The sequence below is a fragment of the Lolium perenne genome, chromosome 2 (assembly GCF_019359855.2).
Source record: "Lolium perenne isolate Kyuss_39 chromosome 2, Kyuss_2.0, whole genome shotgun sequence".
Lineage (NCBI taxonomy): Eukaryota > Viridiplantae > Streptophyta > Magnoliopsida > Poales > Poaceae > Lolium > Lolium perenne.
This window is the reverse complement of record NC_067245.2, coordinates 27417634-27489411: the sequence shown is the minus strand read 5'-3', so window position 1 is coordinate 27489411 and position 71778 is coordinate 27417634. Positions and strand designations below refer to the sequence as shown.

At 42.5% G+C, this 71778-nt stretch overlaps 4 protein-coding genes and 1 long non-coding RNA gene across 16 annotated transcripts; 2 read left to right on the top strand and 3 right to left on the bottom strand.

Moving 5' to 3' along the window:
* Positions 1-18875: 18875 nt before the first annotated feature.
* On the bottom strand, positions 18876-19423 carry LOC127331553 (uncharacterized). The gene has a single exon (XM_051357731.2). The coding sequence runs from the start codon at positions 19354-19356 to the stop codon at positions 19006-19008; it is 351 nt and encodes a 116-aa protein (XP_051213691.1). The 5' UTR covers positions 19357-19423; the 3' UTR covers positions 18876-19005.
* A 1088-nt stretch (positions 19424-20511) lies between these two features.
* Positions 20512-24851, top strand: LOC127331550 (uncharacterized). The gene is made up of 5 exons (XM_051357725.1): positions 20512-20675; positions 22975-23028; positions 23121-23195; positions 23288-23419; positions 23496-24851. Exons 1-5 carry the CDS (start codon positions 20592-20594, stop codon positions 24303-24305), a joined length of 1155 nt encoding a protein of 384 aa, XP_051213685.1. The 5' UTR covers positions 20512-20591; the 3' UTR covers positions 24306-24851.
* Positions 24852-40422: 15571 nt separating this feature from the next.
* On the bottom strand, positions 40423-42304 carry LOC127331552 (uncharacterized). Its single transcript, XR_007869863.2, has 4 exons — positions 41958-42304; positions 41741-41866; positions 41525-41627; positions 40423-40463 (listed from the first exon to the last, which is right to left on the bottom strand). It is a non-coding gene; the product is annotated as an uncharacterized lncRNA (long non-coding RNA).
* A 136-nt stretch (positions 42305-42440) lies between these two features.
* Positions 42441-55996, bottom strand: LOC127331547 (uncharacterized). 8 transcript variants are annotated; one of them, XM_071825923.1, is made up of 19 exons: positions 55506-55996; positions 55201-55370; positions 53624-53762; positions 53455-53520; positions 53270-53332; positions 52259-53176; positions 52026-52142; positions 51764-51926; positions 51596-51649; positions 51488-51495; positions 44848-44979; positions 44621-44734; positions 44143-44507; positions 43868-44039; positions 43620-43727; positions 43388-43519; positions 43182-43285; positions 42722-42899; positions 42441-42625 (listed from the first exon to the last, which is right to left on the bottom strand). In XM_071825923.1, the coding sequence occupies exons 2-19, from the start codon at positions 55296-55298 to the stop codon at positions 42500-42502; spliced, it is 3057 nt and encodes a 1018-aa protein (XP_071682024.1). In that variant the 5' UTR covers positions 55299-55370; positions 55506-55996; the 3' UTR covers positions 42441-42499. The 8 variants fall into 8 exon arrangements, with proteins under 8 accessions (XP_071682024.1, XP_071682026.1, XP_071682025.1 ...); XM_071825925.1 differs by having other exon boundaries at positions 52026-52139; XM_071825924.1 differs by having other exon boundaries at positions 55510-55996.
* Positions 55997-58103: 2107 nt separating this feature from the next.
* On the top strand, positions 58104-64738 carry LOC127331551 (F-box/kelch-repeat protein SKIP6-like). Of its 5 annotated transcripts, none has more exons than XM_051357728.2 (5): positions 58104-59346; positions 59473-59551; positions 61241-61731; positions 62289-62393; positions 64285-64738. In XM_051357728.2, exon 1 carries the CDS (start codon positions 58168-58170, stop codon positions 59299-59301), a length of 1134 nt encoding a protein of 377 aa, XP_051213688.1. In that variant the 5' UTR covers positions 58104-58167; the 3' UTR covers positions 59302-59346; positions 59473-59551; positions 61241-61731; positions 62289-62393; positions 64285-64738. The 5 variants fall into 5 exon arrangements, with proteins under 5 accessions (XP_051213688.1, XP_051213690.1, XP_051213687.1 ...); XM_051357730.2 differs by having other exon boundaries at positions 63936-64738; XM_051357727.2 differs by lacking the exon at positions 61241-61731.
* Positions 64739-71778: the final 7040 nt, after the last annotated feature.

The window sequence follows — 71778 nt, the reverse complement described above, 5'->3', positions numbered from 1 at the left end:
CTCACCATCAGCACTTTTTGTAGGTATGGCTTCCACCCATTTAGTAACATAATCAACAACAACAAGTATATGAGTGTTACCTTCTGAAGAGGGAAAAGGTCCCATGAAGTCAAATCCCCAACAGTCGAACGGTTCAATAACAAGAGTATAATTCATAGGCATTTCATTGCGTCTGGAGATATTACCAACCCTTTGGCATTCATCACAAGATAAAATAAACTTCCTTGCATCTTTGAAGAGAGTTGGCCAGTAAAAACCTGATTGTAGAACCTTTTGCGCGGTTCTATCTCCGGCGTGATGTCCTCCATAAGCACTCCCATGACATTTACTCAATATCTCCTGCTGTTCATATTCGGGAACACATCTTCGCAGAATACCATCCACTCCTTCTTTATATAAGTGTGGGTCATCCCAGAAATAATGCCTCAAGTCATAAAAGAATTTCCTCCTTTGTTGAGCTGAAAAGGTCGGAGGCAAGTACTTGGAAACAATAAAGTTAGCATAATCGGCATACCAAGGACTGTCTCGCGAGTTCACCTTTATTACAGCCAATTGTTCATTTGGAAAACTATCATTAACAGGAACAGGATCATAAGCAATATTTTCCAATCTAGACAAATTATCAGCAACAGGGTTATCAGCACCTTTCCTATCTACAATATGTAAATCAAATTCTTGCAACAAAAGTACCCATCTAATAAGCCTTGGCTTAGCATCTTTCTTTTGCATAAGGTATCTGATTGCAGCATGATCAGTATGAATAGTAACTTTTGAATCAACAATATAAGATCTAAACTTATCACAAGCAAAGACTACAGCTAACAATTCTTTTTCAGTAGTAGCATAATTTCTTTGAGCAGCATCAAGAGTTTTACTAGCATAATGAATAACATTCAATTTTTTATTTACTCGCTGTCCAAGAACAAATACTTACAAAGAAAATCACTAGCATCACACATAATTTCAAATGGTAAGTTCCAATCAGGAGGTTCAACTATAGGAGCAGTTGTTAAGGCTTTCTTTAGAGTTTCAAAAGCTTCCTTACAATCATCATAAAAAACAAAAGGTACATCTTTTTGAAGAAGATTAGTAAGAGGCTTTGAAATCTTAGAGAAGTCTTTAATAAACCTCCTATAAAACCCAGCATGACCAAGAACACTACGAATACCTTTAACATCCCTAGGATAGGGCATCTTCTCTATTGCTTCAACTTTAGCTCTATCAACTTCAATACCTCTCTCGGAAATTTTATGTCCCAATACAATTCCTTCATTAACAATAAAGTGGCATTTCTCCCAATTAAGAACAAGGTTAGTTTCTTCACATCTCTGCAAAACTTTATCAAGGTTCCGCAAACAATTATCAAAAGAATTCCCATAGACAGAAAAATCATCCATGAATACCTCTACAATACTCTCGCAAAAGCCATGAAAAATAGCAGACATGCATCTTTGAAAAGTAGCAGGAGCATTACATAAACCAAAAGGCATACGTCTATAAGCATAGGTTCCATAGGGACAAGTGAAAGTGGTTTTCTCTTGATCCTTAGTTTTAACAGCAATTTGTGAAAACCCACAATAACCATCAAGAAAGCAAAAATGAGTATTTTTGGATAACCTTTCTAACATTTGATCAATAAAAGGCAAAGGATAATGATCTTTCTTAGTAACTTTATTAACTTTACGAAAATCAATGCACATTCTATAACCTACAACTACTCTTTGAGGTATGAGCTCATCATTATCATTAGGCACAACAGTCATTCCTCCTTTCTTAGGAACACAATGCACAGGACTAACCCCTCTACTATCAGCAATAGGATATATAATACCAGCTTCAAGAAGTCGTAATACCTCATTTCTTACCACATCCTTCATCTTAGGAATTAGACGACGCTGAGGTTCAACAACAGGCTTCGCATCATCTTCCATATTAATGGCGTGTTGGCAAATAGAGGGAGAAATCCCCTTCAAGTCATCAAGAGTGTAGCCAATAGCACCTCGGTGTTTCTTCAATATTTCCAATAGCCTTTCTTCTTCAAACTCTGTAAGCTTAGAACTAATAATAACATGATATATTTTCTTATCATCAATATGGGCATATTTAAGATTATCAGGCAAAGGTTTTAAATCAAAGACAGGATCTTCCTTTGGTGGCGGTGTTGTACCCAGATCTTCCACCGGTAAATCATGCTTAAGAATAGGTTGGCGAAGAAAAATTTCCTCAAGCTCATCTCTTTCTTTCCTAAAAACTTCACTCTCGCTATTCTCCAAATGTTGCTGCAAAGGATTATTAGGAACAAGAACAATAGATGCACACTTTTCAAATTTAAAATCATCATTAGGCAAATCAGCTTTATAAGGAGTTTTGGTAAATTTAGAGAAGTTAAACTCATAAGATTCACCAGCAAATTTAGTCAAAATTTTCTCTTTCTTGCAATCTATAATAGCTCCACAAGTATTTAGAAAAGGTCTACCAAAAATGATAGGACAATAATCACTAGCAGCAGAACCAAGTACCAAAAAGTCGGCAGGATATTTAATCTTACCACATAGAACTTCCACATCTCGAACAATACCAATTGGAGAAATAGTTTCTCTATTAGCCAGCTGAATAACCACATCAATATCTTCAAGTTCACAAGAATCAATTTCGTGCATAATCTCCGTGTAAAGCTCATAAGGAATAGCACTAATGCTTGCACCAATATCACATAAACCATAATAACAATGATCTCCAATTCTAACAGATAGCATAGGAACACTAGCTTTCTTAGACTTATTAGGATGTGAAACAATATTAGAAGCATCTTCACAAAAAATAATATGACCATCCTCCTGTTGCTGCCAAAACCCACCGGCGGGCAGCGACGGGCAACACAGTAGAGCCGGGAACAACCTAGGGCTGCGGCTGGCCGAGGTCCCTCCGAGCGACGGCTCGCAAAGCCTTCTGGTACACACGTCCGATGCTGATGCAAGGGCGTGCCACCTGACCTATACCTGGTCAGGAAGGTGATGGAGATGCCTCGCTTAGTTTCCTGCATGGCATACACGTAAACATTAAATACGAGCCTCGATCGGCTCTCAGGTTATCCTGTGAATCGGCTCAAGGAGCCGATCCACCCATGATTCGTACGAGGTGCACGAATATATGGTGGTCCTGCTTGATCAAGATAAAGCTAATGAGATCTACGACGATCTGGGGTTTTCACCGCATAATCGGATCATCCTACTCACGATTGGGCCTCGCGGCCACGCACGGTGATCGTAAGCCGATCCTAGATAGGGCCTAAAAACCAACACGAGGTTGATCCCCGGAACATCCTGTCTAGGACTAGCAAACGACACCCTACGTGCCGCTGGATCCTCCAACCCTTTGTAAGGCCTAACTATTGCAGATATTAAACTAATCCTCGATGAACGAGGAGCGATCGTAACGGATCGGATATACTAAATAAAGATCAAGCGGGGTGCCGCCCCCACACCTGAGATAGGTGTGAGGACGGCTAGATATGCAAGGGTTGCACTACGATAGCATGTTACGCGAAGAACTATGCTAACCCTAACACATCTATGATAACTACGTTGCTCGCCATCAACAAGGCTTCAGTACGAGCAACGCATGAACAACGTGGAGCTTGTGCTGCCTAGATCGCAAGATGCGATCTAGGCAGCATGTTGCTTACCGGTAGAAACCCTCGAGATGAAGGAGTTGGCGATGCGCCGAGATTGATTTGGTTGGTTGAACATTGGTTGTTGTTTATTCCATAAACCCTAGATACATATTTATAGTCCAAGGGACTTTCTAATTCAGGCGTGCACCTAACCGTGCACGGGTAAAACTCTATCTTCTAATCTAAGATGCGATCTACTATATTACAGATACAAGGGCAGACTAGCCCAACTTTGCATAACAGGCCGATTCTCGTAACTCTTCTATGTATATTCTTTAACTCCATCTTGATCGCGGCCCACCTCTGACTCGGTCAAATTCTGGTGATAACACATGCCCCCCTGGTTTTGGAATTGGTGATTCCAAAATCACTCTGCTTTTCCTTCGTTGGGTCATGTCGTGGCAGAACCGTCGCAGTATCCGTCATCATGATGCCTTGCCTTCTCAGCTTCTCCGCGTGACCTGGCAGTTTTTTTTTCTTTTAGGCACCACTTCCTCGGAAACTGCTGTGGCATTGAATTTCCACTATATCCCCTTTATTTAACCGCTCCGCACAGTTTATTTTCGCATCTTCTCCGCATTAGCACTCCAAAAGCCCTCCTGCGCCACCATGTCTTCCTCCTCCTCTGCTTCATCGGATCTTTCCACCCAGTCCTCTTCCTCCCGCGAGCCGACGCCAGAGCCAAACCCGGCGGAGGTCCACGCAGCCAACACCCGCCGCGCCATTGAGGCCGGGGAGGAGTCTAGCCACAACTTCTCCATCTGGTCGGAGAACGACAAGTCCCTGACCGACGGGGAAAGCGACCTCTGCTTCCTCGCCGACGGGGAAACGGAGGAGGAGAGCGACGACGATCGCTTCTCCTGCGACTTCACCTCTCCCGAGGAGGAGGAGGAGGAAGAAGAGGAGGAGGAGGAGGACGACACCTCCTCCGACGAGCCGCCGGCCAAGCGGTTCTGCCCCTGGCCAGGCAACCTCAGCGACTTCGACAGCGACGATGATGACGCTGACGAAGAGGACGAGGACAATGAGGGCCCGGTCGGCGGCCATTGGAGCGACGACGAGCCCGCCGGGAGCAGCGCCGACAGCGGCGACGACGGCGACGACGAGGGCAGCGACGGCCCGTAGATAGGACCTTAGTATAGGACCAGTAGCAGTAGATGGGGCAATGTATCCCCTAGTACTTCCTTTTGAGAGCAATCAGCTCTTTATGTAAGAAATCTCGCCTATCAAAGAAGAACTTTTCCCAATTTGATTTTGCCGATTTCCTCTAAGCTTAATTTAGCCGATTTCCTCTCCTACTGACCTTGCCGATTTGTCCCCTTTGCCAATGCGTAATGAGCCGATAGCAACGCATCGGTCCTTTAAAATTCATCCTTCCATTCTTCAACTGATGGTTTTGAAATCTGGTGGATAATGTAGAGTCTTCAGGGAAACCTCTGAATTCTGTCAACCAAACTTGATGGTCTTCTTTAAACACTCATCATTTTGTGAAGAAGGTCGCGACGAAAGACCAGCCGACGGTACCCCCAATCGGCTCCTGAACAGAGCGTCCACCAGGCCTGCTGCCCCCCGAGCCTTGCTCGGGGCAAGAATGTCAGAGCCGATCACCTTTCTTCCTTTAGAAAGCCGATATACCCCTTCTGTCAATACTGCTGAACTAATACCAAGGGTTGAAAATCCTCGACAAGAAAGTTTAGGAACCCGGATCGGCTCAAAGCAGCTGAAGAAGTTCTCATTGTTTTACCCCTGCGAAGGAGCAGAGGGCTCCACAGCTGAACTGGATTTGGTGGAGATCCGGTAAACCTCGTATAATTGCACTAGAGTCGATGGCTGCGCATCGGCTGTATCAACATTTCATTTTTTTTTACTGGCCGATTTTTCTTAATCGGCTCCCAGTGTTTCGCTGCCCATATGCTTACACATGTTTGTCTACACATGTTCATCTGACTATATGCCCCCCGAGCCGAATCTGCCAGATGACTGCAGATATCGGCTTTTGTGGTTAGCCAGGGCCCTGCACTTGCACGTCGGTTCCGCGAGGATTCGTGCTGATTTTCATCCGCCGACGTGGCCGCTGCCCAGTAGCTCGATGCTGAACACAAGCAAAACATGTGGTGAAGATAATTTTGGCCGATCGCTGGAATCGGCCTCCATATTGATTGAAGCGCTGACTGAAGGTTCTGTAATGTCCCTTCGCAGATTTTCGGGGCCGATCACAAGGATCAGCCTCGCCACGTTTGCTCATCGCTTTGCTTCGGCTACATGGTCAGGTTGGTGGATAAAACCAGCCAAACCTCTGACTTGATGCGCTTGCTGTCGTCCACCTTGAGTGCATCGTAGAATCGTGGAGCACTAAGCTCCGTCGGGAGGACGAGCACCATGTTTGTACCAGCCGATGTTTCATCATCGGCTTTCCTTTGCTTGGGACGCCACTCCATTTTCCGTGGACGACCCTCTTCGTCCAGGGTTCGCTGAACTTTCGCAGCCAGATCAGGTCGTGCCTTCCTTAACGTATGCAAGTATAACCTTTCGGCTTCCTCCAGGCCGCGCAATCGCTGAACCCTGCGCTTTTGGGAACGGCTGAGTCCATCAGGGCACCACCTTGGTCGGTGGTACCTGTCTTCTTATTCTTCTTGTCCCTCGTCTTCTGAATCCTCGAGATCTGCCCACCGAGGGGACTCAGCGCGTTTGCTTTGTGGCGGGAGAGGCCCTAAGCGCCTGAACACAGACACGTTGGCTGCCTCCTTCTTCTTCTGGTTGCATTCTGGGCAATTGCCGATTGTGGGCAATCGGCTCATTCCTGAATCCCAGCAGTGTCGGAAGAAGGGGCAGTCCCAGTGCCTGTCGTTGTCATCTTGCTCCCTTGATTCTCCTTTGGCACGGCGCTCGTGCTCCTCCTCATCGTGATTGTGCCGACGATGTCTTCTGGCTTCTCTAGCCAGACGATCTCTTTCATCATCATCACTGGATCGTCGGCGTTGGTCATACTGACTCACATACTTGTTAAGGAGGTGATCAGAGAGGGGTCGCTGATATCTCATGTTCTTCACTTCTCCCTCTGTGACGTAGCGCTTGCCATCATGACGGAGCCGATCGCGTGGAGCGGCCTCCTCTGTGTCCTTGCTACGAGAGCAGCTGCCCTCGTCTCTGTCTTTGCCAGAGTGATGCCCAGGTCCTACCATGTTGATGCTGAATGAGGACCCTGGCTGGCAACCTTCAGGGTAAGTACATTCTACCATGTTAACGACGGGGAAGGGTTGGGTGTCGACCTTCATGGCGTACTGGTTGAAAATCAGCCGCCCTTTTTCTATCGCCGCTTGGATGTGCTGACGCCACACCCTGCAGTCGTTGGTGGTATGGGAGAGCGAGTTATGCCATTTGCAGTATGGCTTTCCGTTCAGCTCTTGCACCTTGGGAAATTTGAGACCTTCAGGAATCGTCAACTGCTTCTCCTTGAGCAGGAGGTCGAAGATTTGCTCAGTTTTGGTCACGTCAAAATCAAACCCCCTGGGCGGGCCTGGTGGCTTTACCCATTTGCAGGACACGGGGGCTCCCCCCCGAGTCCATTCAGCCACTGCTACCTCTTGATCTCCCGCAGAAAATTTGTCTTCCTCCGCCTCAACCAGGACTACTGCATGCTTGAATTTGTCCTGGTACAGGTCCGGGTGGCGCTGTTCATATGCTGACAGTTTCTGAACCATGTGCGCCAGTGAGGGATAGTCTGCTTGGGAGGCCATGTCCTTGAGCGGTGTTGCGAGGCCCGCTACTGCCAACTCGACTGCTTCCTTTTCATTAAACGAACCGAATAACATCGGTTCCTAAGATTCCGAAGCGCTGGATGTATTCGTCACGCTTTCTCCACGCTTCGACGTAGTTGTGCTAGATCGGCAATGCCGCACTCGGAAGCCTTCTCTGAGTGGTACTGCGTATGGAACTGTTCTTCCAACTGCTTCCAAGTCCGGATCGAGTCTGGTGGCAACGAGGTGTACCACCCGAAAGCCGATCCCGTGAGGGACTGTGAGAAGAACCTCACGCGTAGTGGATCCGACACCGAGGCCGGTCCTAGTTGTGCCAAATATCGGCCCACGTGCTCGATGGAGCTGGAACCATCTGATCCACTGAATTTGGAGAAGTCAGGGAGCCGATATTTAGGTGGTAGCGGGATCATCTCGTAGTCGTCGGGGTACGGCTTGGAATAGCCGATTGCCCTCTGTTTCGGCACCATGCCGAACTGGTCTCTCAAGATGTTGCCGATCTGATCCGCCTGTCTTGGCCGCAGGAGTTGAACTCGAAGATTCGCCGGGTGGCGTACTTAGCCAGCCATGTTTGCTTTTCCAGCTCCGAGCCAACCGCAGGAGCTGAGCTCGGAGGTTCGTCGGGTGGCATATTTAGTTAGCCACGTCTCGCTTCTCAACATCTCGTTGCGACGTTCCTCCTGCTTTCCCAGAAGTCCCTGATGTCGCGGCCTGGTTTGTGAGCGCCCAGTTACCGCAATCTGGCACATATGTGCACGTATACCCGTGAGGGATCTCCTTAGGCGCCTCTTGCAAGAACTGGCAGTCACTAGGGTCACCACCGATCTTGCAGACGACGAATGCCGGTGAATTCGGCACTTCTGGTGCTGCCCACGCAAATGGCAGTGGTGGACGGGACTGGAGTGGCAACTCCCCTTGATGCGTCCCGAGAGCCGGTCCTGACGGCGAGTACTGGTGCCTCATGATCTCCTGGATCACGCGAAGAACGACACGCTCCAACGTGTTGACCAGGTTCTCAGAGTGGCGGTGTAGCGAGTGAGCCACCATGTAGTTGATCTCCTGCCGCAGGGACCTGGTGCGTTCTTCTGACGGGGCAAAGAGGTCTATCCCATCGAGTGCACCATCAGGCGTGAACCCCTTCCACCTGATGCCATGTGAACGGGTTCTGTGGAAAGAGCCGATGAGGTCGGCTTCGAGGACGACTTTGATCTCGTCATACTTCTTCTTGAGCTCGTCGGTCAGATCCTCGTACGTGACTGGCGTGCCGTCCGCCATCTCGGATGTAGATGGCGATGTGGTTGATGTAGAAGCTTGTCCCACCGGGCGTGCCAGAATGTGTTGCTGCCAAAACCCACCGGCGGGCAGCGACGGGCAACACAGTAGAGCCGGGAACAACCTAGGGCTACGGCTGGCCGAGGTCCCTCCGAGCAACGGCCCGCAAAGCCTTCTGGTACACACGTCCGATGCTGATGCAAGGGCGTGCCACCTGACCTATACCTGGTCAGGAAGGTGATGGAGATGCCTCGCTTAGTTTCCTGCATGGCATACACGTAAACATTAAATACGAGCCTCGATCGGCTCTCGTGTTATCTGTGAATCGGCTCAAGGAGCCGATCCACCCATGATTCGTACGAGGTGCACGAATATATGGTGGTCCTGCTTGATCAAGATAAAGCTAATGAGATCTACGACGATCTGGGGTTTTCACCGCATAATCGGATCATCCTACTCACGATTGGGCCTCGCGGCCACGCACGGTGATCGTAAGCCGATCCTAGATAGGGCCTAAAAACCAACACGAGGTTGATCCCCGGAACATCCTGTCTAGGACTAGCAAACGACACCCTACGTGCCGCTGGATCCTTCAACCCTTTGTAAGGCCTAACTATTGCAGATATTAAACTAATCCTCGATGAACGAGGAGCGATCATAACGGATCGGATATACTAAATAAAGATCAAGCGGGGTGCCGCCCCCACACCTGAGATAGGTGTGAGGACGGCTAGATATGCAAGGGTTGCACTACGATAGCATGTTACGCGAAGAACTATGCTAACCCTAACACATCTATGATAACTACGTTGCTCGCCATCAACAAGGCTTCAGTACGAGCAACGCATGAACAACGTGGAGCTTGTGCTGCCTAGATCGCAAGATGCGATCTAGGCAGCATGTTGCTTACCGGTAGAAACCCTCGAGATTAAGGAGTTGGCGATGCGCCGAGATTGATTTGGTTGGTTGAACGTTGGTTGTTGTTTATTCCATAAACCCTAGATACATATTTATAGTCCAAGGGACTTTCTAATTCAGGCGTGCACCTAACCGTGCACGGGTAAAACTCTATCTTCTAATCTAAGATGCGATCTACTATATTACAGATACAAGGGCAGACTAGCCCAACTTTGCATAACAGGCCGATTCTCGTAACTCTTCTATGTATATTCTTTAACTCCATCTTGATCGCGGCCCACCTCTGACTCGGTCAAATTCTGGTGATAACACCTCCACATCAAGATCTTTAACTATTGCAACAGCAGGTTCAACTTTTATTTGTTCTTCAGGTTCTATAGGTTTCTTTTCACTTTTATGAACCGCACTATTTATAACAGAGTACTCCTTCATTTTAGCAGGGAAAGGAGTTTTTTGAATATAAGCTTCAAGAATAACATGATCCACAGTTTCAACTACAACACATTTATTTATAGATGAATCAATTTTATCTTTATACGGTTCATGAAACTTATCAAAATTCTTCTTAGGCAATTCATAATGAGAGGCAAAAGCTTTATAAAGATTTGCAGCAACTTGAGAATAAAGACCATAAGTAGCACTCATATTACGAAATTTATCAGTATCCATAAAAGCTTCAATGCATTTGTAATCATAATTTATACCTGATTCTCTTTCTTTGTCGATTTCCCATCCTTCAGTATTTTCCTGGATCCGATTAAGAAGGTCCCTTTTAAACTCTTCTTTGTTGCGCGTGAATGATCCAGGACAAGAAGTATCCAGCAAGGTCTTGTCTTCAAAAGAAAGTCTTGCATAGAAATTATCAATAATAACATTACCAGGAAGCTCATGAATGGGGCATTTGAGCATTAAAGACTTCAATCTCCCCCACGCTTGGGCAATACTCTCTCCATCATGAGGCCAAAAATTATATATGCGGTTCCGATCCTTATGAATTTCACTTGGAGGATAGAACTTAGAATAAAACCGGGGCACAATATCATTCCATTCAAGAGAATCCCCATTATCCAGTAATTTATACCAATGCGCCGCTTTACCAGACAGCGATATAGAGAATAGTTTCTTCCTCACTTCATCCATAGCAATACCTGCACACTTGAATAAACCGCATAATTCATGTAAGAACAGTAAATGATCTCCAGGGTGGACAGTTCCATCCCATGTATAACGGTTATCCACTACACGTTCAATAATTTTCATAGGTATTTTGTATGGTATCTCTTCCTCACCTGGCGCCTTATCCACTACCTTTGCAGTAGTAGTAGATTTTCCAAACAAACATTCGAGAGAAGATCTCTCCATAATAAATTATAGCAGCAGGCAGAAATAAAATCAGCACTAACAGTAAAAGTTTCCCTTACCAATTCCACTTACCAATAGCGCTTCACTCCCCGGCAACGACGCCAGAAAATAGTCTTGATGACCCACAAGTATAGGGGGTGTATCGTAGTATCTTCGATAAGTAAGAATGTCGATCCCAACGAGGAGCAGAAGGTGTTGACAAGCAGTTTCGATGAAGGATTCACTGTAAATGCTCACAGACAAGTATTCAGGGGGTTTTGATGTAACAGATGAATAAAGTACGAGTAAGTAAAGTGCAAGAGTAACAATTGCAGCGAGTGGCCCAATCCTTTTTAGCACAAAGGACAAGCCGGTTTGTTTACTTATAATGACCAAACGTTCCTGAGGACACACGGGATTTTAGTCTAGTGCTTTCGCTACATACGGCTAATTAATCTTCATTGTTTTGATAAGTATTGTGTGGGTGAACCTATGCTAATGTACCGCCCTTCCTAGGACTAATACATACTTGTGATTATACCCCTTGCAAGCATCCGCAACTACAAGAAAGTAATTAAGAATAAATCTAACCACAGCCTTAAACTCTGAGATCCTGCTATCCCTCCTGCATCGATATACCAACAGGGGTTTAGGTTTCTGTCACTCCGGCAACCCCGCAATTAGCAAACGAATACAAGATGCATTCCCCTAGGCCCATGAAGGTGAAGTGTCATGTAGTCGACGTTCACATGACACCACTAGAAGAATAACAACACAACTTAAATATCATAACATTGAATATCACTCAACCATGGTTCACTACTAACATTTAGACTTCACCCATGTCCTCAAGAACTAAACGAACTACTCACGAGACATCATATGGAACATGATCAGAGGTGATATGATGATGAATAACAATCTGAACATAAGCCTTGGTTCAACGGTTTCACTCAATAGCATCAACAACAAGTAGAAATCAATACCGGGAGAGTTTCCCCTATCAAACAATCAAGATCAAACCCAAATTGCTACGGCGGTGACGATGTGCAGCGGTGGAGACGGCGGTGATGATGGTGGAGATGATGGTGATGGTGATGGAGATGATGTCCAGCTCGATGACGGTGACGATGGCGTCGATTTCCCCCTCCGGGAGGGAATTTCCCCGGCGGATCTCAGCCGCCGGAGAGCTCTTTTTTCTCTGGTGTTCTCCGCCCCGCAGAGGCGGCTGTAACTCTTCGCGAGGTACCCCCTGTGGCTTAGGTCTTCGGGACGAAGGATTTCGCGAAGAAAAGGAGGCGAGAGGGGCTGTGGGGCCCCCTCCTCACCAGGTGGCGCGGCCAGGCCATGGGCCGCGCCGGCCTGTGGTCTGGGCCCACCTTGGGTCCCCTCGGCTCCCCCTTCTAGCTTCCTTCGTCATCTGGAAAAATAGGATTTTTGGTATAATTTCCTTCCACAGTTGATCTTCCGAAATATTGCGTTCTGACGGTGCTTTTTCCAGCAGAATCCTGGCTCCGATGCGCGATCTCCAAATAGTCATGAAACATGCAAAATAGATGAAATAACATAAGTATCATCTACAAATATGAAATATATCAATGAATAACAGCAAATTATGGTATAAAATTGTGATGCAAATTGGACGTATCAGTAATTTCGTTAGAGCGCGAGTAAAGCTGGATGTGAGGAAAGTCCTAGAAAGGTTTGTCACAATTTCGAGAGATGGAAAGAGGGAATTCTATCAAGTTAAGTATATGAGAAAATGCCTAGGTTTTGTGGTGCTTCTGGAGTTGTTGGACATTCTCATTTGGAATGCGGAACTGGTGAACATGATGAAACCAAACTAAAGTGGGGTGATTTTATGCATGTTGAATGGTCTACATGGTATGGCCGAGGTATAGGTGGGTCTCGTGGTGGGAATTGTGGTGGTCGAGCTAGGCGGTTTGATTCAGAGGGTAACGGACAGGGAAGGGGACGAGGTTTTGATGGGGCTCGAGGTAGAGGAAGCACCATTCCCTGGCGCTCTAATGCCCTTGCATATGTTGATGGGATTGCTCGTACGGAGGACCCGCTGGACGATACAGCGTCGAGTCCTGGTAAGAAGACTGATGAGATAATGGAAGATAATGAATCTAGTGAATCGAATATAAAAAGGAGAATGGATATGAATGATACGTCTCCAACGTATCTATAATTTCTGATGTTCCATGCTTATATTATACCAATTGCTACATGTTTTATATGCACTTTATATCATATTATGGTATTTATTGGACTAACCTATTAACAAGATGCCACAGTGCCAGTTTCTGTTTATTATGTCTGTTTATTGCAGAAAAGGCCCAAAAACCAAAGTGCTCGGAAAAATCCAGAAAAATCACAGAAATTCTATTTCGCCAGAAGACTCACGGAGCCAGAAGGGGAGGCGGAGAAGGGCCAAGGGGGCCCAACACCACCAGCCGGCGCGGCCAGGAGGGAGGCCGCCCCACCCTATGGTGTGGGCCCCTCGGGACTCTTCCGACTCCGCCCTTTCGCCTATATAATCCCTCGCGACGCGAAAACCCTACACCAATCAACGAAACTCCAGAAAGACTCCAGGGGCGCCGCCGCCATCGCGAAACTCCGTTTCGGGGGACAAAAGTCTCTGTTCCGGCACGCCGCCGGGACGGGGAATTGCCCCCGGAGTCATCTCCATCGACACCACCGCCATCTTCATCGTCGTTGCTGTCTCCCATGATGAGGAGGGAGTAGTTCTCCCCCGAGGTTGAGGGCTCTACCGGTAGCTATGTGGTTCATCTCTCTCTCTCTCCCATGGTGTGATCTTTATGTGATCATGAGCTTTGTATCACTATTAATCTATGTGCTACTCTAGTGATGTTATTAAAGTAGTCTATTCCTCCTCCATGATGTAATGTTGACAGTGTGTGCATCATGTAGTACTTGGCGTAGGTTATGATTGTAATCTCTTGTGGATTATGAAGTTAACTATTACTATGATAATATTGATGTGATCTATTCCCCCTTTCATAGCTATTGTTGACAGTGTGTATGCTATGTTAGTACTCGGTCTAAATTGCAACGTTCTATTATGCACTCTAGAGGTTACTTTAATATGAACTCCGTGAAGTTGTGGAGCTTATTTACTCCGGCTTGAGGTGTGCTTTGTAGCCCTACACAATGAATGGTGTTTGTTATCCAACAAGAGAGTGTTTAAGAGTAGCATTTATTTATTCAGTTATGTGATCATTGTTGAGAGTGTCCACTAGTGAAAGTATGATCCCTAGGCCTTGTTTCTAAGCATTGAAACACCATTTCCAACAAGTTCTGTTACATGTTCGCTTGCAGCCATCTTTATTTCAGATTGCAATTACTACTTACAATCATCCATATTACTTGTATTTCACTATCTCTTCGCCGAACTAGTGCACTTATACATCTGACAAGTGTATTAGGTGTGTTGGGGACACAAGAGACTTCTTGTATCTTAATTGCAGGGTTGCTTGAGAGGGATATCTTTGACCTCTACCTCCCTGAGTTCGATAAACCTTGGGTGATTCACTTAAGGGAAACTTGCTGCTGTTCTACAAACCTCTGCTCTTGGAGGCCCAACACTGTCTACAGGAATAGAAGCGTGCGTAGACATCAATGAACCAAGTAGATGAGGTGGAAAATCTGGGATTGTATGAGGAGGACCCAAACGCAGCTATGGTGGGTGTGATTGAACATGCTGCAAGTATTGGCGTTGATAAAAACAAAAACTCTAGAACTAAGCTTTCTAAGAAGGACGGAGTTGACTCCCCTTCACTTGGATCGGCGGGCTCTTTTGAAGAGCCTGTCCGGACGCAATGAAACTTCTGTCTTGGAACTGTCACGGCTTGGGGAATGCCGCGGCAGTTCGTGCACTTTTGGATATTCTTAGGCGCCATAATCCAGAAGTAATTTTCTTATCTGAGACTCACCTACACAATTATCCAGCTACGTGTTTACGTCGACGTACAAAGATGGACCTTATGATTATTCAACCAAGTGATGGAAGGAAAGGAGGAATTATTATGATGTGGAGGAGAGAAGTTAAATTATACCAAATTGAAGCTTGCCCCGATTATATTGATGTTCGCATTGAGGAGGAGGATAGTAAGATCTGGAGGTTCACTGGCTTATATGGAGAATTCAAATGGACAGAGAAGTATAAAACGTGGGATAGAATTCAGAAAATCCATCAGCGTAATAATCTGCCTTGGTTTATTATGGGAGACCTAAATGAAATTCTATATGCTCATGAGAAGGAAGGAGGGAGGATCATGCCCCAAAGATATATGAATGCTTTTCATGATGCTTTGGATGCTTGTAATCTCGTGGATATTGGTTTTGTTGGAGATGCTTTTACCTGGCACAGGGGGATATGAGGGAACGTCTTGATAGGGCTCTGGCAAATCAAGCGTGGATTCAATCACAAGACAAAGCGGCACTATTGCATTTGGAGTATAACCATTCTGATCATCGGTCATTGCTGATGGATACTGAATATTACGCTGCTCAGAGGGCTGGGACTAATCGGGCGCAGCGCCAATTTGAGGCAAAGTGGTTCAGGGAGGAAGGGTTTGCAGAAATTGTTGAAGCAAACTGGAATGCAGCTGATACAGGACAAAGTCCGATCGACGTCCTCGAGCGACTAAAAGCCATGCATGCCGGGCTGCATGCATGGGATGGCCGGGTTCTTAAGCAACCAAGATAGCGTCTTCGTCAGGCCCAACACGAGCTGGAAGTGGCCATGCGCGGCCCAATTAGTCCGGAGAACCAACAGAAAAAATTTGATTTGGCCCAACAGATTAAAAGGTTGCTAGAACAAGAAGAAATCCGATGGTGTCAGCGATCCCGCGCAAATTGGATTCAAAATGGTGATAGAAATACAACATTTTTTCATCACTTTGCTTCAGCCCGTAGGAACAGGAATTTGATCAAACAGCTAAAGGACCCAACGGGGAATTTTGTGGAAGGAATAGATCAATTGAATCCTATTATTCTTGACTATTTTTCTAATCTTTTCTCTACAGACATGAATGTGGTGGAGCCGGATTTTCTTGAAAAGGTAGTACCAAAAGTGACTGAGGATATGAATGAGAAGCTGATTTCTCCGTTCACGGCTGAGGATGTCAAAAAAGCGGTTTTCTCTATTGGTGACCTGAAGGCCCCCGGTCCAGATGGTCTCCATGCTTTATTCTACAAAAAGTTCTGGCACTTGGTTGGCAATGAGATTACTGTTGCTGTTTTGAAGGCTATAAATGAGAGGACTATTCCGAATGGATGGAACGAAACAGTGATAGTATTGATTCCTAAAGTGGATAATCCGGAGGAGGTATCACAGTTTCGACCGATTTCTTTATGTAATGTGGTTTATAAAATCATCTCTAAAATGCTTGCAGCTAGGTTGAAAGTGATATTACCGGATATTATATCTCCAACACAGAGCGCGTTTGTCCCTGGAAGACTTATTACTGATAATGTGTTGGTGGCGTATGAGTGTGTCCAGAATATAAAGAATAAAAGGAAGGGTAAAACTGGTCTTTGCGCCTTGAAGTTGGATATGCATAAAGCTTATGATAGAGTGGAATGGCATTTCTTGAGAAAGATGATGATTAGACTTGGCTTTCATATTCAGTGGGTTGATCTGGTGATGGCATGTGTTTCCTCAGTTTCATATTCTATCATATTCAATTCTCAGATGACGGAGGGTTTTATTCCTACTAGGGGCATTAGACAGGGGGATCCTATTTCCCCTTATTTGTTCCTTCTTTGTGTAGAAGGATTATCAAGTGGTTTGTTGCATGCAGAGAAGATTGGTGGCATTGAAGGGGTTAAGGTGTGCAGAAATGCGCCGTCAGTATCACACCTACTATTTGCTGATGATTCCTTAATTCTCTTGAAGGCAGATCTGAATAATGAAGTCTCGTTGCAACAAGTTCTTGATTCTTATTGTGCAAATTCAGGGCAATTGGTCAGTGTATCTAAATCTAGTATTTTCTTCAGTCCTAATACTGATGTTGATGTGAAGGTCCAAATATGCAACACTCTCAATATAAATACTGAGGCTCTCTCTGATAAGTACCTAGGCCTCCCTGCTCTGGTTGGGGCGGATCGCACTGATTGTTTTTTGCATTTTGTGGAGAGAGTTCTACAAAGAATAAAGGGATGGAAGGAAAAACTCCTATCTATTGGAGGGAAAGAGATTCTCTTAAAAGCTGTAATTCAATCAATTCCAGTTTATGCAATGTCGGTGTTTCTGTTGCCAAAAAATATTTGTAAGAAGATCACTGATATTATTGCTCAGTTCTGGTGGGGGGATGACGAACAATGAAGGAAGATGCATTGGTACTCATGGTGGAAGATGTGCTTCCCAAAAAATGAAGGAGGTATGGGATTTCGCGATCTTCACTCTTTCAACCTGGCGATGTTATCTAAGCAAGTTTGGAGATTGCTTGATGAACCAAACTCATTGTGTGCCCAAGTTCTTCGTGCAAAGTACTACCCCTCGGGGGATTTATTGAAGGCAGGACCCAAGGCGGGCTCTTCTTTTACTGGGCAAAGCATCGTTGCAAGTATTCAAACTTTTAAGAGATGATGTATTTGGCGGATTGGCAATGGGGATTCAATACAGATTTGGAAAGATCCTTGGCTACCCAGTAGCCCGGATCGGAAGGTTCTCACACCCATAGGTGAGTGTATTCTAACAAGGGTAAATGAGCTTATTGATCCTATTACTGGAGGATGGGATGTGGATCTCATTACAAGTATTTTTCACCCGATTGATTCAGCTCGTATCATGCAAATACCCCTGAATTTTAATGCTTTTGATGATTTTATCTCATGGCATGGGACTAGGTAGGGCAGATTTTCAGTTAAATCGGCCTATCACATAGAATGGAAGCATCAATACAATGGCGTGACATGCCGCTCCTTGATCACAGGCACGTCCCAGAATAATTCGAGCTGGAAAACTATGTGGAATCTGGATGTCCCGGCCAAAGTAAAAAAAAATTGTGTTGGCGCATCATGCATGGTGTTATTCCCCTTAAATCTATATTGATGAAGCGACACATTGGAACTACAGATGTGTGCCCGGTGTGTAATTTGGGACAAGAAGATATTATGCATATGCTCTTTGAATGTCCAACAGCAGTAAATGTCTGGAGAGCTTTGGATCTCGAGGATGTCTTTAACCGTTATTCGCCATATGCACTGACGCCACATGCGTTAAGGAATAGCCAAGGTGTTTTTGTTGCAGCATCGAATAAGTTTATACCGTATGTGGCGTCAGTGCATATGGCAGAAGCTCTTGTTGTTCTACACGACTTAATGCTCGCAAATTCGTTGGGATGCAATGTGATTGAGGCGGAGTCGGATTCTTTGGAAGTTATTCAGCTATGCTCAGGTTAGGACAGGATCTGGAATGAATCTACTGCTATCTATGCAGACATCTTGTCTACTGTAGGGATGATAGGAAAGGTCATTTTTAGCCACGGTGGGAGAGAGAGCAATATAGTTGCCCATGAACTAGCTAGTCATAGTTTCAATTCTGTTTCATCTTGTAACTGGGTCGATGAACCCCCTAACTTCATTAGGCAAGCTCTCCTTAATGATGTAACTATTCTGTGACTCAAAGCAGCAAGTTTCTGACACACTTTTTTCCTTACCAGGATAGGGATTGGAAGGTTTTTAATGAGGCGGCTTGCTGACTTAATATATGATATTTTTACTTCAAAAAAAAAAAAACGTTCGGCTCATAGATGTTTCCCAAAAAAGTTGGAAAAGAAATACTGCGTTGATTGCTAGCTTGAGAAGTAAACATTTCGAGTATATATGCTAGTCGAGCAAGTTATTTAACAGATTGCAATCATCGGATTAAGCAGACGAGCACAGAGTATACACAACCATTTAATCAGAACTCCATTTGTCATGGATCTCTTCTACGTACAGAGTGTCCGAATAAACAACACAGCAAGAGATTGTCGCGATACAAATTCGAGCGAGCTAGGCGTGCACGCTCGCTCAGGTCCTCTTGACGGGGTCGAAGTTGGAGACGGCGACGACGGCTCCGGCGATGCCGGCGAAGACGACCCCGCCGGAGACGATGCTGAGGAGGAAGTTCTTGAGCGACGGGGAGAGGCCCGGGGACGCGGCCTCGGCGACCTCGGGCAGCACGAACGCGGCCGCGACGGCCGCGGCCGTGAGCCCGGCGGTGAGCTTCTCCTGCGCGGACGCCGACAACGACGCCCTGACGGCCGTCATCCTCGCGGCGGGCCTGGCCGCCAGGGGCCGGAACGAGGCGGCGCCGAGCTGCTTGTTGAGCCCGGCGACGGACAGCGGCGCCGCGACGGCGGACAGGGACGCGGTGGCCATGGCTCGCGTACGTGGGTGCGTCTTCTTGGCTGGAGCGTGCGTGAGGTGTGTGGGGGACGGGATGGTTGGCGCGGAGAAGGTTAAAGTAGGACGAGTGGGAGATCGCGGCGTGCCAGGTCGGCGAGGGAGTCCGACGTGGGGAGCTCCCGGCGCGCCGTTGCCGGATAAGCTTATCCTCGGAGGAGGCATGTGGCTGAGTATGGATTTCCAGTTGGGATCGCAATATCGCATTGGCTGAGGTGCCCCGGCCGGCCCCATCTCGGTTGTTTTTTCTCAGCTCGGGTGAAAATGTCTGTATTGCTGATGGAGCAGTCAAGTGAGAGGATAATTGTCCACTGTTCTTTTGGGACGTGTTTGATTTGTGTTCGGTTCAATCTTGCTCTGCAAATTTGGTGTTGAATTTAATTACGTGGGTGCACCCGGCACCGTGTGGGTTTGCGCCCTCACACCCACAAAATTATTACAGAGTTTGGGTAGCTACATGGTGCGCAACATTTAGCAAGGAACACGTCCCTTTGCGTGTGAAAAGAAAAGGCTGTGTACACTTGACAAGTTACCGTTGCTGTTGTCAAAACATGTCCCTGTCCCTCTTTTCTTTAGTGTTATGTGCATCACAAAAACATACTAAATGTTTCTATATGTGGCAAATTAAAAAAAATCATATTCTTTTAGAGCATGTAAACATGCATTTGTTTATTTCTTACAAATGCTCTCACATCATCATTGATACAAAATACAAAGTGTGTCAGCTTGAAGGGCGAAAACAAATATCAATATCAACTACCATGATACATATAATATTTGGGACTCTCTAATCATCATCTAGCTGAAAATAGAATTGGGCTCAAGTCAGATTTCCCCCAACCCAATTCAATCCCACGCCCACTCATTAATTCAGTTTCCCCCCCCCCCCCCCCCCCCCCCCCCTCGTCAGTTTTGTCAGCCACGTCAGTCCCAAAAAAAAAACCGACTAAAAAACCATCTCATTATTTCAGTCTGGTTCAGCTGGGCTCCAGTCAGCTTTCGGTCCGGTTTTAGCTGGGCTCCTGTCAGCTCTTCTTCGGCCTTACAAATAAAACAAAAAAAAAGCCTAGGCCTTGTCTAACAACTCTCTCCACGTCACCATCCCATCTCTTCTTCCTCCTCACGCAAAGCAGGCTGGACTAGCGACGGGAACGGAGGGGGAGAAGAGAACACAGATCGGGAACCGGGAAGAGAAAGATTCACAACAACTGATGGATGGTAATGAGGAACCCTACCTCAAAATGAAGGCCAATGAAGCTAGGCAAGATTTGGCACCTCCATCCGTCTCACCACAGGTACGTGATACTCCTCATCCATACTTCTGAATTTCTACATCGCAGAATAGAAGGAATCACACAGCATCAGACACTCTCTGAATAGAATAGAAGGAATAGCTAGTGATTTACCTTCCCTTTGGTCCCCGCGACATGAATCACCTTCATCCGCGCGATGGGCTCCTCCAGCTCCAGAATCTGCTCGCACCGTCACAGCCAAATCCACCCGAATCAGACAGTACATCCCAACAGGATTCACAACCGAATTGGCGGGCATGGGAGAAGGAGGGGGATAACGGACCTGGATGTAGCGCTCGAGGAGCTCCCACTGGTTGCCCCGGTTGTGTGCACGCGCACCTTCTGCAAGATGAGCCGGCCCAGCACGTCCTCGTACTCCTCCGCCATCGCCGCCACACCGCCTGCTGTTCCATCCCCGAATCCCAGCCCAACACAGCAGCGATCAGTACACAATACATCTCGCCCAGCAAACAATAACATGAACACTGATTTAATGAAAAATCTGGAAAATAAAGAATGAAAGACTGAGAAAAAAAATAACTGAGATATTTAACTGACACTTGGTAAAGTAGCTAGCACAAAGTAAAGATTTTATGGCAAAAATATGAGAAGTGCTGGCAAGAATTGAGAATGTGTTACTTGCCTTTACTTTACGGGGATTCTTTTCTCTGAAGTAATCTGTTTCAATCATACCTACACGAGAATGTACCGAGAACACCTGAAGTAAAAACCAGAACAACGCAAAATAATATAATCAGATCATGTGCGGTCTTTTTCCAGCTTTACTAACCGTCATCGTGTAGGTAGTTTAAATGGTCAGTCTGGGATATTATAATCGCCTTCTCAACTGCGGGAAACTCTGCCTCCAGCTGCTGCAACCTAAGCATCAAACCATGCCCTCTAGAAGCAGCGGCCATCACATCTTCATGCAGGTCGTGAAAAATTTCCGCGGCAAACCTTTTGAAATGAGGGAAACACAAGAGCTATTCAGTACAAATGGAGACAGTGGCATATTGACATACAGAACACAATTTTAATACAATTATTATGACATGGATATAAGCATTTCCTGAGATTTCGCTGGCTTGCCTTATCACAGCATAGTACCCAATATTGTACTGGGTTAGGAGATACATGTCCACCTTATACAATTTCTGCGAGGCAAGAAATTCAGAAAAAAACTTAGCAAGGAAAGTCCTGAAATCCCATTACTGAAAATATGATACATAAGACCGAAGTGGATCAAACTGAGAAAACAACGACTGAGGACAAACTGAGAAAACAATGACTGAAAACAGAGAAACTAGCGCTAACTGACAGTACTGACGGGAGCACACAGCCAAGAAAACTAAGAGAGACTGGCAACGGACCTGGAACGGAGGCCATCCGCTGTCGTGTGGTAGCAAATCTCCCTAGCAGCGAGAGAGCTATGAGCGCGGCGGCGGAAGAATAGGAACCCGGGCAGGCATCACGCTGATTCTTCGAGCTTCCCAATGCGCCTGTGGGCTGCGGCTGCGCCCGCCGCTCGTCTGTTTTTCACGCCGGGATGGGACGGCCCTTTACTGAAATCCCATTACTGAAAATATGATACATAAGACCGAAGTGGATCAAACTGAGAAAACAATGACTGAGGACAAACTGAGAAAACAATGACTGAAGACAGAGAAACTAGCGCTAACTGACAGAGGCTGAAGAAAGGAATAATGAGGTACTAGCGCTGAAAAACTGAAGATGAATTGAGCTTGATATGAGAGCATTGAGGACTGAAGAATGACACTACAAAACTGAGGGACGGAGAAAGAGCGATTAACTGAAGAATAATGACTAAAGCTTGAAAGACAGAGATAACTGAATACTGACATGGCGGAGAATGAGTGACGGAGAAGGAGATGTACAATGAGTGACAGAAAAATGATAAAAACTGAGACTGAAACTGACTATGACAATGACTAAAGCTTCAAAGACAGAGATAACTGAATACTGACATGGCGGAGAATGAGTGACGGAGAAGGAGATGTACAATGAGTGACAGGAAAATGATAAAAACTGAGACTAAAACTGACTATGACAATGAGCGATAAACTGAAGAATAAAACTAAGACTATGAACTGAGAAAATCGAATAATTAGAGAAATAAGCGACAAGTAATGAGGGACGGAAAACTGAAGAATAACACTGATCAAATATTAAATCTGACAAATGAATAATGATGCAAACTGAGATTAATGAAAACCTGTTTCATCTGAGTTCAAATATTTCTTGTACAATTGCTGATTTTAAAGATACTCATTTTCTACTGCAGGATTCAGGGATGTACTCACAACATATTGATGTCCAGGATGAATTCTTCAGTCAGGTATGCATACAAATAACAATACAGTATAATTATATTCTCATACATAAGGATGCAACAAGAAAAATCCATAATTCACATAATCTTTGTGACAGGAAGGATTCACATACACGGGATTCCTTCTTGGTGCTATGGCGGGGTCTGCAAATAATCAAGAACCTTATGCTCAGGTATTTGCTAAAATAATGGTTAATACAAAAACAACTATTAAAAAGAACACCTTCTGCTTGTTGCATATGTAATAACAATTATTGATTACCAGGATTCAAAGAGCAAAGACACAAAATCAGAACTGACTCAGGAAAACGACGCAAACTCATCATCTACATTGCTTCTCCAACAAGATGATGATCCATGGAATCTAACCATGTTCGACAACTTGGAGCTAGACCAGGTGATTACATTTAAATGCTGATTATATAGTATATTCAAAAAAGTACAAACTTTTAAATATAATTACATGCATGCAGCTTTATGATAATGCTGATGGAGAACAAAACAAGCAGAGGGGAAAAGAAAAGGCAGAGTTTTACCATGATCAAGAATCGACGAGCACGGTGATTCGCAATCACACCCAAGCAAATTCAAATGAAGACCAACAAAAAGACATAACTGAAGAAGATATCCATATATTCCTAGAAAATGAAGAATTAGCTGATGAGGGAAAAGAAATGGATGAAGATACACAAAATGACAACAGCCAGTTAAAACCTGAAATGGGAATGGAGTTCCAGACAAGAGAAGAAGCTCAGAAGTTCTTCAACTTATATGCTTACAACGTTGGCTTCTCGGTCAGCATTGTCTCTTCTTACCGTACTACAAGCAAAAAACGAAATAATGAGGTAATAAGGTTCACTATGAAGTGTAACAAGTACGGCAAAACAAATGAACAAGAATCTGCACAAATAGTACCACAGAGACAGAGCACAGTCATAGCAAAAACAGACTGCAAAGTTGAGATGGTGGTCAGTGAGAAAAAGGGGATGTGGCGAATCACCGGGCTTATCCTTTTGCACAACCATGAACTATGCCCGCAGAGCAGATTTTACAGATCACACATTTACATGTCAGATGGTGAAAAAGAAATGATTAGGACCATGAAACATTGCAACATGCCCACTAGAGACATGGTTGCTGTCTTGGCATACATACGAGGAGGGATGGCCCAACTACCGTACAACAAGAGAAAGGTGAGCAACTACAGCACCACTATAAATAGGGAGGTCACAAACAATGACATGATGGAGGTGTTGGATTGGTTTTCAAAAAAAAAAGACTGAAAACCCAGGGTTCTATCACTCACTTGACTTAGACAAGGACAACAAAGTAAGGAGTGTATTTTGGGCAGATGCAAGGGCAATCCTATATTACGACATATGTGGTGACTGTGTGAGCTTTGACACAACATTCCTAACAAATAAGTATAATCTTCCGTTTGCACCATTTGTTGGAGTGTCACCACATGGAAAAACCTACCTATTTGCATGTGCATTCATTGTCAATGAAACATCAGAGAGTTTTGAATGGTGCTTCCGGGAGTTTAAAAAAGCAATGGGTGGAAAGTCACCAAAAACAATTATAACTGACCAAGATAGAGGGATGGCAAGTGCAATACCAGCTATTTTCAAAGATGTTGTACATCTCAGATGCTGTTTGTTTCATATTAAAAAGAAAATTGATGATAAAGGAGGCCCACTTTTTCAAGCAAATGAGGGCCTATATGAGGAACTACAAGACATCATTGACAAATCTTTGACAGTCCATGAATTTGAAACACTATGGCAAGCAATGATCAATGAGTACAGTGTGGGGCATATTAAGATATTTCAGGATCTTTGGAAAAGTAGAGAGAAGTGGGTTCCAGTTTATTTCAAGAATAAGTTCTTCCCATTCATCCAAACTACAGCAAGAAGCAAAGGCACTAACGCATTGTTCAAGAAAGGGGTAGGACCACAATTTAGTATGACAAGCTTCCTACGGGAATACCAGCGCATAATGGATAATATGCATGCAGTGGAGGATGAACTAGATCATAATGCAATCAACAAAAAAGTTAAGGAGAAGAAGTTCATCACTGAATACTGCATTGAAAGGCAGGCACATGAGCTATACAATATTTCAATCTTTATGAAATTCCAGAAAAACTTAAAGGATGTTACAAGACTACATATAAGAGAAGAAGTGAAAGGCAAGATGTACTGGGTGTTTCAGGCAATAAATTATCCAATAAAAGAGCACAAACAAAGAGATTACCTAGTTCAAGTGAATGAAGAAAACCAAGAGTATTCATGCATTTGCTGCAAGTTTGATAAAGATGGTTGATACGTCTCCAACGTATCGATAATTTCTTATGTTCCATGCCACATTATTGATGTTATCTACATGTTTTATGCACACTTTATGTCATATTCGTGCATTTTCTGGAACTAACCTATTAACAAGATGCCGAAGTGCCGCTTTGTTTCTGCTGTTTTTGGTTTCAAATCCTAGTAAGGAAATATTCTCGGAATTGGACGAAATCAAAGCCCGTGGGCCTATTTTTCCACGAAGCTTCCGAAGTCCGAAGACGAAACGAAGAGGGGCCACAGGGTGGCCAAACCCTAGGCGGCGCGGCCCCACCCCCGGCCGCGCCGGCCTATGGTCCTGGGCCCCGTGCCGCCTCTTGACTTGCCCTTCCGCCTACTTAAAGCCTCCGTGACGAAACCCCGCACGAGAGCCACGATACGGAAAACCTTCCGGAGACGCCGCCAACGCCGATCCCATCTCGGGGATCCAGAGATCGCCTCCGGCACCCTGCCGGAGAGGGGAATCATCTCCCGGAGGACTCTACGCCGCCATGGTCGCCTCCGGTGTGATGTGTGAGTAGTCTACCCCTGGACTATGGGTCCATAGCAGTAGCTAGATGGTTGTCTTCTCCCCATTGTGCTATCATTGTCGGATCTTGTGAGCTGCCTAACATGATCAAGATCATCTATCTGTAATTCTATATGTTGCGTTTGTTGGGATCCGATGAATAGAGAATACTTGTTATGTTGATTATCAAAGCTATGTCTATGTGTTGTTTATGATCTTGCATGCTCTCCGTTATTAGTAGATGCTCTGGCCAAGTTGATGCTAGTAACTCCAAGAGGGAGTATTTATGCTCGATAGTGGGTTCATGTCTCCGTGAATCTGGAGGGGTGACAAGAACCTCTAAGGTTATGGATGTGCTGTTGCCACTAGGGATAAAACATGAGTGCGATGTTCAAGGATGTAGTCACTAGTTACATTACGCGCAATACTTAATGCAATTGTCGGTTGTTAGCAACTTAATACTGGAGGGGGTTCGGATGATAACCGGAAGGTGGACTTTTTAGGCAGAGATGCCGTTGGATGGCGGTCTCTGTCCTTTGTCGTAATGCGCAATTAAATCTCACTATACTCATCATGATATGTATGTGGATTGTCATGCTCTCGTTATTTGTCAATTGCCCAAGCTGTAATTTGTTCACCCAACATGCTTGTTTGTCTTATGGGAGAGACACCTCTAGTGAACTGTGGACCCCGGTCCAATTCTCTATCTTGAAATACACCCATCTATTGCAATACTTGTTCTACTGTTTTCTGCAAACAATCATCTTCCACACAATACGGTTAATCCTTTGTTACAGCAAGCCGGTGAGATTGACAACCTCACTGTTTCGTTGGGGCAAAGTACTTTGGTTGTGTTGTGCAGGTTCCACGTTGGCGCCGGAATCCCTGGTGTTGCGCCGCACTACATCCCGCCGCCATCAACCTTCAACGTGCTTCTTGACTCCTACTGGTTCGATAAACCTTGGTTTCTTGCGAGGAAACCTGTCGCCGTACGCATCACACCTTCCACTTGGGGTTCCCAATGAGCGTGTGCTTTACGCGTCATCAAGCTAAATTTCTCGGCGCCGTTGCCGGGAGATCAAGACACGCCGCAAGGGGAGTCTCCACTTCTCAATCTCTTTACTTTGTTTTTGTCTTGCTTAGTTTTATTTACTACTTTGTTTGCTGCACTAAATCAAAATACAAAAAAATTAGTTGCTAGTTTTACTTTATTTGCTATCTTGTTTGCTATATCAAAAGCACAAAAAAATTAGTTACTTGCATTTACTTTATCTAGTTTGTTTTATTTACTGTTGCTAAAATGGCCAACGCTGAAAATACTAAGTTGTGTGACTTCACAACCACAAATAATAATGATTTCTTATGCACACCTATTGCTCCACCTGCTACTACAAAGCAGAATTCTTTGAAATTAAACACCTTTATCGAATCTTGTTATGCGAGAGCAATTTTCTCAGTGTTAGTTACGATGATCTTGCTGCCCATCTTAATAATTTTGTTGAACTATGTGAAATGCAAAAATATAAAGATGTAGATGGTGATATTATTAAACTAAAATTGTTCCCTTTCTCATTAAGAGGAAGAGCTAAAGATTGGTTGCTATCTCTGCCTAAGAATAGTATTGATTCATGGACTAAATGCAAGGATGCTTTTATTGGTAGATATTATCCCCCTGCTAAAATTATATCTTTGAGGAGTAGCATAATGAATTTTAAACAATTAGATACTGAACATGTTGCTCAAGCTTGGGAAAGAATGAAATCTCTGGTTAAAAATTGCCCAACCCATGGACTGACTACTTGGATGATCATCCAAACCTTCTATGCAGACTAAATTTTTCTTCATGAATTTATTGGATTCAGCTGCTGGAGGTACCTTTATGTCCATCACTCTTGGTGAAGCAACAAAGCTTCTTGATAATATGATGATCAACTACTCTGAATGGCACACGGAAAGAGCTCCACAAGGTAAGAAGGTAAATTCTGTCGAAGAAACCTCTTCCTTGAGTGATAAGATAGATGCTATTATGTCTATGCTTGTGAATGATAGGACTAATATTGATCCTAATAATGTTCCATTAGCTTCATTGGTTGCACAAGAAGAACATGTTGATGTAAACTTCATTAAAAATAATAATTTCAACAACAACGCTTACCGGAACAATTCTAGTAACAACTATAGGCCATATCCTTATAATAATGGCAACGGCTATGGTAATTCTTATGGGAATTCTTACAACAATAATAGGAGTTCACCCCCTGGACTTGAAGCCATGCTTAAAGAATTTATTAGTACACAAACTGCTTTTAACAAATCTGTTGAAGAAAAGCTTGGGGAAATTGATATACTTGCTTCTAAAGTTGATAGTCTTGCTGCTGATGTTGATCTTTTGAAATCGAAAGTTTTGCCTAATTAAAATCATCATAATAAAATTGTTACTACAGCAAATGCCATTCAAGTTAGAATTAATGAGAATATAAGATTAATGGCTGAACTGCGTGCTAGGTGGGATAGAGAAGAAAATGAAAAACTAGCTAAAGAGAAGAATGTAGCTAAAGTTTGGACTATTACCACCACTAGTAATGCTAATGCTACACATGTTGCTGCACCTCCTACTAATAATAATAAAAGAATTGGTGTTAGCAATGTTTCCACTTCTAATGCAAAGCGCGAAAAAGCTGCTGAAATCGCTAAAGCTATTAAATCGCTCGTGATAAAGTCGCTGAAATTTTTTCCAACATTGGGGATGATGATCCCATTGCTTTAGATTATAATGGTTTGAATTTTGATGATTGCCACATCTCTGAAGTTATAAAGTTCTTGCAAAAACTTGCTAAAAGTCCTAATGCTGGTGCTATAAATTTGGCCTTTACACATCATATTACAAATGCTCTCATTAAAGCTAGAGAAGAGAAACTAGAGCGTGAAACCTCTATTCCTAAAAAGCTAGAGGATGGTTGGGAGCCCATCATTAAGATGAAGGTTAAAGATTTTGATTGTAATGCTTTATGTGATCTTGGTGCAAGTATTTCTGTTATGCCTAAGAAAATTTATAATATGCTTGACTTGCCACCGCTGAAAAATTGTTATTTGGATGTTAATCTTGCTGATCATTCTACAAAGAAACCTTTGGGTAAGGTTGATAATGTTCGCATTACCGTTAACAATAACCTTGTTCCCGTTGATTTTGTTGTCTTGGATATTGAATGCAATGCATCTTGTCCCATTATATTGGGAAGACCTTTTCTTCGAACTGTTGGTGCTATTATTGATATGAAGGAAGGTAATATAAAATATCAATTTCCTCTCAAGAAAGGTATGGAACACTTCCCTAGAAAGAGAATTAAGTACCCTTTTGATTCTATTATGAGAACAAATTATGATGTTGACACTTCGTCTCTTGATAATACTTGATACACACTTTCTGCGCCTAGCTGAAAGGCGTTAAAGAAAAGCGCTTATGGGAGACAACCCATGTTTTTACCTACAGTACTTTGTTTTTATTTTGTGTCTTGGAAGTTGTTTACTACTGTAGCAACCTCTCCTTATCTTAGTTTTGTGTTTTGTTGTGCCAAGTTAAGCCGTTGATAGAAAAGTAAGTACTAGATTTGGATTATCAAGCGCAGTTCCAGATTTCTTTGCTGTCACGAATCTGGGTCCACCTCCCTGTAGGTAGCTCAGAAAATTAAGCCAATTTATGTGCATGATCCTCAGATATGTACGCAACTTTCATTAAATTTGAGCATTTTCATTTGAGCAAGTATGGTGCCATTTTAAAATTCATCAATACGAACTGTTCTGTTTTGACAGATTCTGCCTTTTATTTCGCATTGCCTCTTTTGCTATGTTGGATGAATTTCTTTGATCCACTAATGTCCAGTAGCATTATGCAATGTCCAGAAGTGTTAAGAATGATTGTGTCACCTCTGAATATGTTAATTTATATTGTGCACTAACCCTCTAATGAGTTGTTTCGAGTTTGGTGTGGAGGAAATTTTCAAGGATCAAGAGAGGAGTATGATGCAACATGATCAAGGAGAGTGAAAGCTCTAAGCTTGGGTATGCCCCGGTGGTTCACCCCTGCATATATTAAGAAGACTCAAGCGTCTAAGCTTGGGGATGCCCAAGGCATCCCCTTCTTCATCGACAACATTATCAGGTTCCTCCCCTGAAACTATATTTTTATTCCATCACATCTTATGTGCTTTTTCTTGGAGCGTCGGTTTGTTTTTGTTTTTGTTTTGTTTGAATAAAATGGATCCTAGAATTCACTTTATGGGAGAGAGACACGCTCCGCTGTAGCATATGGACAAGTATGTCCTTGGTTTCTACTCATAGTATTCATGGCGAAGTTTCTCCTTCGTTAAATTGTTATATGGTTGGAATTGGAAAATGATACATGTAGTAATTGCTATAAATGTCTTGGGTAATGTGATACTTGGCAATTGTTGTGCTCATGATTAAGCTCTTGCATCATATGCTTTGCACCCATTAATGAAGAAATACATAGAGCATGCTAAAATTTGGTTTGCATATTTGGTTTCTCTAAGGTCTAGATAATTTCTAGTATTGAGTTTGAACAACAAGGAAGACGGTGTAGAGTCTTATAATGTTTTCAATATGTCTTTTATGTGAGTTTTGCTGCACCGGTTCATCCTTGTGTTTGTTTCAAATAAGCCTTGCTAGCCTAAACCTTGTATCGAGAGGGAATACTTCTCATGCATCCAAAATACTTGAGCCAACCACTATGCCATTTGTGTCCACCATACCTACCTACTATATGGTATTTTCCGCCATTCCAAAGTAAATTTCTTGAGTGCTACCTTTAAAATTCCATCATTCACCTTTGCAATATATAGCTCATGGGACAAATAGCTTAAAAACTATTGTGGTATTGAATATGTAATTATGCACTTTATCTCTTATTAAGTTGCTTGTTGTGCGATAACCATGTTTACTGGGGACGCCATCAACTTTTCATTGTTGAATTTCATGTGAGTTGCTATGCATGTTCGTCTTGTCTGAAGTAAGGGCGATCTACACTGAGTTGAATGGTTTGAGCATGCATATTGTTAGAGAAGAACATTGGGCCGCTAACTAAAGCCATGATCCATGGTGGAAGTTTCAGTTTTGGACAAACATCCTCAAATCTCTAATGGGAAAAGAATTAATTGTTGTTGAATGCTTAAAGCATTAAAAGAGGAGTCCATTATCTGTTGTCTATGTTGTCCCGGTATGGATGTCTAAGTTGAGAATAATCAAAAGCGAGAAATCCAAATGCGAGCTTTCTCCTTAGACCTTTGTACAGGCGACATAGAGGTACCCCTTTGTGATACTTGGTTAAAGCATATGTATTGCGGTGATAATCCAGGTAGTCCAAGCTAATTAGGACAAGGTGCGGGCACTATTAGTACACTATGCATGAGGCTTGCAACTTATAAGATATAATTTACATGATGCATATGCTTTATTACTACCGTTGACAAAATTGTTTCATGTTTTCAAAATCAAAGCTCTAGCACAAATATAGCAATCGATGCTTTTCCTCTATGGAGGACCATTCTTTTACTTTCAATGTTGAGTCAGTTCACCTATTTCTCTCCACCTCAAGAAGCAAACACTTGTGTGAATTGTGCATTGATTCCTACATACTTGCTTATTGCACTTATTATATTACTCTATGTTGACAATATCCATGAGATATACATGTTACAAGTTGAAAGCAACCGCTGAAACTTAATCTTCTTTTGTGTTGCTTCAATGCCTTTACTTTGAATTATTGCTTTATGAGTTAACTCTTATGCAAGACTTATTGATGCTTGTCTTGAAGTGCTATTCATGAAAAGTCTTTGCTTTATGATTCACTTGTTTACTCATGTCATATACATTGTTTTGATCGCTGCATTCACTACATATGCTTTACAAATAGTATGATCAAGATTATGATGGCATGTCACTCCAAAAATTATCTGTGTTATCGTTTTACCTACTCGGGACGAGCAGAACTAAGCTTGGGGATGCTGATACGTCTCCAACGTATCGATAATTTCTTATGTTCCATGCCACATTATTGATGTTATCTACATGTTTTATGCACACTTTATGTCATATTCGTGCATTTTCTGGAACTAACCTATTAACAAGATGCCGAAGTGCCGATTCTTTGTTTCTGCTGTTTTTGGTTTCAGAAATCCTAGTAAGGAAATATTCTCGGAATTGGACGAAATCAAAGCCCAGGGGCCTATTTTTCCACGAAGCTTCCAGAAGTCCGAAGACGAAACGAAGAGGGGCCACAGGGTGGCCAAACCCTAGGGTGGCGCGTCCCCACCCCTGGCCGCGTCGGCCTATGGTCTGGGCCCCCCGTGCCGCCTCTTGACTTGCCCTTCCGCCTACTTAAAGCCTCCGTGACGAAACCCCCAGTACCGAGAGCCACGATACGGAAAACCTTCCAGAGACGCCGCCAACGCCGATCCCATCTCGGGGGATCCAGGAGATCGCCTCCGGCACCCTGCCGGAGAGGGGAATCATCTCCCGGAGGACTCTACGCCGCCATGGTCGCCTCCGGTGTGATGTGTGAGTAGTCTACCCCTGGACTATGGGTCCATAGCAGTAGCTAGATGGTTGTCTTCTCCCCATTGTGCTATCATTGTCGGATCTTGTGAGCTGCCTAACATGATCAAGATCATCTATCTGTAATTCTATATGTTGCGTTTGTTGGGATCCGATGAATAGAGAATACTTGTTATGTTGATTATCAAAGCTATGTCTATGTGTTGTTTATGATCTTGCATGCTCTCCGTTATTAGTAGATGCTCTGGCCAAGTTGATGCTAGTAACTCCAAGAGGGAGTATTTATGCTCGATAGTGGGTTCATGTCTCCGTGAATCTGGAGGGGTGACAAGAACCTCTAAGGTTATGGATGTCTTTGTGCCACTAGGGATAAAACATTAGTGCTATGTTCAAGGATGTAGTCACTAGTTACATTACGCGCAATACTTAATGCGGTTGTCTGTTGTTAGCAACTTAATATCGAGGGGGTTCGGATGATAACTGAAGGTGGACTTTTTAGGCATAGATGCGATTGGATGGCGGTCTATGTACTTTGTCGTAATGCCCAATTAAATCTCACTATACTCATCATGATATGTATGTGCATTGTCATGCTCTCTTTATTTGTCAATTGCCCAAGCGTAATTTGTTCACCCAACATGTTGTTTGTCTTATGGGAGAGACACCTCTAGTGAACTGTGGACCCGGTCCAATTCTCTATACTTGAAATACAATCTCTTGCAATACTTGTTCTCTTGTTTCTGCAAACAATCATCTTCCACACAATACGGTTAATCCTTTGTTACAGCAAGCCGGTGAGATTGACAACCTCACTTTGTTTCGTTGGGGCAAAGTACTTTGGTTGTGTTGTGCAGTTCCACATTAGCGCCGGAATCCCTGGTGTTGCGCCGCACTACATCCCGCCGCCGATGGCGTGTAACTCACACGTTCGTTGGGAACCCCAAGAGGAAGGTATGATGCGCACAGCAGCAAGTTTTCCCTCGAGAAAGAAACCAAGGTTTATCGAACCAGGAGGAGCCAAGAAGCACGTTGAAGGTTGATGGCGGCGGGATGTAATGCGGCGCAACACCAGGGATTCCGGCGCCAACGTGGAACCTGCACAACACAACCAAAGTACTTTGCCCCAACGAAACAGTGAGGTTGTCAATCTCACCGGCTTGGTGTAACAAAGGATTAACCGTATTGTGTGGAAGATGATTGTTTGCAGAAAACAGTAGAACAAGTATTGCAGAGATTGTATTTCAAGAAAGAAAATTGGACCGGGGTCCACAGTTCACTAGAGGTGTCTCTCCCATAAGACAAACAAGATGTTGGGTGAACAAATTACGATTGGGCAATTGACAAATAAAGAGAGCATGACCATGCACATACATATCATGATGAGTATAGTGAGATTTAATTGGGCATTACGACAAAGTACATAGACCGCCATCCAACCGCATCTATGCCTAAAAAGTCCACCTTCAAAGTTATCATCCGAACCCTCCGTATTAAGTTGCAAAGCAACAAGACAATTGCATTAAGTATGGTGCGTAATGTAATCAACAAATACATCCTTAGACATAGCATCAATGTTTTATCCCTAGTGGCAACAGCACAACACAACCTTAGAACTTTCTCACATCGTCCTGTGTGTCAATGCGAGCATGAACCCACTATCGATCATAAGTACTCCCTCGTGGAGTTACAAGCATCTACTTGGCCAGATCATCTACTAGTAACGGAAAGCATGCAAGATCATAACCAACACGAAGATATAACTTTGATAATCAACATAACAAGTATTCTCTATTCATCGGATCCCAACAAACGCAACATATAGAATTACGTATAGATGATCTTGATCATGTTAGGCAGCTCACAAGATCCGACAATGATAGCACAATGGGGAGAAGACAACCATCTAGCTACTGCTATGGACCCATAGTCCAGTGGGTAGACTACTCACACATCACACCGGAGGCGACCATGGCGGCGTAGAGTCCTCCGGAGATGATTCCCCTCTCGGCAGGTGCCGGAGGCGATCTCCCTGGATCCCCCGAGATGGGATCGGCGTTGGCGGCGTCTCTGGAAGGTTTTCCGTATCGTGGCTCTCGCACCGGGGTTTCGTCACGGAGGCTTTAAGTAGGCGGAAGGGCAAGTCAAGAGGCGGCACGGGGGCCCACACCATAGGCCGGCGCGGCCAGGTGGGGCCGCGCCGCCCTAGGGTTTGGCCACCCCGTGGCCCCTCTTCGTCTCGTCTTCGGACTTGGAAGCTTCGTGGAAAAATAGGCCCCTCGGGCTTTGATTTCGTCCAATTCCGAGAATATTTCATTACTAGGATTTCTGAAACCAAAACAGCAGAAAACAAAGAATCGGCACTTCGGCATCTTGTTAATAGGTTAGTTCCAGAAAATGCACGAATATGACATAAAGTGTGCATAAATCATGTAGATAACATCAATAATGTGGCATGGAACATAAGAAATTATCGATACGTCGGAGACGTATCAGCATCCCCAAGCTTAGTTCTGCTCGTCCCGAGCAGGTAAAACGATAACACAGATAATTTCTGGAGTGACATGCCATCATAATCTTGATCATACTATTTGTAAAGCATATGTAGTGAATGCAGCGATCAAAACAATGTATATGACATGAGTAAACAAGTGAATCATAAAGCAAAAACTTTTCATGAATAGCACTTCAAGACAAGCATCAATAAGTCTTGCATAAGAGTTAACTCATAAAGCAATAATTCAAAGTAAAGGCATTGAAGCAACACAAAAGAAGATTAAGTTTCAGCGGTTGCTTTCAACTTGTAACATGTATATCTCATGGATATTGTCAACATAGAGTAATATAAAAAGTGCAATATGCAAGTATGTAGGAATCAATGCACAGTTCACACAAGTGTTTGCTTCTTGAGGTGGAGAGAAATAGGTGAACTGACTCAACATTGAAAGTGAAAGAATGGTCCTCCATAGAGGAAAAGCATCGATTGCTATATTTGTGCTAGAGCTTTGATTTTGAAAACATGAAACAATTTTGTCAACGGTAGTAATAAAGCATATGCATTATGTAAATTATATCTTATAAGTTGCAAGCCTCATGCATAGTGTACCAATAGTGCCCGCACCTTGTCCTAATTAGCTTGGACTACCTGGATTATCACCGCAATACATATGCTTTAACCAAGTATCACAAAGGGGTACCTCTATGCCGCCTGTACAAAGGTCTAAGGAGAAAGCTCGCATTTGGATTTCTCGCTTTTGATTATTCTCAACTTAGACATCCATACCGGGACAACATAGACAACAGATAATGGACTCCTCTTTTAATGCTTTAAGCATTCAACAACAATTAATTCTTTTCTCATTAGAGATTTGAGGATGTTTGTCCAAAACTGAAACTTCCACCATGGATCATGGCTTTAGTTAGCGGCCCAATGTTCTTCTCTAACAATATGCATGCTCAAACCATTCAACTCAGTGTAGATCGCCCTTACTTCAGACAAGACGAACATGCATAGCAACTCACATGAAATTCAACAATGAAAAGTTGATGGCGTCCCGATAAACATGGTTATCGCACAACAAGCAACTTAATAAGAGATAAAGTGCATAATTACATATTCAATACCACAATAGTTTTTAAGCTATTTGTCCCATGAGCTATATATTGCAAAGGTGAATGATGGAATTTTAAAGGTAGCACTCAAGCAATTTACTTTGGAATGGCGGAAAATACCATGTAGTAGGTAGGTATGGTGGACACAAATGGCATAGTGGTTGGCTCAAGTATTTTGGATGCATGAGAAGTATTCCCTCTCGATACAAGGTTTAGGCTAGCAAGGCTTATTTGAAACAAACACAAGGATGAACCGGTGCAGCAAAACTCACATAAAAGACATATTGAAAACATTATAAGACTCTACACCGTCTTCCTTGTTGTTCAAACTCAATACTAGAAATTATCTAGACCTTAGAGAAACCAAATATGCAAACCAAATTTTAGCATGCTCTATGTATTTTTCATTAATTGGTGCAAAGCATATGATGCAAGAGCTTAATCATGAGCACAACAATTGCCAAGTATCACATTACCCAAGACATTAATAGCAATTACTACATGTATCATTTTCCAATTCCAACCATATAACAATTTAACGAAGGAGAAACTTCGCCATGAATACTATGAGTAGAAACCAAGGACATACTTGTCCATATGCTACAGCGGAGCGTGTCTTTCTCCCATAAAGTGAATGGTAGGATCCATTTTATTCAAACAAAACAAAAACAAAAACAAACCGACGCTCCAAGAAAAAGCACATAAGATGTGATGGAATAAAAATGTAGTTTCAGGGGAGGAACCTGATAATGTTGTCGATGAAGAAGGGGATGCCTTGGGCATCCCCAAGCTTAGACGCTTGAGTCTTCTTAATATATGCAGGGGTGAACCACCGGGGCATCCCCAAGCTTAGAGCTTTCACTCTCCTTGATCATGTTGCATCATACTCCTCTCTTGATCCTTGAAAACTTCCTCCACACCAAACTCGAAACAACTCATTAGAGGGTTAGTGCACAATATAAATTATCATATTCAGAGGTGACACAATCATTCTTAACACTTCTGGACATTGCATAATGCTACTGGACATTAGTGGATCAAAGAAATTCATCCAACATAGCAAAAGAGGCAATACGAAATAAAAGGCAGAATCTGTCAAAACAGAACAGTTCGTATTGACGAATTTTAAAATGGCACCAGACTTGCTCAGATGAAAATGCTCAAATTGAATGAAAGTTGCGTACATATCTGAGGATCATGCACGTAAATTGGCTTAATTTTCTGAGCTACCTACAGGGAGGTGGACCCAGATTCGTGACAACAAAGAAATCTGGAACTGTGCAGTAATCGAAATCTAGTACTTACTTTTCTATCAACGGCTTAACTTGGCACAACAAAACACAAAACTAAGATAAGGAGAGGTTGCTACAGTAGTAAACAACTTCCAAGACACAAAATAAAAACAAAGTACTGTAGGTAAAAACATGGGTTGTCTCCCATAAGCGCTTTTCTTTAACGCCTTTCAGCTAGGCGCAGAAAGTGTGTATCAAGTATTATCAAGAGACGGTGTGTCAACCTTACCTTGGGCTTTACCCTTACCTTTCTTATTGTTTTTCTTTCCCTTTGGTTTAGGAAATATATGATTTCCCCCTGGTATAGAGGTGAATTTCAGAGTGCCTTCTCCAACATCAATGACTGCTCCCAATAGTTTCAGCAGGGATCTTCCGAGTGTGAGTTTTCCTGTTTCAACAACAAGATAATCAATGGATATTGTTCTTCCAAAAATGGTTGTATGCACACCTGCGGCTATTCCTTTAGGAATTATAGTAGAGTTATCAATGAGAGTTATTTCTTCTCCTCCTTCCTCAACTCCCCAAAGTTTCAAAGATTTATAAATACTTTCAGGCATATGGCAAAATTCATACATAATATCACAGTAAGCATGGAGAGTTCGATCACCGATAACAATTTTAACAGCAGGATCCCACAATGAGAGTTTAGAGTTCATTAAAACTTGTTCAAGACGATTACGAACGTGGCAATAGTTATCATCCAAGCGAGATGTACTTATCTCGAGATTGTTTAATCTACTATATATGCTAGTGAGGGCTGAATCAAAGTTATTAGCTGAATCATGTGATGCAACCAACTTCTTTATGGCATTAAAAGCTTGATCCCCATTGCAATGAAGGAAATCTCCTCCCACTAAAGTATCCAAAGCATATCTATAGCGAACCATAAGACCAAAATAAAAATTACTAAGGAGAAAACTTAGAGTCATTTGAGGTTCGGCTTACGATAAGAAATAAAAATTCTAGACCAAGCATCCTTAAAACTCTCCTCATCCCCTTGTTTAAAAGTGAAGACTAATTCTTCAGGCGAAGAAGTAACAGGTTCAGAGCTAGACATGGTAACAAAAGTAACTAATTTTTTTATATTTTTAATATAGAGTGCAAGATAATAAAGCAACTAGATAAAGTAAATGCAAGTAACTAATTTTTTTGTGTTTTTTGATATAGCAAACAAGATAGCAAGTAAAGTAAAACTAGCAACTAATTTTTTTGTATTTTGATTTAGTGCAGCAAACAAAGTAGTAAATAAAACTAAGCAAGACAAAAACAAAGTAAAGAGATTGAGAAGTGGAGACTCCCCTTGCAGCGTGTCTTGATCTCCCCGGCAACGGCGTCAGAAAAAGAGCTTGATGGCGTGTAACTCACACGTTCGTTGGGAACCCCAAGAGGAAGGTATGATGCGCACAGCAGCAAGTTTTCCCTCAGAAAGAAACCAAGGTTTATCGAACCAGGAGGAGCCAAGAAGCACGTTGAAGGTTGATGGCAGCGGGATGTAGTGCGGCGCAACACCAGGGATTCCGGCGCCAACGTGGAACCTGCACAACACAACCAAAGTACTTTGCCCCAACGAAACAGTGAGGTTGTCAATCTCACCGGCTTGCTGTAACAAAGGATTAACCGTATTGTGTGGAAGATGATTGTTTGCAGAAAACAGTAGAACAAGTATTGCAGTAGATTGTATTTCAGTAAAGAAAATTGGACCGGGGTCCACAGTTCACTAGAGGTGTCTCTCCCATAAGACAAACAGCATGTTAGGTGAACAAATTACAGTTGGGCAATTGACAAATAAAGAGAGCATGACCATGCACATACATATCATGATGAGTATAGTGAGATTTAATTGGGCATTACGACAAAGTACATAGACCGCCATCCAACTGCATCTATGCCTAAAAAGTCCACCTTCAAAGTTATCATCCGAACCCTCCGGTATTAAGTTGCAAAGCAACAGACAATTGCATTAAGTATGGTGCGTAATGTAATCAACAACTACATCCTTAGACATAGCATCAATGTTTTATCCCTAGTGGCAACAAAGACAACACAACCTTAGAACTTTCTCACATCGTCCCTGTGTCAATGCAGGCATGAACCCACTATCGAGCATAAGTACTCCCTCTTGAAGTTACAAGCATCTACTTGGCCAGAGCATCTACTAGTAACGGAAAGCATGCAAGATCATAAACAACACGTAGATATAACTTTGATAATCAACATAACAAGTATTCTCTATTCATCGGATCCCAACAAACGCAACATATAGAATTACAGATAGATGATCTTGATCATGTTAGGCAGCTCACAAGATCCGACAATGATAGCACAATGGGGAGAAGACAACCATCTAGCTACTGCTATGGACCCATAGTCCAGGGGTAGACTACTCACACATCACACCGGAGGCGACCATGGCGGCGTAGAGTCCTCCGGGAGATGATTCCCCTCTCCGGCAGGGTGCCGGAGGCAATCTCCTGGATCCCCCGAGATGGGATCGGCGTTGGCGGCGTCTCTGGAAGGTTTTCCGTATCGTGGCTCTCGGTACTGGGGGTTTCGTCACGGAGGCTTTAAGTAGGCGGAAGGGCAAGTCAAGAGACGGCACGGGGGGCCCACACCATAGGCCGGCGCGGCCAGGGGTGGGGCCGCGCCGCCCTAGGGTTTGGCCACCCCGTGGCCCCTCTTCGTCTCGTCTTCGGACTTCTGGAAGCTTCGTGGAAAAATAGGCCCCTGGGCTTTGATTTCGTCCAATTCCGAGAATATTTCATTACTAGGATTTCTGAAACCAAAAACAGCAGAAAACAGCAACTGGCACTTCGGCATCTTGTTAATAGGTTAGTTCCAGAAAATGCACGAATATGACATAAAGTGTGCATAAATCATGTAGATAACATCAATAATGTGGCATGGAACATAAGAAATTATCGATACGTCGGAGACGTATCACCGCCATCAACCTTCAACGTGTGACTCCTACTGGTTCGATAAACCTTGGTTTCTTACTGAGAGAAACTTGCTACTGTACGCATCACACCTTCCACTTGGGGTTCCCAACGAGCGTGTGCTTTACGCGTCATCAATGGTCTGCTCTGCTCACACATCTTGAAAGTCATGCTGCAACTACAGGTAGAGAAGATACCAGATAAGTACATAATAGACAGGTGGCGGAAGCGAGAAAGGAAACTATTCCATCATGTTGTTCCACCAACAAATGAGGACAACACTCTTTTAAGATTTAATGTTCTTTCTAGAATGTTGGGACAAACAGCTTCGAATGGATCTAAGAACAAAAGAAAATATCAATATTTGCTACAGGAAATACCCAGGCTAGAGGCAGAAATGGCGAAGATGGATAACGAAAATGAACAAGTATCAGCAATGGGCCAGAACAATTCAAACAGAACAGTTGTCAATTTGGATCCTACAGATGAAAGTGCAGCAACAATGCAATTACTTGACCCAGATGTTGCTGATACAAAGGGCCGTCCTAGATTACTGACTATAAAGGAACGGATAAAGCAAAATAAATTCTATAGCTGCAGCCATTGTGGTTCACCTAAGCATACAAAGAAGAAATGTGATCGACTACATTTGGTCTTCAATTTACCTAAGAAGAAAACAGCAAGGAAGAAAAAGATACAAGGTTCTGAATTGATTTCCTTAATACGACCAAAAGTTGACTTAATGTGAAAAGTGATACTGATATTAGCTTCTTTCATGACAGGTACACAAACTGAGAGCCATGGAGGTAACACCAAAAGACAAAATTGTGCTTCAGCATCTAGTCATGTCCAACATGTGCTACAGCCCAGCGCATCTTTCTCAACGAATGCACACACAAATGGGAACTGATAGAAAGATTCAAAAGGAGAAGAAGCAACATGTGTTCCAGCCCGTTGTCTATCTCAAAACCTTTTCTATCTGATTTCTAGAATTTTGTAATCATATATCGTAGCACAAAAAAATTATGTGTGGTTCTTATTTATTGTAACATTCATGTGACTATATGAATTGCTTGCAAAAATAGTGACAATGATGGTCAGTACGCGCAAAGTTAGTCTGGTTTTATACCCTGTTTTTCAAAACACAAAGTATTCTCAATTAATGAAATTCGCCCCTGGTAATGAAAGAAACACACTAAAATGAAGAGAAAAAATTGTTATTGCTAATTTGGGACTTACCCACGAACAGCAAAATGCCTACTATCTGGCATGTTCCGCCAACTACCACCATATCACCACTCTTCTTTCTCATCACGCAAATACACATCGCATCCACCGCCGGCTGCCACCAGAACAGAGAAAAACAAAGGACAATAATCAATCACAAAAAGATAGAAAAAGAGAGAAACATCCACAGATAAACAAGTGATAAATGATGGAGGGGAATGAGATAACCTGCAAAAAAATGAAGAAGGTAGATAAAGATTGGAAAACTTCTGGATCTCATCTACTGTCGGCCCTTGTTCTTCAAGCCCCACACACCTTACCCTTTCAAGTTCCTCTTTTAATTGTCCCCTTGGTCTAGAAAAAATGTAGCCCTCTTTTAATTGTCTTTATCTCCACAAAAAATGCAGAAAAAGATTATTAGAACTAAAGAAAGAAATTGACTTACCTACTACAGCAGCTGCTCCACACGTGGCTATCTCAGAAGACTACATCTCACGATCATTGTTAGCTCACGATCAATGAAATATAATGAGAAAACATGCACGAATGCTAGCCCGCAGAAAAGGCACCCACAGGTTAGTGCAGTAAAACCAAAATGAAAAAGGCTAAATAGTAAAAAGGCCTCCAAAAAAATCCATAAGTAGTAGACTGAAAAAAGGTTGGAAGAATATCATGGAGAAACATAAGAAAGAGAAACTTATGATAATATGAAATAAAAACTTAAGATCCACTAGGAACGTGTTTCCTCCTCCTTTTCCCGGGCTTGGAACCGGCTAGCCAACATTAAATTTAATGGCGTAGGCGGAGTTACCCACCCCCCTAACCAACCAAAAATGAAAAAAAGACAGCAGAAGAAATGCTAAAACCCATATGCACAAACTGATACAGTTAACCCAGGTATTTGCATATAGTAAAAGACAAAAAATAATTAAAAGGAGATTTGTTGTGTTCATTAACTATGAACGATCTGAAAAGGAACATATATAATTACAACAATGATGTACAAAAGACATGATATATTAGCAAAGAAAAAAACATGACACATAAAAGGTTGTTCTTCAACACAAAAATATTGAGCATCCACATCCAACGGAGCTGGCGGATAAAATCATCCTACAGCACACACAAATTTAAAAACCGTAGTTAGCAAAAATAATAAAGTAACAAGGAAAACAAAAAGGTTGTATAAAAACCCATAATAAATGTTACCTTAACATAGTAGTTCGTAACTAGGCTACGATCAGCTTTGTTGCCGTTATGGAAGAATAGACGGTTCGCATACTGAATACGCATATGAATAATATCAGCTTTACTGAACTCTTTGCGGAGGTCCTTCGTGGGATCAAACACTTCCAGAGCCTTCATTTGGAAGACACCGCAATCATGCCTGCTTGAATATGTACACATTTTAATTATTTGCTAAAAACAAAGAAAAAAGTGGCTTCTCAATCATAGTGGCTTCTCTTAGAATTTCAAGCTGTATCCAAATTCTATAAACAACAACTAAAAAGGCAGAGATTGAACTACTCTATAAACAGAAACTACAAATGATGTCTGAATGATGTATCATTGCTATTGTATATAATTTGATATAAACAGAAACTACACCCAGTATGGTACTAGGAAAAAGACATTAGTCATTACTTGGAAAAAGCAACACATAACTTACGCATTTCCCTGCTTAGGCATGTTCGGAGTCATTACTTGGAATTTTTTGAAATTTGGTTCATCGGTGTTGAAGATCTTATACCAAAGAGTGGTAAATTTTTTAATCTATGTTGAAAAATCAATAAAAAAGATTAGAAAAATAAACGCATAAGACTGTTGAGTAACGGCTGCAAGAAATGAAAAATAGTAGAATCAAGAAAAACTTACTAAAGGAGCACGAACTGCAATCTGATAATCAGAAGTTGGGCCATAGAATGAATCGAGAAAAGCAAACAGCTTAAACTTGAAGTCGACCACGAAAGTAAACCAATGTTCCAAATGACATATTGGGAAAAATAACTACATGGAACATGTATAAAATCCAGAATTAAACACATACATTTCAGGGTATTAAAAAAGGAAAATATACACAAGAATGACATATTGGGAAACAACATACCCTGTCAGAGAAATCAAGTCTTTTGCCTTTGCTAGCAGAAGCAGCACCAAGGAATGAAGTACGAACCATGTTCTCATGCATCGGATTAGATAACTCAAGTATGCTTTCCTGGCAGATTGAAGAGCAAACAATGAGAACATAAATTTGAGAAAAGATTTGAAACTAAAATGATAAATATATACAGTTTCCTAAAAAGCTTAACACAGGGGTAAAGTAAAAAATGAGTGAAAAGATACAAATTTACATACTCCTATGTATGAAAAGAAGTAATGTCTCCCAGATTTCGAAGGATGGTTATCCTCAAACAGCTTCCGGCAGAAACAAGGTATTAGAAAGTTGTCAATGTGGCCATCAGGCATAAGAGTCTGACCAAGGGATATAAAACTGCAGTGGACTCCATGGTATTCCAACGCATAGTTCCTAATTTTAAAAAGAAAAATGAAATTAGAGGGCATAGTTCCTAAACAAAAAGAGATATAAAACAATTTCATATCAATGAGAAGTGCAAAAAGAAGAAACATACTTCTGAACTCGATCAGTGTACGCCAACTCAACAATTGCGCAAAAATGCATGATATCATCATCTGATACGGGGAAGCGTGAATTCTCTGGTAGAGGAAATACAAGACTATTCTTTGGCTGGAGAGTGACAAACCCATTTACTTTGGGTGTGCGTTTTGGAATCAACTTGTCAACATCTACTACCTCAACAACTTCTGCCTGAACTTGCAAGTTGGCTCCACCCGTTTTCAAAGTATTATTGACATGACTGGATTTGGCATGCACCTTTTTGTTGTAAACTGCATCAGCTTCATCAGCAAGTTGTTTTTGCCGATCCTTAAAGGTTGATGTACCGCTGATTACAACTTCAGGGGAGTCATCTGCTTTCTGTAATAAATGAAAGAACGGAACAAAATGAGGATTTAAACTCTGCCAAATATGAATACAATAAAGAAACAGAGACAACTTTACACAAAAAGTGAATACAAAAAGAATAATACCAAGATGGTTTTGGGCGTGGTGTCGCCAACACGGATTGGAGCTTCTTTGCTTCCCTCAGATGGTTTTGATACCAACTTCTGAATTGCAGAGGTAACCTGTACCTTGCTAGCTTCCTGTGAGGAAGAATATAATGAATAAAGATTGAGAGAAAAAGGCACTTATTTCCAGTACCTTATTCTTCCGTGCTACATAATAACAATATTAGAAGTATAGGAAAAAAACTAACCTTGACACGTGCAGAAGGTGACAAACTCAAACGGCCAATGGGGGATATAAGATCAGATTGGCAAAGATCCGGTGCACGGTTTTCAGGCAAATGAAGAGTTAATCTTGACTTGAACTTAGCTACAGGATGCATGATACGTCTCCGACGTATCGATAATTTCTTATGTTCCATGCCACATTATTGATGTTATCTACATGTTTTATGCACACTTTATGTCATATTCGTGCATTTTCTGGAACTAACCTATTAACAAGATGCCGAAGTGCAGTTCTGTTTCTGCTGTTTTTGGTTTCAGAAATCCTAGTAACGAAATATTCTCGGAATCGGACGAAATCAACGCCCAAGTTCCTATTTTCACCGGAAGCATCCAGAACACCCGGGAAGGACCAGAGGGGGGGCACTGGGCCCCAAGACCCTAGGCCGGCGTGGCCCAGGCCCTGGCCGCGCCGCCCTATGGTGTCGTCGCCCCTTCGACCCTCCTGCGCCGCCTCTTCGCCTATATAAAGCCCCTGGATCGAAAACCCTGATACGATTGGCGAAAACCACAGAAACCTTCCAGAGCCGCCGCCATCGCGACGCCAAGATCTGGGGGACAGGAGTCTCTGTTCAAGCACGCCGGAGCGGGGAAGTGCCCCCGGAAGGCTTCTCCATCGACACCGCTGCCATCTCCACCGCCATCTTCATCACCGCTGCTGCTCCCATGAGGAGGGAGTAGTTCTCCATCGAGGCTCGGGGCTGTACCGGTAGCTATGTGGTTCATCTCTCCCATGTACCTCAATACAATAATCTCATGAGCTGCTTTACATGATTGAGATTCATATGAGTTTGTATCACAATTTATCTATGTGCTACTCTAGCAATGTTATTAAAGTAGTTTTATTCCTCCTGCACGTGTGTAAAGGTGACAGTGTGTGCACTGTGTTAGTACTTGGTTTATGCTATGATCATGATCTCTTGTAGATTGCGAAGTTAACTATTGCTATGATAATATTGATGTGATCTATTCCTCCTACATATGCATGAAGGTGACAGTGTGCATGCTATGTTAGTACTTGGTTTAGTCTTTTGATCTATCTTACACTAAAGGTTACTAAAATATGAGCATTATTGTGGAGCTTGTTAACTCCGGCATTGAGGGTTCGTGTAATCCTACGCAATGTGTTCATCATCCAACAAAAGTGTAGAGTATGCATTTATCTATTCTGTTATGTGATCAATGTTGAGAGTGTCCACTAGTGAAAGTGTAATCCCTAGGCCTTGTTCCTAAATACTGCTGCGTTACTACTGCTTGTTTCATTGTTTCTTGTGTTACTACTGCTGCAATACTACCACCATCAACTACACGCCAAAGAAGCTATTTTCCGCACCGTTGCTACTCGCTCATATATATTCATACCACCTCGTATTTCACTATCTCTTCGCCGAACTAATGCACCTATTAGGTGTGTTGGGGACACAAGAGACTTCTTGCTTTGTGGTTGCAGGGTTGCATGAGAGGGATATCTTTGACCTCTTCCTCCCTGAGTTCGATAAACCTTGGGTGATCCACTTAAGGGAAAACTTGCTGTTGTTCTACAAACCTCTGCTCTTGGAGGCCCAACACTGTCTACAGGAAAAGGAGGGGGAAGTAGACATCAAGCTATTTTCTGGCGCCGTTGCCGGGGAGGAAAGGTAAAAGGTACTCACACTCCGGACCTCGGCTACCAAGCTATTTTCCGCCGTTGTAAGTACTCAAAGCTATTTCCTTTAGATCCTGCAATTGCATCTTTTTGTTTCTTGTTTACACTAGTTTGGCATAATGGACAAGAATGATCTTCTTATTCTATTTCCTGATTTAAAACATGGATTGTTTGATGCGAAAATTAAAAAACCTATGGAATCTTATTTGCATGCTGGTAGTAATATTAGTATGAACGCTTTGAACACCATTGTTGATAATAATATAGAAAGTTCTAAGCTTGGGGAAGCTGGTTTTCATGATCTTTTTAGTCCCCCAAGCATTGAGGAGAAAATTTTCTTTGATGATACTTTGCCTCCTATATATGATGATTATAATGATAGTGGTCTTTTGGTGCCACCTACTATGGAGAGTAAATTTTGTTGTGATTATACTATGCCTCCAACACTTGATGAGAATAATAATGATAGCTACTTTGTTGAATTTGCTCCCACTATTACTAATAAAATTGATTATGCTTATGTGGAGAGTAATTATTTTATGCATGAGACTCATGATAAGAATGCTTTATGTGATAGTTATATTGTTGAGTTTGCTCATGTTGCTACTGAAAGTTATTATGAGAGAGGAAAATATGGTTGTAGAAATTTTCATGTTACTAAAATGCCTCTCTATGTGCTGAAATTTTTCAAGCTATACTTGTTTTATCTTCCTATGCTTGTTACTTTGCTCTTCATGAACTTGTTTATTTACAAGATTCCTATGCATAGGAAGCATGTTAGACTTAAATGTGTTTTGAATTTGCCTTTTGATGCTCTCTTTTGCTTCAAATATTATTTCTTGCGAGTGCATCATTAAAACTGCTGAGCCCATCTTAATGGCTATAAAGAAAAGAACTTCTTGGGAGATAACCCATGTGTTATTTTGCTACAGTACTTTGTTTTATATTTGTGTCTTGGAAGTTGTTTACTACTGTAGCAACCTCTACTTATCTTAGTTTTGTGTTTTGTTGTGCCAAGTGAAGCCTCTAATTGAAGGTTGATACTAGATTTGGATTTCTGCGCAGAAACAGATTTCTATCTGTCACGAATCTGGGATTTTCTCTCTGTAGAAAAATCATAAAAATATGCCAATTTACGTGCGTGTTCCTCAGATATGTACGTAACTTTCATTAGTTTTGAGTTTTCTGATCTGAGCAACGGAAGTATTTATTAGAAATTCGTCTTTACGGACTGTTCTGTTTTGACAGATTCTGCCTTTTATTTCGCATTGCTTCTTTCGCTGTGTTGGGTGGATTTCTTTGTTCCATTACCTTCCAGTAGCTTTGAGCAATGTCCAGAAGTGTTAAGAATGATTGTGTCACCTCTGAACATGTGAGTTTTTAATTATGTACTAACCCCTCTAATGAAGTTTATGAGAAGTTTGGTGTGAAGGAAGTTTTCAAGGGTCAAGAGAGGAGGATGATATACTATGATCAAGAAGAGTGAAAGCTCTAAGCTTGGGGATGCCCCGGTGGTTCACCCCTGCATATATCAAGAAGACTCAAGCGTCTAAGCTTGGGGATGCCCAAGGCATCCCCTTCTTCATCGACAAATTATCAGGTTCCTTCTCTTGAAACTATATTTTTATTCGGTCACATCTTATGTGCTTTACTTGGAGCGTCTGTATGCTTTTATTTTTGTTTGTGTTTGAATAAATTGGATTGCATCATGCTTGTGTGGGAGAGAGACACGCTCCGCTGTTGCATATGAACACATGTGTTCTTAGCTTTTAGTATTCATGGCGAAGTTTCTTCTTCGTTAAATTGTTATATGGTTGGAATTGGAAAATGATACATGTAGTAATTGCTATTAATGTCTTGGGTAATGTGATACTTGGCAATTGTTGTGCTCATGATTAAGCTCTTGCATCATATGCTTTGCACCCATTAATGAAGAAATACATAGAGCATGCTAAAATTTGGTTTGCATATTTGGTTTCTCTAAGGTCTAGATAATTTCTAGTATTGAGTTTGAACAACAAGGAAGACGGTGTAGAGTCTTATAATGTTTTCAATATGTCTTTTATGTGAGTTTTGCTGCACCGGTTCATCCTTGTGTTTGTTTCAAATAAGTCTTGCTAGCCTAAACCTTGTATCGAGAGGGAATACTTCTCATGCATCCAAAATACTTGAGCCAACCACTATGCCATTCGTGTCCACCATACCTACCTACTACATGGTATTTTCCGCCATTCCAAAGTAAATTGCTTGAGTGCTACCTTTAAAAATTCCATCATTCACCTTTGCAATATATAGCTCATGGGACAAATAGCTTAAAAACTATTGTGGTATTGAATATGTAATTATGCACTTTATCTCTTAATAAGTTGCTTGTTGTGCGATAACCATGTTCACTGGGGACGCCATCAACTATTCATTGTTGAATTTCATGTGAGTTGCTATGCATGTCCGTCTTGTCTGAAGTAAGAGCGATCTACCACCTTATGGTTAAGCATGCATATTGTTAGAGAAGAACATTGGGCCGCTAACTAAAGCCATGATCCATGGTGGAAGTTTCAGTTTTGGACATATATCCTCAATCTCATATGAGAAAATTATTAATTGTTGTTACATGCTTATGCATAAAAGAGGAGTCCATTATCTGTTGTCTATGTTGTCCCGGTATGGATGTCTAAGTTGAGAATAATCAATAGCGAGAAATCCAATGCGAGCTTTCTCCTTAGACCTTTGTACAGGCGGCATAGAGGTACCCCTTTGTGACACTTGGTTAAAACATGTGCATTGTGATGATCCGGTAGTCCAAGCTAATTAGGACAAGGTGCGGGCACTATTAGTATACTATGCATGAGGCTTGCAACTTATAAGATATAATTTACATGATGCATATGCTTTATTACTACCGTTGACAAAATTGTTTCATGTTTTCAAAATCAAAGCTCTAGCACAAATATAGCAATCGATGCTTTTCCTCTATGGAGGACCATTCTTTTACTTTCATTGTTGAGTCAGTTCACCTATTTCTCTCCACCTCAAGAAGCAAACACTTGTGTGAACTGTGCATTGATTCCTACATATTTGCTTATTGCACTTATTATATTACTCTATGTTGACAATATCAATGAGATATACATGTTACAAGTTGAAAGCAACCGCTGAAACTTAATCTTCTTTTGTGTTGCTTCAATGCCTTTACTTTAAATTATTGCTTTATGAGTTAACTCTTATGCAAGACTTAATTGATGCTTGTCTTGAAGTGCTATTCATGAAAAGTCTTTGCTTTATGATTCACTTGTTTACTCATGTCATATACATTGTTTTGATCGCTGCATTCACTACATATGCTTTACAAATAGTATGATCAAGGTTATGATGGCATGTCACTCCAGAAATTATCTGTGTTATCGTTTTACCTGCTCGGGACGAGCAGAACTAAGCTTGGGGATGCTGATACGTCTCCGACGTATCGATAATTTCTTATGTTCCATGCCACATTATTGATGTTATCTACATGTTTTATGCACACTTTATGTCATATTCGTGCATTTTCTGGAACTAACCTATTAACAAGATGCCGAAGTGCAAGTTCCTGTTTTCTGCTGTTTTTGGTTTCAGAAATCCTAGTAACGAAATATTCTCGGAATCGGACGAAATCAACGCCCAAGTTCCTATTTTCACCGGAAGCATCCAGAACACCCGGGAAGGACCAAAGGGGGGCACTGGGCCCCCAGACCCTAGGCCGGCACGGCCCAGGCCCTGGCCGCGCCGCCCTATGGTGTCGTCGTCCCTTCGACCCTCCTGCGCCGCCTCTTCGCCTATATAAAGCCCCTGGATCGAAAACCCTGATACGATTGGCGAAAACCACATAAACCTTCCAGAGCCGCCGCCATCGCGACGCCAAGATCTGGGGGACAGGAGTCTCTGTTCCGGCACGCCGCCGGAGCGGGGAAGTGCCCCCGGAAGGCTTCTCCATCGACACCGCTGCCATCTCCACCGCCATCTTCATCACCGCTGCTGCTCCCATGAGGAGGGAGTAGTTCTCCATCGAGGCTCGGGGCTGTACCGGTAGCTATGTGGTTCATCTCTCCCATGTACCTCAATACAATAATCTCATGAGCTGCTTTACATGATTGAGATTCATATGAGTTTGTATCACAATTTATCTATGTGCTACTCTAGCAATGTTATTAAAGTAGTTTTATTCCTCCTGCACGTGTGTAAAGGTGACAGTGTGTGCACCGTGTTAGTACTTGGTTTATGCTATGATCATGATCTCTTGTAGATTGCGAAGTTAACTATTGCTATGATAATATTGATGTGATCTATTCCTCCTACATATGCATGAAGGTGACAGTGTGCATGCTATGTTAGTACTTGGTTTAGTCTTTTGATCTATCTTACACTAAAGGTTACTAAAATATGAGCATTATTGTGGAGCTTGTTAACTCCGGCATTGAGGGTTCGTGTAATCCTACGCAATGTGTTCATCATCCAACAAAAGTGTAGAGTATGCATTTATCTATTCTGTTATGTGATCAATGTTGAGAGTGTCCACTAGTGAAAGTGTAATCCCTAGGCCTTGTTCCTAAATACTGTTACTATGCATTACTCTTTGTTTATCTTTTACTGTGTTACTACTGCTGCAATACTACCACCATCAACTACACGCCAGCAAGCTATTTTCTGGCACCGTTGCTACTGCTCATATATATTCATACCACCTGTATTTCACTATCTCTTCGCCGAACTAGTGCACCTATTAGGTGTGTTGGGGACACAAGAGACTTCTTGCTTTGTGGTTGCAGGGTTGCATGAGAGGGATATCTTTGACCTCTTCCTCCCTGAGTTCGATAAACCTTGGGTGATCCACTTAAGGGAAAACTTGCTGCTGTTCTACAAACCTCTGCTCTTGGAGGCCCAACACTGTCTACAGGAAAAGGAGGGGGAAGTAGACATCAATGCATTTTTGGGGCTTCTTTCCAAAAAAAATTACAAAAAGACAAACCTCAAAAATTAACACGGAAACCCAGAATTAAAAAGAAAACAGAGAAGGATATATAGTGATTTATTGCCTGTGATATTGGAGTCTTGAACAACATGTTTACTTGCAAGGGCAACTGGGGTATCTGTACATGAGAGACAATGACCCAAATCAGTAAGAACAGTTCTGCAGAAATATAGATAGGCAAATGAAGAGTTAAAATTACAGAAATATAGATAGAGAAAATTTAAAATAATACCCAAATGACCCAAATCAGTCGGAACAGTTCTGCAGCTCTTGTACCCAGGCCATGCATTTGATAAAAAATCTAGAACATCATGAGTTAAACTTTCTAACATGTTGTTGTTCCCACAATGAGATGAATTAGTACACTGAACAGTTTCAAAGATGCCATCAATTATCTGTGGTGATAAACCATGAATAAAAGTCAGAAACAAGAATAATAAAAATGCATATACATATAAAAAGGCCATATGATGAACAATATAAAATCTTAATACCTTCCCATCCAAAACAATGCCAAATTTATCGTGAAGTGATTGCTTGAATTGTGCTGATAAAGAATGAAAATGTGTACCAAGGTTCATGCAATTCGTGTTGCCCATGTTAGTTCTCTGCTAAAAATGACAAAGAAGAAAACATGATTTTAAAAAACAAGAAAAGAAGTAAAAAATGGAAGAATAAATACAAATTCCAAAAAGTACAAACACAAAAGCTAAAAAAACATATGTACATTGTTTAGGTAGTAGCCGGGGAGATCTGTTCTCAAGCGTCTGCGCCCAAATGATCTTTGGCCTTTACGGTCCAATTCAGAATACTCTACAATCATATCACCAGACCACGAAACTGCCCTAGGAATTCCACTACCAACAGTGTGAACACCAAAATCAAGGCAGTCTAGATAGTGCACCTGCAAAGACGGCAAAAAAAATAAAGGAAAAGGGAACAAACTCAAAAAAGAACAATGAAACTTTGAATAAAAATTAAAAAGAACAATGAAAATGATCATACTTATTGCAAGGGCATATGAACAAAACTCAAATGAATTAGGTTTCCTTCCTTTAACTTTTATGAACTTCAAAGTTTTTGTGATTCCAAGAATGAGATGGTTGTAGACTAACTGACAAATATCAAAGCTTCTAGCTTGTTCACAATCCCCAAGCTGCTTTATGTATTTGGTGTCTAAGCGGTCATTACCAGATGGGCAAAGGAAACAAGATATGGCAATTTGCATGAAACAAACAAAGATCTCTTGATCAGAAAGAGTTTTGCTGAATCTTAGCTTGTCGCCAAAAAACGTGATGTGATGGAACAGAGACATAATGAAGTCCGCTCCACCATCACTGTCATCAACAACCTCAACACCAGAATTGGGAAAGCCAAGAACATAATGAAGAGAATCTTTAGAAATATTTATTATCTTGTCATCGACAATAATTTGAGAGGATTGGGAGTCAACACAACTTGAGAGCCAACGGATGAAAGATGAAGGAATGTGAGTCTTCGCAAAAACGAGTAAACAACTGAAACCAAACTTCTGAATAACAGACTTCTGCTCCACAGTAAGCCTATGCAACACTTCGAAAAAATACTTAGATGAATAAACAGTGAAGCACGACTTGTCAACTCCAGATAACTTTGCCCTTTTATTCTGGAAAAGGATAAAAAAACAAAGGATAAGTTGTAAAGCATGAAAAGCAAAAAGCTATTAAGAAGAGGAACACATAACCAAAACATATCACACCTCTTTCCATACATCGGAACCCCTGCAGAAATTTGAGAAATCTCTCTTCAAGGACTTAATAGCCTGTTGACAAGATAAAAATGGAAAGAAAAAGAATATTCAGAGAACAAATAAAAGCAACACTCTTTAGATGCAAAAAACTTATTATTAGAATTTTAAAACCATGGAAAAATGAAGGGAAATACCTCCTTGCTGAAAAACTCAAACAACGCATCATCTAAAAATCTCTTCCTCCTTGAATTCACAATAACCTATGTAATTAAGTAACTTCAATGAAAACCGAAATGAGAAAGAGAAACAAAGAAAACGCAAGAAAAAATGCCAAAGATCAGAGTAATAGGGTGAAGTAATAACTCCAAAGTCATCACTGGATGAGCTGGCTTCATCATGGCTATCGTCATTTGATGAAGGATAATCAGGCACGTCGCCACAATGAGTATAACCACCATGCCCATTCACACGAAACATGCACTGGTGGCCGCTGATACGATACCTACATGTGAAACAACAGGACCATGAGCACTTCACCTTCAAGATCTAACATGCTACATCAAAAACTAAAAATGAACTGAATATGTGTACAACATTCCCCTGACAAAATTAACAGCTATGAAACACACTCCGAACAGCTAGCACACTTAAAGAATGAACAACTTGTTTTAGTACACTGTGTAGATGCGCGTGATATCAACACTATTCCAGTGGGTTTCATGATGATCAAAAACTACAGTTCAACTGATACAATTGAGGATTAAAAGCTTCTCCAAAAGTGAGTACAAAGATGAAAATTAACACTCTCAACAAACTATCTTCTTAGGAAAATGATGAAAAATACGGCAAAACAAGCAGGCATGTATTGGCGACTAAACATGATCAGTATCTGCAGAACAATTGGCCACATTATGTCCACCAGCTAAAACATCATGTGATACATATATATATATATATATCACATGATGTGCTTAAGGTGGAATGACCACCAGCTGGCCACGATTTACTATTTAGAACAAAGATGAAAATCAATTCCAGAGTAAAATTAATATACCTGCATAGACTATAAGAGGCTAAACACATGCAGAGTAATTATGGAGTTTAACTTACAAATTATGGTTCCTATAAACTACATCAGGGACACAAAACTTAGACTAAAATGATAAAAGGAGGGAAACTGAGAACAGGGGCTAGTTATGATATACACCCCCATCAGTTCATAAGAGTAGACGCCCATGTTACATAGTCAAAAAAATAATGAATCTTATGTTGCAATAAGAATGAAACAAAAAATTACTTTCAGATACGCCGAAAACCATGTATATATTAGTAGCTTTGATTGACAGAAAAAAACACATATATATACTAGTAGCTTTCATTCACATATTTGTGGAGTGACAAAAAAGCCTGAAAATAACGAAAACGCAAGCACATGCACTTGAGCACAGATAATAAGTGATTTCAGAGGTCCAGAAAATCTGAAATAAACTAGTGGTCGACTCACTTATACAGCAACAGCAGCAACCAAAACTCAGTAATAGTGAATATGCTCTCCTTCTGTCTAGTACATCAACCTGACACTGAGATCCTTACGACTAACAGCAACAATAAAAAAGGAACACACTGAAACGACTCAGACTATTCAAACCCTATATGAAATTCAGTTGAAAATTAAAAACAATGGGCTGCCTAAACACACATACGAGATGCTTTGCTAGTGGTGCTCTGTGCGTATGCTTGTACCTTGAATCCTAAATTAGAAGCAAGCAACCAAACCTGTAGTACCTCCTACAATGACTAATTCAGAGATGGATATAGAGGACACGCAGACGAGATTCGACTCAAATCAACTAAGAACCACTTAAATACAGACAGATCCGTACACAGAAAATCATACTCGTCTTGCTACAGAAATGGGCAGGAAATGATGGAAACCATACCGATCCCGACGGCCTCCACGGCATCCTCGAAACGCAGGTCGCTTGCTGGGAGCTTCACCATGGAGGAAACCATCTCCTCTGGCTCCACGGCGAGCCATGATCCAGACGAGAAACAAACCGGGACTACTCCCGGCGCTTCGCTCTGCAAATCCTTCGAATCAACTCCACAGCTGCAGAAATGGACACACAAAAATCAGACGCGCGACTGACCAAAGCACCGCCCTCAAATCCCTCATCGTCCCCAACTTTGTATCCACCAAAATCCAGAGAAAAACGGAGGAGAAGAGGGCAGATTCGCTCAATACCTACAGAAACCTACCACTGGAAGCCACCGCCGCCGCCGATTCAAGCGCCGCCGCCGAGAACACCACAGGCCAACACGAGAAGCACCGCCACCGTCCCTCCTCGTCTCCGCCTTTCTCCGCCTCCGGACCACTGGAAGCCACCGCCACCGCCGATTCAAGCACCGCCGCCGAGAACACCAGAGGCCACACGAGAAAGCACCGCCACCGTCCCTCCTCGTCTCCGCCTTTCTCCGCCGGACAAAGAGAGAGTGGAAGGGGAAAGTGAAAAGAGAAGGGAAACTGATGCGGAGACTCAGATGGCACGGACCCCGAAATTCAAACCAACAAAAAACCAGACAAAAAACCGGAAAGAAACCGGACAATAAAACCACACTGAAACGGTGGAGCTAGATGAAATGATGCGCTGAGATTCACGCCACGAAAATGAAAGGGACGGTCAAAGATCTGACTTGAAGCGAATTGGAATTTCATCTAGCTGAAAAATAGGAACGGTGTAATATTTATTAGGAATCATCATCTATGGTTTCATCTTTTCTATCTGACTTTTCACCATGAGGAGGGTAAAGAAATTGCAGAATACCAAACTCGCACAAGAGACTAACCTCGAACATTTTCAAAGATTTGCTGAACCATCCACCAAACATGAGATAACTTAAGAATATTAATACAATTGTGGTCAAGGATGCAAGTTGTGGATCCATTAATTCATCGTGGTCATGTCTGATGAATAAAATCGAGATTACACAAGATAAAAAGGTATAAATCTTCACAAAACCCATTTAACACCATCTAAACTGCCGCTACCACAAGTTATTCGATCAGATAATTTTTTCAGAATCAAAAGCCATTGATCCATGAGACTAGAACCAAAAAATCGTTGACATTGATTGCTTCAACCACAAAGACCACTCCATGTTGGAAATAGATTTATGAAACTTTTACTTAGAGTGATGTGGTTTCTTGTTGACATCTCCATACAAAGACATCAACTCAACATAGTATAAACTAAAATCGCACACGCATATTGATCGATATTTGCCTCATGATGTCGAGGTCGATGGAATGCAAACCAAGGAACAAGAGCAAAGAAACACATGTTATCTTAAGTAGCATTTATATATGTGTTCCTAAAGAAAGCTAAATGTTATTATTATTATTATTATTTTTGAACACGGATAAATTAGATTGGCTACACTAAAAATACAAACAAACAGGAATCCTTGATAAAATAGCTACAGAGAGGGGCTACCAGAATGTGCACATAAGAGTCGGATGCTCAAAAGGTAGTAAAGATGTGCAACGATCCTGGAGTTCGTAGATCAGATATTGCCATCATATGTCAGGAAGTTAGGGAGCTCAACGATACGTCTTTTACTAGCTATCAAAATTCTTTTGTAAATAGGTTGACGAATCTAGCAGCTTATAATATAGCTCCTAAGGTCTGTGAAGTTAGGAGGGGGTGCTTGTGGCTAAACTATACGCCACAATTTCTTGGTACCATCATGGAGATGGATTGTAATAGCTCTGAGTAATCAATGAAGTTCCCTGATTCGAAAAAAAAAAATCAACAGTTTTCTGAAGAATGCTATTGAAAACTTTCATGCACTTAGTCATTGTCCTTGAGGTTTTTCACAGGAAGCATGGAAAAAAAATCGAGATCCACCTACTGTACAAAGTAGTCCACGAAGCCCAAAGCCCAATACCCATATGCTCTATTGGGCTATGAGCTTGGAGAAAGAGAGTGGCGAACTCAATCGTCAACCAATGCAGCACTCGTGCTCCTGCAAAGACGAATCGTCCTTCGTCCCCGTCACAAAACCAGGAACCGCTCCCACGAAAGACAACGGGGCGATCTCTGCCGGAAACTATACCGGCCAGCCGCCGGTCCCTGCCTTCGTCGGCCGTTCCGGCGACGGGAGGGGGTGGCAACCCCGGAGTATCGGCTCTGACAAGTAGTTAGGGTTGGCAAGTGTTTTCTTGGGGCGCCGTTCTATGGAGAAGATTGCGTCGCGTCGGAATAATTTGCCTCTGCTCTTTCTCCATCTCGGCGTCGCTCTAACCAGTGACGTCGGAGGGCAGGTGGCCTAGTCTTCTCGCCGATCTTCGGATCTGGTGAGATTCGTGTCTGGCGGTTGGCGTTCGGCACTCTCGCGGGTGATGGTTGCGTTGGCTGCTGCAGTTATGTCTAGCGTCTTGCAGTTGGGTGTGAGGATGACGGCAGGCGGCAGCGTTTGTCTTCTTCGACTGTCTGGAGAAGATGACAGTGTTGGGATCTGGTGACCACGGGGAAGATCCCCGGCCGACGTGCCACAAAGTATCGGGCTCGTCCTCTGCGACGACCTGGTTCATCGGCTCAAAAACCATCATTGAATGCGATGGTGCTCTCCCAGATCTAAATGTGGTGGTTGTTCGCCTCTTTTTCCAGCGCTACCATGGTGGCAGTGACGGAAGATGGATGATGTTTCGGCGAGGCACAAGTTTCTCTAAGGGTGAACTTGTAGTTTTACTTCTTGTGAGTTTTCTTGTGCAAAGTTGCTTGATTGTATGGTGACCATATGTGTTATGTGTAATCTCTGTTTAGATCGTCTAATGAAATATATGGTTACATAAAAAAAAGACTCATCCCCGGTCCACCCACCGGCACCAACGACGACGGCGAGCCATGTCCGCCGCATCCGCCTCTGCGGCTCACCCGCCGGAAGACATCCGCGGAAGCCTCATCCCCGTTCTGCCAGACGACCTGGCCCTCCACTGCCTCGCGCTCCTCCCGCGCGCCGCGCACCCTTCCCTCGCGCTCGTCTCCCGCGCGCTGCACGACCTCCTCTGCCGCCACCCGGAGCCCCTCCTCGCCGCCCGGCGCCGCCTCCGCCGCTCCGACCCGCACATCATCATCTCAGTCCGTCCGCCCTACCCCGCGTCCCCGCGCTTCTTCCTGCTGCTCCCGCACCCCGGGTGGCCCCCTCTGCCCCTCCCCGCCCCTCCGATCCCCGTCTCCTCCTCCTCGTCGGCGGCCGCCGCCGGGCACCGGCTCTTCCTCGTCGGCGGGTCCGTCGCCGGGATCCCCGCCACGTCCGTCCAAATCCTCGACGCCCGCACCAGATCCTGGTCCATCGGCCCGCGCCTCTCCTCCCCGCGGGAGTTCGCCGCCGCCGCGGTCCTCCCCGGCGCGCTGTTCGTCGCCGGGGGCTGTCTCCCGTCCTCCCCCTTCTGGGCGGAAGCTCTCGGTCTCGATCCCCCGTGCGCCAAGTGGTCCCCGGTGCCCAGCCCGGAGCACCTCCGGGAGAAGTGGATGCACGGCTGCGTGTCGCTGGCCGGGAAGGTGCTTGCGGTGGCCGACCGCGGCGGCTTGTTGTACGACCCGGCGGCGCCGCCTGGTGAGGCGTGGGCGCCGGTTTCCCCGGCCCTTGACTTGGGGTGGAAGGGCCGTGCTGCCGTGGTCGGTGGGATCCTCTACTCCTACGATTTCATGGGGCAGGTCAAGGGCTACGACCCGGACACTGATGCCTGGAGCACGGTGGAAGGGCTGGAGAAGGAGCTGCCCAGGTTCCTGTGCGGCGCCACTCTCGCCAATGTTGGCGGGCTGCTCTACCTGGTGTGGGAAGGCAAGTGTAAAGAGAAAGCCGGTAGTGAACAAGGCAAAGCCAAGGGCATGGTGGTGATTGAATGGGCTACCATTGAGGTGATGAGGGTTGAAGAGGGGCGGTTAATTGGGAAGGTGATTTCCAGGGACACTATTCTGTTCACTGATATGCCGAGGGGGTCAGCAATCACACATTGCATTGCATTGGATCTATGACATGGTGCCGCAGATGAGAAGCAATGAGCATGCGTGTTTGGAAAGGTAAAATATTAAGAGTTAATGATTTGTGGTAAATGCCTTTTTCTGCCGATTGCTTACTCATGTTGGTTAAGAGATTGAATAACTACCAAATAGCAATGTTTATTTTTTGCTTGATTGCTGTTCCAGGTTACTATGGGCCAAGACTTGAAAAGCCCAGTATTGTGTGCAGTGCAGCCTAACATCTGTGGAGAGTGCTATGCTGAAGGTAGGCACATGTTTTAAGTATCACACGAAAGTCTGTCTGTTGAATAAGGAAATTGTATCGGTAATTGTTCAGGGAGTGCATTATTTGAGCTACATTTGACTGTTTAGCTGTGTTGCGTGAACTGGTAGCAATCATAACTCATAGTTTAGTGTAAAGTCGCTATATGTGAATACAATCCCGTCATGTAGCTTGGCCTGATCGCATAGGGGGTAGGGCATCGCTGATAAGCTAGTGAACTCGTGATGCATTTTGGTTTCAGTTTCGATTTATACTAGAAGGATAACCACTGTGTTGCTGTGCGAATCTATTAAACCGAATTAGGTGTTATGTGATATATGAAAAGCTGAATATGTAATGTGTCACAATATGAAAAGGACATAGAAAACATTTTTCAGTTTCACAGATGATGTGATAAAATATACAGTTTGGCGCGCTATTTAAAAATAAAACTTGAACAAATAGAACATTGCAATTTTTGGGTATGATAAACTTGATGTGGAACAACGTGCATATTTGGAGAAAAGAATATTAACTGTCCATGACTTATCAAATTCCCCTATCAACATAGGAGCCCTTTGTAACAGCTTGCAGGTCCCAGACTCCCAGTATATAAATACATACTGTATGGTTTGCATACCTTGGAAAGTTAATATTCATCTCAATCTTTTGTTAGGAAGACATTCCAAAAAGACTGCAAGTTCTTCCCAGCGTTTAATAAGACATGCTGGACATTAAATGTTGTAAATGTCTATTGCACCCTTTATGCAAAGATCAGACAACTGGGTATTCAAGAACAATACACTCAAACACATTACACAACTTGTATATATATATAGAAACCACATGCAATTGCATGGTTCTGAACAACAAAATTTGGTATTTGTATAAAATGATTGCTAACTACTAAGTAGTGATTGCTCGATTCAGTCCAAACCTTTGAATGACTATATGGCATAAGTGGTTTGATTCACCCAGTATGAAACTAGTAGAATGAACAGTTGAACTTGCAGTAGTGGTTTGATTCACCCAGCGTGAAGCTAGTAGAACAAAAAAAAAACATAGGGAAATTGATGCGGTTCTGCAAAAAAGTTGAGCGAACTAAATAATCAAGTCCCTGAAATGTGTTACAGAGTAAAAATAGGTGAAAACAAAATTACTTAAGCAGTTCTAGGATGGCCTCTGGTTAAAGGATAAGGCCAGAACTTTGGAAACATAAATGTACAGTTATGCAGTAGAAATAATATAGATTAACATGAGTCAAAAATATTACAAATGACCAAAAATTCATACTAATCCATAGAAAAATGCAAATGTACTTTGCTAAACTTCTTGCCACAATTTTGTACAAAAGAAAAGACATCACCAAATTAAAGTGCCATCGATTAATCAGTACACAAGAGAAATTGATAGAAAGTTGGGCATATCACATCAGTCAAAAGTATTACAAATGACTGAAAATTCATGTGATTCCTCCAAACCTATAATTCATAGAAAAGATTGGTTAGTCTTACTTTGATTATCTTCTTACCACAATTTTGTACATAAGAACAAACATGAAATTTAGAGTGCCATCGATCAATCAGTACAAAAGTAAAATTGATAGAAAGTTTGGCTTAAACGTATTGCATGATGAAATGCATCGACTCTGCAAGCTGTGCTGAAGCTTTGTGTTGGGCATGTACTGTGAAGGCACGTGCAAGCATCTGGTTGAGGACATGCGGAGGGTGATGGCAGATGATGCTAGACGTGTGTGGAAGATGAATATGATTCTATTTAAAAGCTGATTATCAGAATCCATAATTGCTCATTCCTCAACATTATAAGAGGAAATGACAGGTTGCTGGTTGGAGACATAACGAACAGGTAAGGGCATGTTAGCAGGTGTGCCACTAATGCTGTGTGGGAGAGATTGGGGACAATTGAGCTGGGATAAAGGTGAGGCCGGTGGCAGTGGCGGAGCTTGGAGAAAAGGTACGGAGGGGCCAAAATCTGAATTAGACCATTTAATGACTATTATGATGTCTAGCATGGCCCAGGCTGGTCCCCATGAAGCTCTGCCACTACTGAGTTGCTGACTTCGACGAAGTGAAACTCTGCTTGGGCTGAAAAAAATAGGCAGTCTGGGGCTCCTATTTAGTAATAGAGGATATCAGATCAATGTGGTGTAATGTTCAAGGAAGGTTGGTTTTCTCAGTTTTATGGAAGTAATTTGACAAATAAAAGCAAGACTGCTAGCAATGTTGTTCATGTGAATCTTGTTTCTAGCTAAATGTCTTATAATATCGGACGTTGACATAGTATTGAGTTAGAGTAATCAAGATACAAACATGCAATTGCAAGGATAGCTTATGGCATGAAGCTTATGAGATTATAGTCTGTTTTGTGCCAGTATTGAGGCCATATTGCTCTGCCTCATGAATCACATGCTGGCACCTTTTAGTGAGGTCAAATGCATCATTTCAGTAGCATCAATGATTATAATACGGAGTACCATAAAAATTTCATCATGAGATGTGTTCTTGGCACCAAAGGAAATTTGAGATATCGCCAAATGAAGAAATAGCATTTCATCATATTACCATATCTCGGTCACTATTGTAGTCTTTGGACTAAGAAATACTAATATGTATAAAACCACAAAATATATATTTCTGATATGCAGTATCTCTGTACGCATTTTAATCATTCTACACCTTCTAAGTGTTATGTTAATTTATATTATAAATGTTGCTTGCAGGGAAGCAAAGCAATGATAAATCTCCTTGGGCAGCTTCACCAAGTTTTCATAGTGAAAGAGAAGGCACGCAAGAATTGAGGGCCTAAAAAGACAAAACATGTTATGGTAGGTTAAATTAATCAGGTCACGACTCTTGATCTCCTTGGTTTTGTCATCATCACCATTTAACCAGGTCACAAGAAAATCCATGACCGCTAAGGCTCCGTCATTAGGTTTGACATTGTAACAATACTTACAGCGGACAAGTAATTTTTGTGTTTAGTAGTTGGATTGTTTTCAGGCTTCTTCTAGTTTAGCCACGATATTGTGACAAAATCTTTTTTTTTTTTGAAACCTTCTACTGTGGGGGAGCCCCCCACAGCCTCACTTTATTAAAACGAGCAAAAAAGTTACGGAGGAGTACTTGTGACAAAATCTTTGACTTGTCTGAAGCCTGAACTTGAAGTTTTGAACCCCTGCAACTCAAAGCATAGATTTTTGGGTATTTCGTAATCGACACAATACCCAAACCATTCTCTAGCTTGTCTGGTAAGCAAAAAAATATCTGCAAAAGTAAACATGTAGCCAATATTTGTTTGGGAAATCATCAGTTTTTAGTGAAGGACGGCACCGCACCTACGAATAAACAATATACTGCACACCACGTCCTTACATGAGCCTTAGTGGCAGGCCTGTAGCCTGTAGTAGGGAACTAGCCCAGTATTGCAAGTATGGCATCATCAAAGATTTTCTTGATTTTCAAATTTTAGAACTTAACTTTTACCGTTTGCTTATTTGCGACGAGGTCTATGAAATTAAATCCCATGTTGACTTTTTAAAAACATTGTCACATTGTTAGCACTAACTTGCCACATTGTTATAGACCTCGTCGCAAATAATTGTCATAGACCATGTTGACTTTTTTAAAACATTGTCCTATACAACTTTTTTTGGTCGACAATTGTCACATTGTTAGCACTAACTTGCCAGATTATAATAATTTGGTTACGAGGTTCATGTACTCTTAAACCAAAACGAGGTACTCCTTCCGATCCATATTAGTTGCAACTAATATAGGTGTATGTAGACATATTTTAATTCTAGGTACACCCATACTAGTGTCAAGTAATATGAATCGGAGGGAGTACTACTTTGTGTGGAATGATAACTTCTCTCGGGTTTTAAAACACCCATGAACAGTTATCGTGGACTCGTGGTAATTGTTCGCTGCTAATCTGCCAACTGGTGATGAAAAAACTCGTCACACCCACTCTGTAGCTCTGCATATCATTGCAGTATTTAAAAACGTCTAAATAATAATCCAATAACCATGTACAATTATCGTGATAACGGTTCACTGATAATCTGGCAACTGGTGCGACGAGAAAAAAAAACGTCAACACATAGGAACATGACCTCTAGTTTTGAAGCCACCATCGAGACGAACTTGATGGGGAAAGCAGATTGCTAACAATATTGACGGTGTATGGCATAAACTATTTTAAATATTTGAATTCAGTAATTAATGGATTTAGGTTACCGTGGGAGAGAGGGGAAAGGGGGCGTTGTTATAATTATCGTGTACCTAGCGCCTAGCACGTGCTGTTGCCTGTAGTCTGCCATGCACCTTGCACTGTATCATTTAATTTTGGGTGTTTTATATTTTAGGACAGAGGGAGAACCAAAAGAATAAAAGAGCTTTAGGGCGCATGAATGGGAGCCCATATTTGCTGGGGGGTTGAGGAAAAAAAATCGATTGCATTATGACAAGATATTGGAGACCGGAGACAGAACGGATACGAGATTTAGAGTCTTTCAGGGTGGCTGAGCCGTATGCAGCATTTTCCTATCTGATTCAGAAGGAATTGTTTTACATGGTTCATCTTTGATTTAGCCTTCCACTAATAATAACTCGCTGGCCGCTGTGGCTGATTTAGATGACTTACTTTCCATGTGCACCATAAGTTCAGAACTTCAACTGATGATTATGCGTTCATATTTTTCTAAACTCATGCAGTTTGGACACAAGGTTGGAGACTTGGCATGATCCCACTCCCAGGGGATCAGAATTACTGTCGATGGTCTTAGCTGGCTTGTATTAAGTTGAGGCTTGCAGGCGCACCCTCTGGCAGGCCTAGCTCATCAGTTAAGCCTAGTGAGGAGCTGGTTATGCGAAGAGAAGAACATGGTCGCAAGAGCATGATGATAGCGCTGGAAGTCTACAAGGGAAAGAAATGGAGGTCACGCCCATATCAATCAATAATTAGTGTTCTGGCTATTCTACTCTTATTCAGGTTTCAGAATGGACGTGCAGTTTACTGATGTGACTAAGTGAGTTCACCCACAATGATGATTGTTTTATTGTTTTATAGGTTATAATTAGACTACTGATAGTATGCATACTTGGCTGTACTGTACGTCAAACAATTGCAACTCAGCTAGTTGCCTAAATGCATAATTGGCTGCTTCTAGGTTGCGGCTGCGAGAGCCTGGCAGTCTTGTACTTGCAAGTTGGCAAGTTGTTGATCAGCTGTTGACTGCTCTTTTATGTCATTATGTGAACTATTATGTCAAATTACAAGTATGAAATATTTTTGCATACATAATTATCTATTTTATTGCAGCATTTATAAGGTCATCAGGTGGCGAAGGATATCCAAGGAGATATTCCTTGTTGTATGCTCTTGTATGCTCTTTAGTGATGAAATAGTGCTATTAGATGAAACCAAGGTTGGTGTAAATAGAAAGTTAGATTTAAGAAGTTTGGACTTATTAGATGAAACCAAGGTTGGTGTAAATAGAAAGTTAGATTTAAGAAGTTTGGACTTAGTAGGACCAAGACCCAGTACTTCCATAGATCGGCTCCCCCTCCTCCGGTTGGCTTCGCCGGCGTCGGGAGGTGTGGGAAACCCGATTTATGCATGGAGTTTCCAATAAAAGTATTATTTTCATTAAATTATGTTAAGATTTTGGTAGCCGCCTTCTTGTTACCTTCAATGGAGATGGTATCGTCTGCAATAAGTAATCTACGGCATTTTGTTTGGCGACGAGATCTTCTTCTCGGCGTCAATGGTGGTGTTGGACGATTATAATTTTCTAGGTATGGACCTTTAGGGTGTGTTTGGTAGGTCGGGTCTACCCAGAAAATCTCCTCCCAACCGAGATTTTTGGGCCATCCTGCCCACCTCGCACGAACATGTGCTCTCAGCCCTGCCCGATAGAGAAGCCCAAATCGAGCTTCTCTCCTCATCCCAGTTGAACTCATCCCGCAAGGAACTGTAGCGTGGCCCGTGGCACCCCCAAGACCCCCACCCCACAGCTCATTCTCCCCCAAATCCCCCTCTCTCTCTTATCCATGCGTCGCACCGCACGACGACCCAGCGCCGTGGCAGAGCTCCTCTCGCCGCTCACCTCGTCGTCGAGACGTCGACCGCCCGCCACTGCCTCAGCCTCGCGCCGCCATGGCCTCGGCCGGCCGCCACTGCCTCGTCCTGGCGCCGCCATGGCCTCGGCCGGCCGCCATCGCCTCGGCCTCGCGCCGCCATGGCCTCGACCGGCCTCGACGGCCTCGGCCTCGTGCCGCCACGGCCTCGGCCACGCGCCGCCTCCCGTCGAGTACCTGCCACGGCCTCGCACCGGCGGCTCCTCTCACCGGCGGCCGTCCTCTCGCCGGCGGCGGATTCTCAGGGATCCGATTGCTTTTTGTTTTGGCTTCTAGGGACCTGATTGCTTTTAATTTTTCTGTTCGAGGTTCTTTGTGTAAAAAAATCGGACCAGCTCGGTTGAGTTCAGATTGCCTCACCAAACACAATCTCTGTTCAGCATGTGTGAGCACACCCAATCTACCAAACGTGTGATAAAATCTCACCTAAGCTTGTATAAGGTCAGCTTGTATTGGTTGAGAATGCCTTTCTCTAGTGACCCGGGCTAACAAACACGCCCTTAGATCTTAATTCGCTAGATCGATTTTGGATCTTTTGTCGTTGTTGCCGCGAGAAGGATTATGCTCGTAGTTTTTCTCCCGGCTGCTACGTCCTCCATAATGGTGATTCGTACTCTTGGTTTTCCATCGACGACAACAAAGCTAGTCGGTTGTTATTTCATGAAATACTGGTGTTGGTACTTTTGCCGATGTTGAATGACTGCTTTAATGGTTGCGTGCATGCACGCAGCCTTAGCATTGTAGCTCAAAAAATTAGGGGTGAACTCTCATTGGTATTTACAGGTCTATGGTTCGTTATCTATTTTTAGCTGCCTTCAGAAGAGTACAAGATTGTGTTCTGGAAGAAGAAAAAATTTGAAGATCTCGAAGATTTGTTACTATCTTTTAGACTTTACTTTGTAATCGTTAGCTCATGTATCTCTACCATGTACTACTTATTACTATGAATATATGTGGTATTGATTGTAAAAAAAAGACCGAGTACTTCCAATGCGATCTGATGTCCCAGATTGGTTAAAACGTAGTTTCCTCCCTCTCTGGAATCCAACCTAAGATCTGAATTACCCCACTTTAAAATAAAAGGACAAATCCTGTTGGCCCTAACATTTCAGAAATTTACATCACATATGCCATCATGGTGATTTACTCCTAATTTCAGAAATTTACATCACATATGCCATCATGGTGATTTACTCCTAATTAAAGAGTATGACAACAAAAAACTTCGCTCCACTACAAAAAAAATATATGCTATTACAACAAAATTCTCGCAACATTTTTAAAATATATTGTTACGCAAAATGGAAACTCAATTTGGCTCGCGTGTGCCTATGCTCCCTCCACCCAAAATAACATATTTTTAAATAAGAAAAGTTCTAGCAATTTTTTTACATGTACATCTCGATAACCTATGTCCGTTCGTACTGTTTGGCGGACACTTTTTTTGAACGATGTATAGAAGACCAAACATGCCTCACCAAAAGCCTTATATTTAGCACCAAATTTTATCTCTTTTACACAACCCAAATGGCAAGTCTTTACGCGCACATAGCATGTGCAGATGTACACGTGAAATGGTTAAACAACAATTTTTTTTGAAAAGATTAATTTACGACAAAAATCATCAACAAGTTTTTTAAAAAATCTCAAACAATTACAATAAAAAACATGTGTTTCCAACAAATGAAAAGTTCTTTGGTTAAAAATTTCCCAAAATTGACAACTAATATGCCACTAGGTGATTTAACCGTAAGGCCAAAAATATTGCAACAAAATCCTCTACCTCGTGAACAAAAAAAAAACTATTACAACAAAAAATGTTGTAACATTTTTGAAAAAAGTAATGCTATAAAAAGTGGTTAAACAATAACTTTTTACTACATATCAGTGGCGGAGCGTGACCAAAAGTTGAGGGGGGGCCGGAAAAAAAAATGACGCCAAATCAAGTCTTCAAGATGGATCGATATAGGGTGAACTCGTCCGGATTAAGGCACGCTGTGGCGACACTCCTAGGAGCCGCACAATTTGGCATTGAGGATGAGGCTTTTTTTGCAGAACAAATTAAAAAAATCAAAGTTGTCAGGGCTCACATGGATTTTACCCTCGTAACTTCTATTTTGTGTCGCCTGTTCTCCGGAGGAAACTTTTCCCCAATATAATTTGCTACTATGTATTGTTTTTTCAGCTTCATGCTAATTTTGCTGTAATTTCATCCGTAACATTAAGAGATGATTTTCAAGCTTGCATAAGAGGAAAATATTAATTTTGGCAAAAATCCACGATGCCAAGCAGAGATTTCTTGATTTTCTTGATATTAAGCGACTTTGTAGTTCTATTTTTCTAATAAAAGAGCATGAGGTAACCCCAACATCCACAAATGGCCAGAAGAAAAACATGAAGAGTCGGTCGATGAACCAAGCCTCAAGGTTAAACAAAAAATAGCCTACTGCTATTAAACTGAACACTACACGGTCAGAGGAAGACAGACGACGACATGCAACTATTAAATTGGGCACTAGAGGTGACATTGTGTGGCAGGTCTCTTTCTCCATGCTGCACTGTGCGCATGTACTTCATTGGCAAGTACGCAGACTACGCATTGAAGTACTGTAATATGTAAGAAAGGACATGCGATGCAGATTATGCTAGTTGCATTTTTTTTGGGGGGGGGGGGGGGCTATCTCCCAGTTCGCCTCCAAGGCGCTCCGCCAATATAAATTTACAAAAAACTAACAATTTCAGTAAAAACATAAATAATAACAACAAAAATGTGAAAAAGTAACGTTACAAAAAAAAGTGGCTAAACAACAAATTTACATATTAATTTACAACAAAAAAACATAAATAATAACAACAAAAAAGGGGTATGCAACATCTAGTGTTTTTTTTAGAGACATGCGTGCTCGCTAAGCAATAGAAGCAGGGCTCCAAATCCATGCATATTGGGCTGGTGGCTCCCATGTGCGTTCAATACTGGGCAAAATAGGGAGAGTGAGACCAGAAGGGGGTGAACGGATGCACGAGAAAGAGGGACCGATTGTTGCCGTGCGATCTGTCGCCCGATCTAGATCTTTTCTATTAAAAAGGTGGACAGTGAACCAGTAGTCCATTAGGTAAAAATCTGAACTAATGGTCTCACTTTGATCGTCAGTCTGGTTTTTTAAACTATATAACAAGTTAGCTCATTACTCAAGCTAGCTGCAGAACATGAATGCAATTTACTATTTTTTTTTTTGAACGGGAATAGGGGTCACGAACAACCCCAGATGCTGCATTATAGTATCATCGGTGGGATACATCTTACACATAGGACCTTAGTAAAACTAAGAGGATACATCACAGTCCTACAAATTTGCACACAGGACCCTAGAACAAAGTAAGAAAAAGCAATCGAGCCCTTTGTCCTTGCCACCGAATTTGAGGCACCACCGCCGGCCACCTTGACGCCATCGGGGACGCACCACTTGAGGACGAGAAGATGAGGAACGCCGACGAGTGTCTCTGAAAGAGGCCTCCAAGCAGGAGGTTGAAGAAGCGTCGAAACTTGACGCGTGGAGATGCCGCCGCATCGGCCACAGATCACAGCGGCGAACGAAGCCACCGTGTAGTAATCTCCAGATTGCAGCACCAACTGACCTCCCCGCCTTCCTCCAGCTCCAAAAGACAACACTCTGAGCTTCTCCACCCCCTCGCCACCATGGCCGGCCAGGAGGAGAAACACCCACGCGCAGCTCCAGATCAAGAAGAAGAACACCATACCAGCGAATTTATTGAAACGGCCTTGGCCATCTCCATCCCTGCAAGATATCCACCATGGACATAGAGTGCAGGAAGGGAGAAGCCTAGCTCCGGCGTCGCTGTGGGTCACCGGAAGCCAGCCGAAGGGGAAGAAAAAGAGCGGCATCAAGCCGAAAACTAGCATAAAGCCAAAGCTAAACTTAGATCTACTCTGTACATGAGCCATCCCTCGTCCTAGCACATCTCACAGCCAGCCAGCAAGGTCACCGGCGGCAGGAGCGGCCGGATCTGGTCGGCCACGCGGGAGTCGACTCTCAAGGATGGGATCGGGAGGTGGAGAGTAGGGAGAGAAACTGAGACTACCTCAGGATCACTCACTATTTATTTGAAGTGGGCCTGTTATGTTGACCTACATTTATATTATGTTGCAGCCTACTGAACTTAAATTTGTGGAAGTGAAAGAAATAAGCCTTATTGGGCGGGAAAGGATATTTGCATATCAATTTTTTTAGTGAAAGGATTAGATGGTAAGTGTTTTTTGCTAAGGTGCATCACGATCTCATATATGAGAATGATGTTTACCCTTGCACGTCTTTGGGAGAGGATGAATTCAAGAAAAGAATGACGAAGGTATCTTCGGTGTTTTCGTCCATTTGTATGCTCATACTATAGCACTCTTAATTCGAAGGCCATTTATCTCTTTTTGTTGGCCATTCATTAATGCACCTGTATTTCTTCTTCAGCTCACTATAAGAGCAACTTTAGCATACGCCAGAAAAGAACCTAAAATTGGATAATAAACCATTTTTTTGCAATTTTGGACGAAAAAAGTAAAGATGCCGTAAAGTTTGATATTTATCCAGCACCCTCATACCCACCTCCAAGAACCCCATATACCCGGTTTTTGGACCAAAATTTCTAGCGCCCCCCAATACGCCCTGATAGCAGAAAATGGTTGGCAGGAGGAAAGTTTTAAGCTTCCGTCACCACCCTTCCAACTCTGAACTCGTTAGAGTTGAGCCAAATACGACCGTGCCCACTACAAATTCATCCAAATTTTTGCCGCTTTTCGATAGGAAGTGTTATTTCTGGCTGATTTTTTTAGCTATGCAGCTGGCGTGTAGGTGGGAGCCGCAACAGGTGGCTGGGCGCAAGCACGCGCTGGGCGCGATGCTCGCGTGTGGCAAGCAAGAACTATGAGTTTGAAGATGTGGCGCTCAGCACTATGAGTTTGAATATTTTTGAATTATGTGCATTCTAAATTTTATACAGTAGTTTGAATAATTGTAGGCTCAAATTAGGGTTCGCTATAGAATCATGTGCAGATAAAAAAGATAATCGCTAGGCCCCGAATTACTTGTCGCATAATTGTATAGATACACATGTATGTAAACACGTTTTAGTGTATAAATAGTTGAATACATAAGAATCTAGATAAATATGCGATATCTAATTAATGACAGGGGAATAGAAGGAAATGAAGGCTATTGTTGGACTTGGACAAAAAATTGAAGCCTATTGTTGGACTTGGACAAAATTTTGAGGCTATTGTTGGAGTTAGACGAATATTTGAGGGTAAAAATGTAGATGGTTCCATTAGTTGGAGATCCTTGGTACCGTGAGTTGTAAAGATTCCGATGAGTCGCCAAATAGCATACACTTAAGATGAAATACAAGATCTTGGGGACCGGTTTGAGAGAAGAAGAAGCTTAATTTCCCGGCTTGCTAATTAGTTAGCACTTGGCAGCGTAAAGAAGAAATCAGCAAGAAAATATGTCTTTGCATGTTTGGATTCTTGCCAACAATAAATTGGCTTGCATGGGTAAACCAACCAAGAAATATTGGCCAGTGTTGGATCAGTCCAAACACATGATCGATGCAGCTCGGAATTGGTGGAAAAAGGGGCTTTGGTCGCGGTTGGCAACTGCCATTAGTCGCGGTGGCGTAACCGCGACCAAAGTATCGCGACTAAAGGCCCCCCCCCCTTTAGTCGCGGTTCCTTACGAACCGCGACTAAAGGCCCGTCCACGTGGGCCGCAGGCGAGCGCCAGGGCGGAGGACCTTTAGTCGCGGTTCTTCTGGCCAACCGCGACTAAAGGCCTCCGCAGGGTTTAGGGTTTTAGCCCCCCTCCCCCTAAATCTGGTTTCTTTTTAATTTGTATTGTTTTATTTCTTTTGGGTTTTAATTTTGAAGGAGTTTCACATATTCTACGGTACTGTATACATACATGCATATGAATGTACAATTTCAAACAAATTTGAAATTAGAACCAAAAAGAATTCAAGAGGAATATACAATATATATTCAATATCGGATGACCATATGCAATA

Excerpts from the sequence above, each read along its gene's own strand:
- LOC127331553 (XM_051357731.2), bottom strand. The coding sequence starts at position 19,356 with ATGGCCACCGCGTCCCTGTCCGCCGTCGCGGCGCCGCTGTCCGTCGCC.
- LOC127331550 (XM_051357725.1), top strand. The coding sequence starts at position 20,592 with ATGGATGGTAATGAGGAACCCTACCTCAAAATGAAGGCCAATGAAGCT. Across the intron at positions 23,029-23,120 it reads AGGATGAATTCTTCAGTCAG|GAAGGATTCACATACACGGG; the intron begins GTATGCATACAA and ends TCTTTGTGACAG. Across the intron at positions 23,420-23,495 it reads ACAACTTGGAGCTAGACCAG|CTTTATGATAATGCTGATGG; the intron begins GTGATTACATTT and ends ACATGCATGCAG.
- LOC127331547 (XM_071825923.1), bottom strand. The coding sequence starts at position 55,298 with ATGGCTCGCCGTGGAGCCAGAGGAGATGGTTTCCTCCATGGTGAAGCT. Across the intron at positions 53,177-53,269 it reads GTTCCGATGTATGGAAAGAG|AATAAAAGGGCAAAGTTATC; the intron begins GTGTGATATGTT and ends ATCCTTTTCCAG. Across the intron at positions 51,927-52,025 it reads GCATTGTTTTGGATGGGAAG|ATAATTGATGGCATCTTTGA; the intron begins GTATTAAGATTT and ends TTATCACCACAG.
- LOC127331551 (XM_051357726.2), top strand. The coding sequence starts at position 58,168 with ATGTCCGCCGCATCCGCCTCTGCGGCTCACCCGCCGGAAGACATCCGC.